The sequence below is a fragment of the Cupressus sempervirens genome, chromosome 11, assembly GCF_028749045.1.
Source record: "Cupressus sempervirens isolate cs-2001-9-10 chromosome 11, ASM2874904v1, whole genome shotgun sequence".
Taxonomy (NCBI): Eukaryota; Viridiplantae; Streptophyta; class Pinopsida; order Cupressales; family Cupressaceae; genus Cupressus; species Cupressus sempervirens.
Window position 1 is genome coordinate 630597180 of NC_143128.1, and position 72089 is coordinate 630669268.

The 72089-nt window shown below is 35.7% G+C and overlaps 2 protein-coding genes across 2 annotated transcripts in view; one reads left to right on the forward strand and one right to left on the reverse strand.

The window, feature by feature from the left end:
* Positions 1 to 465, reverse strand: part of LOC149531326 (uncharacterized) — a 4045-nt gene extending 3580 nt beyond the window's left edge. Inside the window, exon 1 of the mRNA XM_089808322.1 lies at positions 1 to 465. This exon is cut by the window's left edge and continues 587 nt beyond it. Within this exon, the coding sequence (XP_089664448.1) occupies positions 1 to 465 (465 nt within the window).
* An 18161-nt stretch (positions 466 to 18626) lies between these two features.
* LOC149531327 (putative disease resistance protein At5g47280) lies at positions 18627 to 56470 on the forward strand. Its single transcript, XM_089811460.1, has 5 exons — positions 18627 to 19293; positions 53937 to 54343; positions 54576 to 54937; positions 55146 to 55339; positions 55451 to 56470. Exons 1-5 carry the CDS (start codon positions 18822 to 18824, stop codon positions 56266 to 56268), a joined length of 2253 nt encoding a protein of 750 aa, XP_089667586.1. The 5' UTR covers positions 18627 to 18821; the 3' UTR covers positions 56269 to 56470.
* Positions 56471 to 72089: the final 15619 nt, after the last annotated feature.

A 72089-nucleotide genomic window follows, 5' to 3' on the forward strand; every position in this document is an offset into this window, starting at 1 on the left:
CTCCACTTGTATCCTATCTTGAATATCCTTAAGTTCCTTCAAGATCTTATTTTTGTTCTTAAAGATATTGCCAAAAGTGCACTTATTCCAAATTTTGATATTTTTCTTAACATTCTTCAATTTGGTTGCCACTTTAAACATAGATGTACCTTTAACTTGAATATCCCACCACTCCTTAATAAGGGTCTCGAAACCTGGATGATGAGTCCACATTTTTTCAGGCCTAAAAGGGAAGTTCTTATGGAAATTAATCTTATCAACAGTCAGATGAATAGGGTAATGATCAGAACCCACCCTCACATGAGCACTAAGATTACATTTATACAGAAGGAGCCATTCATTACTAATGAAGGCATAGTCCAATCTAACCTGGATAAGATCCTTACCAGCCCTTCTATTAGTCCAGGTATACTCAATACCATGTAAGTCAATATCATGAAGAATGTGGTGGTCAATGAACTCCATTAGATCCAATCTATTGTCCAGCTGAGTCTGGCTCCCCCCTACTTTTCATTATCTTTGAGTGGAGTATTGAAATCCCTAATAACAAGCCAAATCTCATCCTCAAAAGACTTCCTCTAATTAGAGATTTTAGTCCAAAGGGCCTTCCTTCCCCATTTGGAGTTGGGGGCATAAACGTTAGTAAGGATCCAACTAAAATTATTTCTAGAATTATTGAATCTAATATTCATAAAACTAGAATTTTGAGACACAATCTCCCCTTGAATCCATCTACTGGACCAAAACACAGCCAACCCACCTGAAGCTCCCATAGAATCATTGCCAATGACCTTAACATTCTTAAACAATGGGAGGTTTTCCACCTTATCTTTTAACATCTTTGTCTCTTGAATAACCAAAATATCTGGCCTATTGTCTATGATCATATTCTTCAAAATGTCCTATTTGTGAGGGTTATTTAGCCCTCTTATATTCCATGAGATTATCTTCATAATTTATGAAAGTTTTTGGCTTCCAGGATAGTTCTATGACTGCCATCAACAATGCTTCTGATGGTCTCAGCTGATCTCTTCTGCTGGTTAGATGGTCTACCAACCGGAGAAAGGGAAGATCCCACATCCCCATTCTTATAGGTAGCTCCAAGAGACTTAGCCAATGGGCCTTCTGATCTATTCTGTAATATGTCCCCTTTTGGCTTGGGTCCTCTCTTCATGTTCTTAGGAGGTACCATCTCACTCTCTTTTTTCTTAATCTCATTTTTGCCTTTGGATTTTTTCTCCACCAGAGACCACTCAGCAATAGGGGCGTCCTCATCCCACTCAACATCCACTTTATGGGAAATAGAGAGTAGGTCCTCTACATCGCCTCTAACAAAGTTTCCTTTCTTAGATGAATTCTTGAAAGAGTGATCAGAAGGACCAACCAATCCCAACTGGGTGCCCACATCGGCCAGAACCAAGTCATCGATAGGGGTAATAACCTTAGCATCCTGGGAAGGCTTCAAACAATCTCTATTAGAGTCATGAGCTTAACAGAAAACTCACTGACCTCCTCCAAAACAACCAAGTTATTCGCCCCATCCATATGGCTAGCAAACTTATCAATAGGGGCAGGAATCAATCCGACACTATTAGGGGTTTGAGTTCTAATCTGAACATGAGCCTCAACACAATGCTCCAAAACCTCAAAAGAAACTTCCCCAGAAAGACCAGCCTCCAAGTCAAAAGAACCATATTGATGCTTGTGAAGGGGAGAAACCAACTGCAAATCCCCCTCACCAACAAACTTAGGCTTGGCAATAACTTCACTAGTCTTAGTAGACTCTGCAACCTTGCTCTGATCCATAGAGGACGAATCCCCAGTAGGAAAAAACTCTCCACTTGGCATAGATCTAGCACCCTTATTCACAACCTTCCTACTGGAGTTACAAGTTAATAAATATATACTTGTGATTTAATTATATTTTAAGAGGAGTTATAGTGGAGTTAACTATATAATCATTTAGTTAGAATATTTAATATTTTGAGAGAAATTATAAATAATTTATTTATAATTGTAATTTCAAGTTTGAGTTATTTCTAGTTGCATTTTGAATAAAGGAAAAATATATATTAATATTGGGTATGTGCAGGATCATGGTGTACCAAACTATGGCCTTAAGTGGCAGTGAAAAATCAGAAAATCAAGGTTATGTCAACTTGACACATAATTTTAAAGTGGTTATGGACTTTATATCAAAAAGTTGTAAGAAAATAATCTGTAAGAAATTGAATGCAGTTTCTAAACTACTAGGCCTTATCAGGAGAAAAAAATAATTGATTGGTCAAAAGGTTGAATTTTAATGCAGTACTACAAAAATTTTAGGGCAAAAATAAAAAGTAGGTGTATGTCCGACCACCTTAATCAAAATCAAATGATAATATTTTTTTAATATAATTATAGATATGAAAAGTAGACTCATGCCCGGATGTGATGCATATTTTTTGATTTTTTATTCCAAATAAATAATTAAATATGAATTTTTTACCAAAACTTTTTCGGAAAAAAAAAAGTCTCGTGTCTGACCACCTTAATTAATAGAAAATTTTACCAAATTTTATTTTATTTTTTTTTTCTTATACTAGGCGAAGCATAGAATGTGACGCAACTTTTAGATTTAAAAAATGTTATACCGTTTGAAAATTATAGCTGTTTTTCAATCAGTATGTCAATCAGCACTTTACAATAATCTTCATTGATAATTAACTAATAAATAGTTATCGATCTCAGAATTTGACAGAAATTATATTGATGGAATCTTCAAAGCGATATTAAAAAACCCTTTTCATTTCATTCAATTTCAATCAAAATAACATTGTCAGACGACTACCCGAAGTCTGAGTATCACTAAAACCCTCTTCAAACACGTCTTTTGGGTTGACCGGGTAGGCTTGGTAAATACCAAGCCTAATCGGATATCAGATTTCAAATCAGATATCGGATATCCGATATGGCTAGGTGAATTTTGGTGGGAAATTTGAAATCCCAACCCATTTTGGAGGGAAAATCGGATTTAAGACTTATAGCTTATGATTTATAAATTATTTTTGTTATATTACTATGTAAATATGTATTATAATATATATATATATATATATATATATATATATATATATATATATATATATATATATAATAACGTAATGTAAAGATATAACATATAATATATTAATATATAATAATATATTATGTTATTCTCATTATAATCTATAAATATAATTTATATTATTATTATTTTTACTAAATATAATAACGTAATATATATATATTATATATATAAGTATGTTATTAATATATATATATATAATAACGTAATATTTTTATTAAATATAATAAACTTATATATATATATATATATGTTATTAATATATATAAACTTATATATATATATATGTTATTAATATATATAATAACGTATATATATATATATATATATATATATATATATATATATATATATATATATATATATATATATATATATGTATGTATGAGTATGTTATTAATATATATATATATATAATAACGTAATATTTTTATTAAATATAATAAAGTTGTGTGTGTGTGTGTTATTAATATATATAATAACATAATATATATTATAACATAATATTTTATAGCTTATAATTTTTTTTTAAAAAAAATTATATTACTATGTAAATATGTATTATAATATATATATATATATATATATATATATATATATATATATATATATATATATATATATATATATATATATGTATATATATATATAACGTAATGTAAAGATATAACATATAATATATTAATATATAATAATATATTATGTTATTCTCATTATAATCTATAAATATAATTTATATTATTATTATTTTTACTAAAGATAATAACGATATATATATATATATATATAACGTAATATTTTTATTAAATATAATAACCATAGATATATAGATATGTGTGTGTGTTATTAATATATATTATTATATTAATATGTATGTTATTAATATATATGTATATTATTAATATATATGAGTCAAATGGGGTCATAGGTTGACCTATGACCCCCTTCGACCCATTACATAACAACATATGTCCCTAGGGGTCCCAGGAACCCTAGTGACATATTAGAATCATTCTTATGGGTCGAAGGAGGTCATAGGTTGACCTATGAACCCTTTCGACGCATTACATTACGACATATGTCCCTAGGAGTCCTAGGACCCCTAAGGACATATTAGAATCGTTCTTATGGGTCAATGGGGGTCATAGGTTGACCTATGACCTCATTCAACCCATTAAATGATGACATATGTCCCTAGGGGTCTAAGACCCATAGGGACATATTAGAATCGTTCTTATGGGTCAAAGGAAGTCATAGGTTGACCTATGACCCCCTTCGACCCATTAAATGATGACATATGTCCGTAGGGGTCCTAGGACCCCTAGGGACATATTAGAATCGTCCATATGGGTCAAAGGGTGTCATAGGTTGACCTATGACCCCCTTTGACCCATTACATGACGACATATGTCCCTAGGGGTCCTAGCACCCCTAGGGACATATTAGAATCATTCATATGGGTTGAAGGGGCTCATAGGTTGACTTATGATCCCCTTCGACCCATTACATAATGACATATGTCCCTAGAGGTCCTAGGACCCCTAGGGACATATTAGAATCATTCTTATGGGTCGAAGGGGGTCATAGGTTGACCTATGACCCCCTTCGACACATTACATGATGACATATGTCCCTAGGGGTCTTGGGACCCCTAGGAACATATTAGAATCGTTCATATGGGTCAAAGGGGGTCATAGGTTGACCTATGACACCCTTTGACCCATTACATGAAGACATTTGTCTCTAGGGTTCCTAAGACCCCTAGGGACATATTAGAATCGTTCATATGGGTCAAAGGAGGTCATAGGGTGACCTAAGACCCCCTTCGACCCATTAAACGATGACATATATCCCTAGGAGTTCTAGGACCCGTAGGGACATATTAGAATTATTCATATGGATCAAAGGAGATCATAGGTTGACCTATGAACCCTTTCGACCCATTAAATGATGAAATATGTCCCTAGGGGTCCTAGGACCCATAGGGATATATTAGAATTGCTCATATGGATCAAAGGGAGTCATAGGCTGACCTATGACCCCCTTCGAACCATTAAATGATGACATATGTCCCTAAGGGTCCTAGGACGCCTAGGGACATATTATAATTGTTCATATGGGTCAAAGGAGGTCATAGGTTGACCTATGACCTCCTTTGACTCATTACATGACAACATATGTCCTAAGGACCCCTAGGGACATATGAGAATAATTTTTATGGGTCAAAAGGGGTCATAGGTTGACCTATGACCCCATTCGACACATTACATGACGGCATATGTCCCTAGGGGTCCTAGGTCCCCTAGGGACATATGAGAAACGTTCATATGGGTCGAAGGGGGTCGTAGGTTGACCAATGATCCCCTTCGACCCATTAAATGACGACATATGTCCCTAGGGGTCCTAGGACCACTAGAGACATATTAGAATTGTTCATATGGGTCAAAGGGGGTCATAGATTGACCTATGACCCCCTTTGACCCATTACATGATGACATATGTCCCTACGACCCCTAGGGACATATGAGAATCGTTCTTATGGGTCAAAGGGGATCATAGGTTGACCTATGACCCCCTTCAATGCATTACATGATATTAGAATCGTTCTTATGGGTCAAAGGTGGTCATAGGGTGACCTATGACACCCTTCAACCCATTACATGATGACATATGTCTCTAGGGGTGCTAGGACCTCTAGAGACATATTAGAATCATTTTTATGGGTCAAACAGGGTCATAGGTCAACCTATGACCCCTTTTAACCCATTACATGATGACATATGTCCCTATGGATCATAGGAAACCTAGAGACATATTACAATTGTTCATATGGGTCAAAGGGGGTCATAGGTTGACCTATGACCCCCTTTGACCCATTACATGATGACATATGTCCCTAGGGGTCCTAGGACCCCTAGGGACATATTAGAATGCTTTTTATGGGTCAAAGGGGGTCATAGGTTGACCTATGACCCCCTTCGACAAATTACATAATGACATATGTTCAAAGGAGTCATAGGAACCCTAGGGACATATTAGAATAATTCTTATGGGTTAAAGGGAGTCATAGGTTGACCTATGACCCCCTTTGACCCTTTACATGATGACATATGTCCCTAGGGGTCCTAGGACCCCTAGGGACATATTAGAATCGTTCTTATGGGTCAAAGGGGGTCATAGGGTGACCTATGACACCCTTCAACCCATTACATGATGACATATGTCCCTAGGGGTCCTAGGACCCCTAGGGACATATTAGAATCATTCTTATGGGTCAAATGACCTATGACCCCCTTTGACCTATTACATGATGACATATGTCCCTACGGGTCATAGGATACCGAGGGACATATTAGAATTGTTCATATGGGTAAAAGGGGGTCATAGGTTGACTTATGACCCCATTTGACCCATTAAATGACGACATATATCACTAGGGCTCCTAGGACCCCTAGGGACATATTAGAATTGTTCATTTGGGTCAAAGGAGGTCATAGGTTAACCTATGACCCCCTTCGATCTATTAAATGATGACATATGTCCCTAGGGGTCCTAGGACCCCTAGGGACATATTAGAATTGTTCATATGGGTCAAAGGGGGTCATAGGTTGACCTATGACCTCCTTTGAACCATTACATGATGACATATGTCCCTAAGACCCATAGGGACATATGAGAATCGTTCTTATGGGTCAAAGGGTGTCATAGGTTGATCTCCGACCCCCTTCGACACATTACATGTCGACATATGTCCCTATGGGTCCTAGGGCCCCTAGGGACATATTAGAATCATTCATATGGGTCAAAGGGGGTCATAGGTTGACCTATGATCCCCTTCAACCCATTAAATGACAACATTTGTCCCTAGGGGTCCTACGACCCCTAGGGACATATGAGAATCGTTCTTATGGGACAAAGGGGGTCATAGGTCATTACATCATGACATATGTCCCTAGGGGTCCGAAGACCCCTAAGGAAATATTAAAATCATTCTTATGGGTCAAAGGTGGTCATAGGTTGACCTATGACCAGCTTCGACCCATTACATGATGACATATGTTCCTAAGGGTCCTCGAAACCCTAAGGACATATTAGAATCATTCTTAGAGGTCTAAGGGGATCATAGGTTGACCTATGACCCCCATTGACCTATTACATGATGACATATGTCCCTAGGAGTTGTACGACCCCTTAGGGACATATTATAATGCTTCTTATGGGTCAAAGGGGGTGATAGGTTGACCTATGACCCCCTTCGACTCATTACGTGACGACAGATGTCCAAAAGGGTCCTAGGACCCCTAGAGACATATTAGAATCATTCTTATGGGTCAAAGGGGGTCATAGGTTGACATATGACCCCCTTCGAACCATTAAATGATGACATATGTCCCTAGGGGTCCCAGGACCCCTAGGGACATATTAGAATCATTCATATGGGTCAAAGGGCATCATAGGTTGACCTATGACCCCCTTCGACCCGTTACATGATGACATATGTCCCTAGGGGTTCTAGCACCCCTAGGGACATATTAGAATCATTCATATGAGTCGAAGGGAGTCATAGGTTGACTTATAATCCCCTTCGACCCATTACATAATGACATATGTCCCTAGAGGTCCTAGGACCCCTAGGGACATATTAGAATCATTCTTACGGGTCAAAGGTGGTCATAGGTTGACCTATGACCCGCTTCGACACATTACATGATGACATATGTCCCTAGGGGTCCTCGAAACCCTAGGGACATATTAGAATTGTTCTTATGGGTCGAAGGAGGTCATAGGTTGACAATTGACCCACTTCGACACATTACATGATGACATATGTCCCTAGGGGTCCTAGGACCCCTAAGAACATGTAAGAATGCATCATATGGATCAAAGGGTGTCATAGGTTTACCTATGACGCCCTTCAACCCATTAAATGATGACATATGTACATAGGAGTCCTAGGAATCCTAGGGACATATTGCAATCATTCTTATGGGTCAAAGGCGGTCATAGGTTGACCTATGATCCCCTTCGACCCATTAAATGATAACATATGTTCCTAGGGGTCCTAGGACCCCCAAGGACATATTAGAATCGTTCTTATGGGTCAAAGGGGGTCATAGGTTGACCTATGACCCCCTTCGACCAATTACATGACCACATATGTCCCTAGGGGTCCTAGGACCCCTAGGGACATATTAGAATCGTTCTTATGGGTCAAAGGGGCTCATAGGGTGACCTATGACCCCCTTCGACCCATTAGATGATGACATATGTCCTTATCAGTCAAAGGGGGTCATAGGTTGACTTATGACCCTCTTCGACACATTACATGACGACATATGTCCCTAGGGGTCTTAGGACACCTAGGGACATATTAGAATGCTTCATATGGTCAAAGGGTGTCATAGGTTGACCTATGACCTCTTTCAACCCCTTAAATGATGACATATATAGCAAGGGGTCATAGGACCCCTAGGGACGTATTAGAATCGTTCATATGGGTCAAAGGGGGTCATAGGGTGACCTATCGCCCCCTTCGACCAATTACATGATGACATATGTCCCTAGGGTTCTTAGGACCCCTAGGAACATATAAGAATCATTCTTATGGGTCTAAGGGGGTCATAGGTTGACCTATGACCCCCTTCGATCCATTACATGATGACATATGTCCCTAAGGGGTCCTAGGAACCCTAGGGACATATTAGAATCATTCTTATTGGTCAAAGGGGCCCATAGGGGTACCTATGATCCCCTTCGACCTATTAAATGATGACATATGTTCTTAGGGGTCTTAGGTCCCCTAGGTAGATATTAGAATTGTTTTTATGGGTCGAAGAGGGTCATAAATCAACCTATGAGCCACTTTGACCCATATGAACGATTCAAATATGTCCCTAGGGATCGTAGGACCCCTAGGGACATATGTCATCATGTAATGGGTCGAAGGGGGTCATAGGTCAAACTATGACCCCATTTGACCCATATGAACAATTCTAATATGTCCCTAGGGGTCCTAGGACACCTAGGGACATATGTCATCATGTAATCTGTCGAAGGGGGTCATAGGGGTCATAGTTCAACCTATGACGATCTTGAACCCATAAGAATGATTCTAATATGTCTCTAGGGGTCTTAGGACCGCTAGGGACATATGTCGTCATTTAAAGGGTCAAAGGGGGTCATAGGACAACGTATGACCCCCTTTGACCCATAAGAATGATTCTAATATGTCCCTAGGGGTCCTAGGACCGCTAGGTACATATGTCATCATTTAATAGGTCAAAGGGGGTCATAGGTTAACCTATGACCCCCTTTGACCCATATGAAGCATTCTAATATATTCGTAGGGGTCCTAGGATCCCTAAGGACATATGTCGTCATGTAATGGTTCGAAGGGGGTCATAGGTCACCCTATGACCCCCTTTGACCCATAAGAACAATTCTAATATGTTCCTAGGGGTCCTAGCCCTAGGACCCCTAGGGACATATCTTGTCATTTAATGGGTAAAAGGGGGTCATAGGTCATCATATGACCCCGTTTGACCCATATGAAGCATTCTAATATGTCCCTAAGGGTCGTAGGACCCCTAGGGACATATGTCATCATGTAATGTGTCGAAGGTGGTCATAGATCAACCTATGACCCCCTTTGACCCATAAGAATGATTCTAATATGTCCCTAGAGGTCCTAGGACCCCTAGGGATATATGTCGTCATTTAATGGGTCGAAAGGGGTCATAGGTCAACCTATGACACCCTTTGACCCATATGAAGCATTCTAATATGTCCCTAGGTGTCCTAAAACCCCTAGGGACATATGTCATCATTTAATGGGTTGATGGGGGTCATAGGTCACCCTATGACCCCCTTTGACCCATAAGAACGATTCTAATATCTCCCTGGGGGTCCTAGGACCCCTAGGGACATATGGCGTCATGTAATTGGTCGAAGGGACCTATGACCCCCTTTGACCCATAAGAACGATTCTAATATGTCCCTAGGGGTCCTAGGACCCCTAGGGACATATGTCATCATTTAATGGGTTGGAGGGGGTCATAGGTCAACCTATGACCCCCTTTGACCCATATGAAGCATTCTAATATGTTCGTAGGTGTCCTAGGATCCCTAAGGACATATGTCGTCATGTAATGGTTTGAGGGGGGTCATAGGTCACCCTATGACCCCCTTTGACCCATAAGAACAATTCTAATATGTCCCTAGGGGTCCTAGGACCCCTAGGGACATATCTTGTCATTTAATGGGTAAAAGGGGGTCATAGGTCATCATATGACCCCATTTGACCCATATGAAGCATTCTAATATGTCCCTAAGGGTCTTAGGACCCCTAGGGACATATGTCATCATGTAATGTATCGAAGGTGGTCATAGGTCAACCTATGACTCCCTTTGACCCATATGAACGATTCTAATATGTCCCTAGGGGTCCTAAGACCCCTAAGAACATATGTCATCATTTAATGGGTCGAAGGGGGTTATAGGTCAACCTATGACCCCCTTTGATCCATATGAACGATTCTAATATGTCCCTATGGGTCCTAGGACCCCTAGGGACATATGTCGTCATGTAATTGGTCGAAGGGGGTCATAGGTCAACCTATGACCCCCTTTGACCCATAAGAACGATTCTAATATGTCCCTAGGGGTCCTAGGACCCCTAGGGACATATGTCATCATTTAATGGGTCGGAGGGGGTCATAGGTTAACCTATGACCCCCTTTGACCCATATGAAGCATTCTAATATGTTCGTAGGGGTCCTAGGATCCCTAAGGACATATGTCGTCATGTAATGGTTCGAGGGGGGTCATAGGTCACCCTATGACCCCCTTTGACCCATAAGAACAATTCTAATATGTCCCTAGGTGTCCTAGGACCCCTAGGGACATATCTTGTCATTTAATGGGTAAAAGGGGGTCATAGGTCATCATATGACCCCATTTGACCCATATGAAGCATTCTAATATGTCCCTAAGGGTCTTAGGACCCCTAGGGACATATGTCATCATGTAATATGTCGAAGGTGGTCATAGGTCAACCTATGACTCCCTTTGACTCATATGAACGATTCTAATATGTCCCTAGGGGTCCTAAGACCCCTAAAAAAATATGTCATCATGTAATTGGTCAAAGGGGGTCATAGGTTGACCTATGACCCCCTTTGACTCATAAGAATGATTCTAATATGTCCCTAGGGCTCCTAGGACCCCTAGGGACATATGTCATCATTTAATGGTTCGAAGGGGGTCATAGGTCAACCTATGACCCCCTTTGACCCATATGAACGAATCTAATATGTTCCTAGGGGTCCTAAGACCCCTAGGGACATACGTCGTCATGTAATATGTCGAAGGGGGTTAGAGGTTAACCTATGACCTCCTTTGAGCCATAAAAATGATTCTAATATGTCCCTAGGGGTCCTAGGACCCCTAGGGAGATATGTCGTCATTTGATGGGTTGAAGAGGGTCATATGTGAACCTATGACCCGCTTTGACCCATATGAAGTATTCTAATATATCCCTAGGGGTCCTAGGACCCCTATGGACATATGTCGTCAGGTAATGGGTCGAAGGGGGTCATAGGTCACCCTATGACTCCCTTTGACCGATTAGAAGGATTCTAATATGTCCCTAGGGGTCTTAGGACCCCTAGGGACATATGTAGTCATGTAATAGGTCAAAGGGGGTTATAGGTCAACCTATGACCCCCTTTGACCCATAAGAATGATTGTAATATGTCCTTAGGGGTTCTAGCACCCCTAGGGACAAATGTCATCATTTAATGGGTTGAAGGGGATCATAGGTCAACCTATGACCCCCGTTGATCCATAAGAACAGTTCTAATATGTCCCTAGGGGTCCTAGGATCGGTAGGGACATATGTTGTCATTTAATGAGTCAAAGGGGATCATTGGTAAACCTATGACCTCCTTTGACCCATATGAATGATTCTAATATGTCCCGAGGGATCCTAGGACCCCTAGGGACATATCTCATCATGTAATGGGTCGAACAGGGTCATAGGTCAATCTATGACCCCCTTTAACCCATATGAATGATTCTAATATGTCCCTAGGGATCCTAGGACCCCTGGGGACATATGTCGTCATGTAATGGGTTGAAGATTCTAATATGTCCCTAGGGGTCCTAGCCCTAAGGATATATGTTGTCATTTAATGGGTCGAAGGGGGTCATAGGTCAACCTATGACCCCCTTTGACCCATATGAAACATTCTAATAGGACCCCTAGGAACATATGTCGTCATGTAATGGGTCAGAGGGGGTTAGAGGTCAACCTATGACCCCCTGTGACCCATAAGAATGATTGTAATATGTCCCTAGGGGTCCTAGGACCCCTAGCTATATATGTCATCATTTAATGGGTCGAAGGGGGTCATAGGTTAACCTATGACACCTTTTGACCCAAATGAAGCATTCTAATATGTCCCGAGGTGTCCTAGGACCCCTAGGGACATATGTCATCATGTAATGTGTCGAAGAGGGTCATATATCAACGTATGACCCCCTTTGACCCATAAGAACAATTCTAATATGTCCTTAGGGGTCCTAGGACCCCTAGGGACATATGTCGTCATCTAATGGGTTGAAGGGGGTCATAGGTCACCCTATGAGCCCCTTTGACCCATAAGAATGATTCTAATATGTCCTTAGGGGTCCTAGGACTCCTACAGACATATGTTATCATTTAATGGGTCAAAGAGGGTCATAGGTCAACCTATGACCCCCTTTGACCCATATGAAGCATTCTAATATGTCCCTAGGTGTCCTAGGACCCCTAGGGACATATGTCATCATGTAATGTGTCGAAGGGGGTCATAGTTCACCCTATGACCCCCTTCAAACCATATGAAAGATTCTAATATGTCCCTAGGGGTCTTAGGACCCTTAGGAACATATGTCATCGTGGAATGTGTCGAAGGGGGTCATATGTCACCCTATGATTCCCTTCGACCCATATGAATGATTCTAATATGTCCCTAGGGGTCTTAGGACCCCTAAGGACATATGTCATCGTGGAATGTGTTGAAGGTGGTCATTGGTCACCCTATGACCCCCTTCGACCCATATGAATGATTCTAATATGTCCCTAAGGGTCCTAGGACCCCTAGGGACAAATGTCGTCTTGTAATATGTCGAAAGGGTTCATAGGTCATCCTGTGACCTCCTTCGACCCATATAAACTATTCTAATATGTCCCTAGGGGTCCTAGGATCCCTTAGGGACATATGTCATCATGAAATGTGTCGAAAGGAGTCATAGGTCATCTTGTGAGCCCTTTTGACCCATATAAATGACTCCACTAGAAATAATATAGTAAAAATAATAATAATATAGTATAACAATCATATATATATATATATATATATATATATATATATATATATATATATATATATATATATATATATATATATATATATATATATATATATATATATATATATATAATTTATAGATTATAATAATAATAACATAATATATTATATATTATAATTTACATATGATAATAATAATAATAATATATTATAGATTATAATTTATATATGATAATAATAATAATATGTATTAATAACATATATATAATATATTACGTTATTATATTTAATAAAAATATAGTAAATATAATAATAATATATTATAATAATATATAATATATTTATAGATAATAATAATAATAATAACATAATATATTATTATATATTAATAGATTATATATTATATCTTTACATTACGTTATATATATATATATATATATATATATATATATATATATATATATATATATATAATATAATATTATATTATTATATAATATATAGATTATATATTATTTTATATATAATAGTTATGTTATTATATTATATATTTATAGATTATATATTATATCTTTACATATTTCATAACTCAAATTAGTTATATCACTTACAAATTTGTTTTTCCCTCTAATTTTTGTCCCTTTTCCCTCCAATTTTTATGCTGCCGATATCGAATATCGGATCTCATATCGGATATCCGATAAGGCTTGGGCCTTACTTTCCAGGTTTGGTACCTGGATAGGTGAAAAAAAGTCAGAGCGGATTTTGAAGCGCTTTTAGACGTGTTCAAACTCTATTTTTTTCACATTGCCACTTTTTGGCACACCATGATCCTGCACATACCCTATTGGACTTTAATAGAGGTCAAATTAATTTTTTTTAAAATGAAATGATATTAATATTTAGTCTAATAATATACACTTTTGTTATTAATTAAATCATTTATGATTTAAGATTATTAAGATGATAACATTGGATGATATTTTATATGCACAAAGAGGTTTGACATTTAGATAGTTATTCATTTTAATAAGTGTATTAGCCTAACAATTTATATAAATATGCATTTCTTACTTTATTGCTAAACACATCCTTATGGCTCAATCTGAACATTGAAAATTATGGAATTAGACTATATGTCTAAAAACTATGTGTTTCTTTATGATTTGTTTAACATCTCGTGATATTTATTTCATGCTTGTTTTATGTGACTTTTATAGTTGGCAAAACCAAGATGTGCACAAGAGACTTCTTTTTAAGATTTGTTCTATGATGATTATTTGACTTGATGTCATGATATATCTTATATGATTCAAATTGAGATTTATATTTATGAGAATAATTTTGATGAACATTTATGACAAATTGAGTCTTGAGAACTAATGTATATTTTGGGTTGTTGTTAGTGAACCAAATTTGATTATTATTATTTTGTGGAATTGGACACAGTTGTGATTTATGAGTTTTTGAAATGTTGTCTAGGTGCATCTTATAGAGTGGCTTGCAATGAGGGTTGCAACCCAAAGTGGTTGCTAAGGCGATTCATTGTAAGTTGTGTAATAAGTGATAACATAGTAATTAAAATATCTTGCCTAGCCCTTTCTTTGAGATAAATTAAAAAGATAAGTTAGAGATTTTTCCTCACCTATGCCTTGAGTGCTTGTATAGGCTAAGGATGTGAATGTGATGATACCTTAAGAGGTATGACTAGTTTCCTTGTCTTCATGATAGGGTATTTTGGTTTTGCATAGAGTCACTAGGGGGCCGGGGTCTTGAGAGACTACTACGGTAACGTTAGAGTTGATTCATGTGATGACATTCCCTAGTATATAGATTGAGTCCCCTTCATGGTTTTATTATATTTGCATATAGTGGTGTACTTGTTGGATGTTATTTATGATGGTTTATTTATTGTGAATGGTTACTTATTGATTAGATGTCATTTATTGTTGATAGTTGACTTTTGTTGACGAGTGTTAGTTATTCGTTGGTGATGTTTATATTGTTGGAGTTAGAGATTGGTGATTTACTTTTATTAATGACAATGGTTATCTATTGGTATGTGATATTATTTTCAATGAGTATCCTTTTTACTTTGGTTATCTTTGTTCTCCAGTAATTTGTGTACCCTTGAGGTAGAATTGGCCATCACGATTCCTTGCCTAGGATTGTTTTATGACTTGATTATTCGTATGTGGATCGTTTATTGTCTTCCCTACACAATGGGAATGGAAGCTTGACCAAATGACCACATAGTTGGGAAGTAGTAACTTCTTACCATTTGGGCCCCCCTCAGATTTGTAGATGTCAGATGTTCGTTGATGCAATTGTACCATTATCATTCATATTCTTATCTAGGAGGCTTCTATTCATATGATGTATATATGTTATCATGTATCTTGTATTTTGATGTACTTGTATTATTCTCACATATCCTGTGACATGTGTCGTGGATGTTATTCATTAGATGTATTTCATTGTATTAGTTGTACTTATGCATTTGCTTATGAGATTTTGTATCTATTATTTCTTTGTGATCAAGAGCATTATACTTAAGATTTAAACTAATTAAGAAAGCTTTGATTAAACACGACTCAACGTGAAGGAACCCTTGAGGAATGTAATGTGTCTTGTATTTGCATATGTGTAGTACACATATGTATATATATTTTGCATTGTTATTTGATATTCTTTAAACTTTAAAAAAAGTTTAGTAAACATTGTAACATGTTACATTTATTTCTCTTGGGTTCTTGAGCGAGGCATTACAACAATGTTGGTTCTAGCTCACTCAACTTTTCAATGTATATTAGAACAAGACTTGAAAATACTTGTGGGTTACAATGGGACAAAAAACTACAATAGATATTGAGAAGATGGAGAGGCAAGGCTTGTCATATACATCCATAACAAGGGTCAACTCATCTAGCAACCTTCACATTCAACTAATGTTTTTCTTTGAGAATTGCTCCCAAATGCAAAACAATTCCAATATATTTTTAATGAAAAAAAAGAAGCATTTGTAAAAACTTTTTGTCTAACAAATTAGATACTCAAATTCAAAGTAGTAGCCTCCACCATATACTTATTAATACACATTTTACATTATAACAATAAAAAAAAATGAACATCTCCATTCATGCTTGTTTTATTAGTCTCTGCCTAGAGACTATTGTTTTCACCTAGATTATGTCAATTAAATGTTCTTCAGAAAAAGCTGAATACATAGTATAGACTAAAGTATTTAAGAATTTGCTTTATTAAAAATAATTTTCTAATAATTTAAAATCTTCTCTGGTGGCTATATCAATTTTTCCTAGTGGTTTAATGTTTTTTTTGGCAAGGAAAAATAACAAATTTTCCTTCTTGTTTAAAGTATGTTTAAAGTATAGATTTTTTAAGCACCCGTACTACATGCTGACAACTTGATTATTATGGTGTAGATTCTTTTGGGTTATAATACCGAAAATTTTATCGGCGCTGTTATATGTTAAAAACTAATCCAAAATGTTATGCCACGTGCGAATGGTCTACGTGAGTTTCAAGTTGCTGACACAGGCAAAGACGTTACCCTTCCACGTAAAATTTTTTTAAAACAAGAACGTCTATAGAGAGGTTTTTTTGGGGGGTTATAGTATTAACTCATCAAACAAATATTAAATTTCCTCTTTGGTATATAGATATTTTGGAAGTTTATTTTTTTAAAATTATAAATTATAAATTTTTTATATTTACATGTTAAATTGAGAGAAATATAATATCAATTTCTTTTATAATTAAATTTTTTTTTTTTTAGTTTAGCAATATTAAAAATCAATAGATTAATAGAGTTAAAAAAATTAATATTATTTTTGAGTTATATTTTGTTATTTAATTTATTAATTTTAATAAATATATTCTAAGCTTAGTTTCTAGTTTAGAAAGTATTGTTTTATAAAAATTAGATTATATGTTTGTGATTTTTTCAAATTTTCTTAATTTTAAAATTAAAAAATCAAATATTATTAATAATAATAAATAGGTAGATTAAGTTGACTTTTCTAAGTACCAATTAATTAACATACTTCAATAATAGATAGGTAGATTGAGAGACTTTTCTAAGTATCAATTAATTAACATACTTCTTTATGAATATATTTTCTTAAACAAATATTTCTATCATTTAGTTTTTTAATAGTTTTATAATTTAAATATTAATTCTTTAATTCACATTCACTAATTAAATTAATCATCTTTTCTAATTTCTTCATAATTGAAATAGTTAATTTTAACATTTATAGAATTCAAATACCAATTTTTACCTTAGATATACATATATTTCACTATAAGCATATAAACAAATACAATATTGTAATTTATTAAATATCTTTAAATCAATTGCAATTAACTCATGAATCATAATGAATTAGTTGTAACATAGAATATAACATACAATTGATTGCTAGATTAAATAATTTTACCAAGTTATTAAATTATGATAAAAAGATAATCAAAAGGAAAAGTAATATTTTCCTATAAAATATAACCATCATTTAGAATGCTATAAATCATTCAAAAATCAATACTCTTTTTTGCATAATGATGGAATTATTGAGAGTCAAATAAAATCATCACATTTTTGGTGGTTAAGCACATTAAATTCTTAATTTTGGAAGAAGTAAATTTAGTTTTAGTTTTCCTTTATGACGCTCACACATTTAGCAATCACTTGCATAAGTTTTTCATCTTTGTCATAAAGATTTGTTTTTAGTCTTTCACTTGTCAAGGTTGATAACTATTTTTTTACTATGATTTTGTTCAGCTACAATTTGGATTGCAAGTTGGAGACAAAACTAGCGGTTGATGTAGCCAAGATTTTTTTAAAGTCTTAATGAAGAAGGTTCATTCTAACCATCTATTTCCTTCTTTCTATTTTGCTATGGAGGACTCGTGGAACAGAGCTCTTGTTTTGTTATTTTCCTATAATTCATTAAAATATAAGAAATACCACACCTTCTTTTCGTACAAATACTAATTTAACACATAATTTATGTTATTGAACTAAAACATTTACTTAAAACCTATTTTATATATTTAAGTTATTTTTTTGGCTTAAAACTATTCATTAGTTTTATTACCAACGGTGAACTTACAATGATTTAACATATGGCCCTTCCGAGGAATAAACCGCTTTACCAGACTCAGACGAAGCTTCACCCGTGGGAACTTGGTCAGAATGAGTTCCAGAGCCATGAGATCTAGTGGCTGGGAGATTGCAAAGAAGCTTCCTCTGTTCCGATTGCTTTCTCTTTACGCACAAGAATGGTTCCTTGAAGCAAATATCTCCTCTCTATCGCTTCCTGCTTTCTTGTAACACAGACAAAATGAGGGTTGGACAATTGTGTCAATTATTATGGCCAATGATTCAACCAGTGTTTGTTACACTGATTGTTGAAGGAATTGCTCAATGGTTATTTTCGTTTGCAAGTAGGGTTTTCTTATGGATTCTCTCGTATGCAATAGGGGTTTTCTCTTACGTTGGAAAATTGTGGAACAAGCACGGTTTCTCGTTGCAGCCTTCATCCTCCAGGAGGCACATAAAAATATCAAAAATAGCTGTTGCAGAGCCACCCGTTCCGGAATTGCCCCTTTCAGAGTCATATATTCCAGAATCACTTGATCCAGAACCACAGATTCCAGAACTACCCAACAATCCCATGGGTTTGGTTGATCAAGTACGGGAGTTGAAAAAACTGTTGTTTGAATATGATTTTAACAAAGTGGGAGTGAGCGCAATGGGTGGCAGTGGCAAAACAACCCTGGCAGCTGCTCTCTGCCGGGATCTTCAAGTCAAAAGTATGTTGACCCTTTGTTTCACATTTTGTTCCAGAATTAGGGAATTTTGTTCAGTACGACTTTATATTGGCATAGCTTGAACAGAAATTTGATTGGACAATCAAATCCTGTAGATATGGCCTTTCTTAGCCCAAGAGGTGGGCAATGTCCGCTGTTGGCTTATAAGGAAAATTTTCAGCAGTTAAGTAATCCAATCTGAATGGATATTCTATTACTCTCCAAGATAATCGCCGGCTTCGAAACATCAATAATACCCACAAGTTTATCTTATCCGTGCTGTAAGAAGACATTTTAGCCTTAGTTGCTTGTGATGGCAGTGCTTAGGTGATGTTTCGCCTTTGATGTAGCGTGCAATACCTTGCGTAGTTGGGGTTTTGCGATTCTGATGCAGACAGTCCTCTGCTTCTGCAAATTGTTTTCCAGTGGATACCCTCTTCTGACGATTTTACACTTAAGACTAGATACTCAAATAAACACATTAGAACATAAAGAGGAAAACAACGGTAGTCATATGTATAGCTAAAATGAAATACAGCGAATATCTTCTTTATCTATAGAAAACAACTTTACATATCCTCCAACTCCCATCAGTATTAAATGACTAAATAAGTACGCCAAATAAAAGCGTCAGATCAGCAGCCTCTACTTACTAACCATCTCGATCACACTAAAGATGAGACCTGTTCATGTTTCCTTAAAGAACAGGGTAGTACAAAACAAAATGCTATTATTTGAAAAACAATTCCCTCCAATTACTCTGCTAAGCTAACAATATGGGAAGAGAAATTAGTTATTTCCTGATTTGGTGAGGCACCATTAAAAATGTTCCTAAGATGTATGAGATGGTAATGGTCCCACTGCACTTAGTGCGGGAGGCTTTGCAGGACAAGTCATTGGCTTTGGAGTTGGTAATTTTGACATATGGATCAGCTAAAAGGGGGATATGGAGGAGCATATATGATAACTATGGAAGCTCTGGCTATGAAGATGCCGTTTGACTAACCACCAGTGTTCCACTTCGAGATTCGTGACATGGCTTAACCGCCTTCTGTGTTCTAGAAGTCTAGTGGTTGTATAGGGCATTGACAGGTCGATCTTTTGGCGCAGTGACAATCCTAACATAAAACAAATGCTACTTGTGGATCCGATACAAATGATTCAGGAGGTGCTTTGGCTGGTTATAGAGACGCAGTTGGGCTTAAATATTTGGCTTATAAGTCCAAAAATATGTTGGATAAGCAATGAGAAAGGCTGCAATAAATTTGTTTGGAGGATGAGTGAGGGTAGGTCTAAGTCCACAAGAAGCTGGGAAAAAAAGAACAAGTTAGAGAGGGTGAATGGTGCTCACTGCTCAGGTAAAGTGAATGAAAAAGAGAGAAAAAAAATCAGAGCAATGTATTGTCCATCACGATAATTGTAAACAGAGGAAGAAATGTGTAAAATACTACAGAAGTACCTCACATGGTCAAAGAGAATGGTATGGATTGATTCTTCAGGCCAAAATGTTAGTTTCTACCATCAAGCTCGTATTTGAGTGCAGTTCAAGTTCTTCAGTTCTTCATGGTTTGGTTTTCTTGGAGATTGTTTTTGAATAATCTAGTTTTCCAAGAGGTTCAAAATTGATTCAGGAGCATCCTCTGTAGTCAACATATTTCATTAACAAAATAAAAAAGGAGATAAATCACAAGTAATTGGCTGAAATCTTTTTGTCTATTCTGATAAGATTAACCATCATCCTGTAGGAGAGTTGTTCAGGATCCACAACAGCTGGTGTGCATAGAGGGGTATTCTTTAATTGCAACCCATATTCTTTGTATTTTGTAGGAGACTGCATCAAATGTCAAGAAAAAAGAGCATTGATGGTTTAGAGCAAGTGGGTGGTTTTCTTGGGGGCTGAATGCCAATGAAAGGTTAAGAAAGAGACATAGTTTTCTTTCTTTGTTTTGGTGGATAGGGGAGGAGGATTGTGTAGACTGAAAGAAAAGAGATATGTTACTTGGATCTCTTAGAATCTCCTTAATACTCATATTTGTTTCATTTGGGGTTGATTCTTACACTTGTATGCCATTGGGTTCAACTAGGGTCTCATCAAGGGACATTGTGGATCCTTCACATTGTGTTTTCGTAAGGACTTGAGCACCCCTATTCTTTGTGCTCGAGCAAGACCCTTGGTGAGCATTGGGCACCCAAGGTTTCTTGTACCTAGGCAAGCCCTTGGGCGAACTTAAATTGAACCTTGGTGAACCCAATGGGGCCCAACGGCTGCCCTAAAGGAAAATACCAAAAAAGCATTTTTATAAGCATTTCTATAAACAAGAAAGTACTAAATGCCTAATTTCATCCTTAAGTGATAAAATTGCGTAAAGAGCATGTGCCATGAAGGTTTGCATGGTTTTAAAGGCCTTAAATAGGGCTTGGTGGTAGCGACTTTGACCCTCAACTTTGTTGGTGGTGTTGGCCTTAAACACCTATGAGAGTCACTACCCTAAATGACCATGAGGGATTTTGCCCCTTAACAACATTTGGGTTTCCATTCCCATATCCCACTAGATGCTTACCCAAATCTAGGCCTCTGGTTCCCTTATTTAAGTGTAGCCAATTGGTTGCAAAAGAACTTGAGGATTTGGTCTTTGTGCACATCAACTTGCATCTATTGTAATATAAGAAAGTTGATAATAACAAGGGGGTAGCAAGGAACTAGGATTTAACTCTCAAGTATGCTGTCCTAGAGATTATTTTATTCAATTTATTGAAATCTCTTTAGATGAGGAAATTTGTATATATGACATGGCTAGTAGAAATGGCCTAGTAGCTCATTGTGTTTCAAGAAAAATTTGAGTCACCTGGCTTGCACCCTAGACCCTCAAATTGGGTCGAGGTGTGAATTGGGTTCGGATTTGTGAAATGGCTTGTGTTGAGTTCGAGCAGGGCTCGTGCCTCAACCTTGGGGTCCTCATGGATTTGAACCTTGCTCGGACCCAAAACAAACCCAAACAAACTGAGCAGGGACCTATGAGTACCCACAACGTCCAACTCAAAAAGTTTGTCCAAACACATTAAAACAACATTTTTTTTTGTTCTAACCCTAAAACAGCCCATTTTGAAGCCTCTGAAAACTCTTTTTTTTTCCACATTTGCTCTGTCCATCTTGTTAGTTTGAAGTGAGGTGATTGTATTCAATTGTGGAGTGTGAAATGCCTTCACAAGGTAGATTCGACATTTCAAGTATTTAAATTTTTACGTTTGGCATATATAATGCATAGATACACACACACACACATGAACCCATACAAACCTTAATGGAAGAAAAAAATCTCGAACCCACATACTGGGTTCTCATATCTGAACCCGTCCCCGAGCCCAAATTGGTAACTTAGAATAAAATTAAACAAAATGTTGATTTTAATGGTCTTGATGGCGAGTGGTCTAAAATCATAAAATACTATTTGTAAGTTTCATTGTGTATTGGCATTTGACAAGTCAATTATGAAATTTGAATTTATGAGTATTGAATACTTGTGGACTGTAGATTTTATAGTGACAAAGGGGGCTAATCAATCTTGCTCATTTTCCTTGCACAAGTGATTGTGAATGTCTGGTGAACAAAATGGTTTTCAGTCTCAGGCACTCAAGAATGTTGTTTTATTTGGTTCAGTGAGTTAAAATATGAATGCAAATTTGATATATCTCAGATGTTGAGGCCCCTATAATGTGGCAATGTGTCTCCTATGCTTGACTTTGGCATTGAAGTAAAAAAAGGAAGTGGTTGAAAACAAAACTACTTTTTTTGCAGAGAAGGGTTATTTGGTAGATTGATTTGGTCCTGTCCCAGTTGTGCCAATTTACTTAAATGAATCATGGGCACCTAAGAGTCCCATGTGAAAGGTGATCTTCAAATTTACCCTTGTGCTCACAGGTTGTTATTGTGGTTTTTCACCATGTCCACAATCAAAATACAAGGCGTTGTGACTATGTATGGAGTTGTGATCAGCACTTGCTCATTCTGGAACCATGGCAACCACCTTCTAACCTTACATTTGAACCCTTTGTAATGCATATGTGGGTGCAAACCCCAGTCTCACACTACAATTCTAGCTTGATTCTTGTTTTGAAGGAACTGGCAGTAAAACAGGGAAGCGATTTGCTATTGTTGAAGGCTCTTCTAACTTACTTTATACCATGCATGCTTGCATTTTGGTTGACCTAGATACCTCCAAAAATCTCCTGGTTGCTATTTCTTAAAAAAAAAATTGTGGTTGGAACTAGATTTTGGACTATGAAGATTTGCTTTCTGTTGTCATAGGTGTTTTAGCACTGACACATAACTGCAAACTCTTATAAACTAAGCCTGTTGAACAAGCCACATGGTGTAAAGATGTCTTTGTCTATCATTATTCTATAGAAAAAGAGGTTTCTACATTTCCCCAAGGTTGTCTTCCACTAGCAATTGTTCATAAGGATTCTCCTCCAAAGGTGAGAACTCTAGAAATGAATAGTGAAAATGCCTCCCTGTCCCTATCAGTGGCCATTCATGGTTCTTTTCCTTTTTTTGGTGGGAGCTGAGAAAGATTTAGACAAGAAGATAACCAAGTCTAAAAATGTTTTGATTCCAAAGATTAAGGGATTTGATGGGTTAGTGAATGAATCATAGGCCACACATGTTGGAAATGTCCATACCCCCATTACAAATGGTTTGGCCTTAGAAGCTAGAATTGCTATTGAAAATCGAACAATACTGCAAAGGAAAGAGAAAGTTGTGATCAGCACTTGCTCATTCTGAAACCGTGCCCTTTTTAATGCATATATGGGTGGAAACCCCAATCTCACGCTCCAATTCTAGCTTGATTCTTGTTTTGAAGGAACTGGCAGCAAAACAGGGAAGCAATTTGCTATTGTTGAAGACTCCTGTAACTTACTTTATACCATGTATGCTTGCATTTTGTTTGACCTAGATACCTCCAAAAATCTCCTGGTTGCTATTTCTTAAAAAAAAAATTGTGGTTGGAAGTAGATTTTGGCACTGACACATAACTGCAAACTCTCTTAAAGTAAACCTGTTGAACAAGCCACATGGTGTAAAGATGTCTTTGTCCATCATTATTCTATAGAAAAAGAGGTTTCTACATTTCCCCAAGGTTGTCTTCCACTAGCAGTTGTTTGTAAGGATTCTCCTCCAAAGGTGAGAACTCGAGAAATGTATAGTCAAAATGCCTCCCTGTACCTATCAGTGGCCATTCATGGTTCTTCTCCTTTCCTTGAGGTGAGAAAGATTTAGACAAGAAGTTAGTACCAAGTCTAAAAATGTTTTGATTCCAAAGATTAAGGGATTTGATGGGTTATTGAATGAATCATAGGCCACACATGTTGGAAATGTCCATACCCCTGTTACAAATGGTGTGGCCTTAGAAGCTAGAATTGCTATTGAAAATCGAACAATACTGCAAAGGAAATAGAAAATAGGATTTGATTGCTCCCAACTTGCATCTTCATTTCCTTTCTAAAAGTAGTGTTAGCACTTTGAATTTTTGTGCTTGATCTTATTGGAGAGGAGGTCTCTCTTGTGTAAATTGAATAATCTAAATAATCTCTCCTTGCTGCTCAATATATATAGCTGCCAATCCTAGTACAGAATCAGAGGCCACAAATTTTGGAAATGTCAATTCCCCTACTACAAATGGTGTGGCCTTCGAAGCTAGAATCGCTATTGAAAATTGGACAGTTCATCAAAGGAAATAGAAAAAAGGATTTGATTGCCCACAACTTGCATCTTTGTTTCCTTTCTAAGAGTACTGTTGGCTCTATGAATCTTTGTGTCTGATCTTATCGGGGAGGAGGTTTGTGACATCCCCTATTTTGATGTTTTGAAAAAAATCATTTAACAATTGATATTTCAAACAGTTAGTTAAATTAGTTACTCATTTTGAAGTTCATATGAATTGGAAATACTTGTTAATCGTTATGTTCAAGTGAAAAGGAAAAAGTTAGTTAAATTACCTAGTATTGCAATTAAATTGTTTTTTTGCCATAATGATTTTTTATAGTTGATCTACAAGGAAGTATGCTTTCACCGTGCTAATTCTTCTTGTAGGTAGTGCCACGACAGGGGGGGAAGCATTGGCAGAGAGGGAATTGGGTATGAGAGCACCATCTTGCAACCAAAGTTAATAGTTATGAATCTAAACTACCATGGTTAGGGAACACAAGCTAGGAGAAACTAGACACACATCAAGTAACCACCATGAGCTAACTAGGTCAACAAGCATAATAAGATATATAAACATTCATGAAGCAATTTAAAAACAAATGTTACCTTTGAGAAGTGAGTCGATCTCAAGTCCTTTCTTTTAATGTTAGACATGTTCCAATATAATGGTACCATGGTACTTACATACATCATCTGTACATGTTACACACATATATATGTATGTATGTGTATTTCAAGTATGACATATATGTATGTATACGTATATTTAAAATACAACATATGCATAAAAATCGTATATTTGGGAATATCATGTGGATGTATGTATATGTGTGTGCAACATATATAAATATATGTAAATAAGATAGATACTATTATAGTGAGACATGGGGAATAATTTAATTCCACTTTATCAATGAATTATTTTAAAGCCATTGGCTATTTTCTTTTATTCATTATTCTCGGTCTTGCATTTGGAATCCAAGATTGTAACTTTGCGCCATCTTGTGCTTTCACCCATGCACGTAACTCTCTTGTTTCAACTCACATGTTCTAATGACCGAGACTCATTCTATAAGGGCCCGTTTGGTTGGTAGAATAGGAATAGAATATTTGGAATACGTTTTCTATTTTCTGTTTGGTTCGTCAATTGGAATAGGGAATAGGAATAAATAATCCCATTTTGCCTCTAAAATGAGCTTATACCCATTCCAAAAAATACCTGTTATTGGAATAGCCATTACTATTCCCAATATGCATTCCTGTTCTCCTTTCCTATGCCTGAAATTGAACGGGCCCTCAAGGAGGATCACAAACATTCCTAGTTTTGCATTCAAAGTGTCTACTCTTGCATCTACTACACCATATTCTACAATCTTCACTTGCTAGCAGTGATCGTAATTAAGATATTAGGAAGCATTTATTTATATTGCATTCTGGGAAACCTCGTTGGAACAGATCGTGGTTGGAGCATCTGCAGTATTTATAATCCAACGTCTCACACTTTGTAACATCCGGTTATCCGGGTCTAATTTATCATTCAACTTAAGCATAGAGTACAGTTATAACTTCGATTTCATAGGAAGGTAGTTACATCATTCATGTTCATGTGAATAAGATTTACCATTAAAAAAAAAAAGTTTCTTAACTAAAACTTGAATTACCATCAAATGAAATTACAACAGAAATTGAAAACCACATACCTTAGAAAATTGAGTTTGAATCAAACTAGGGATGCTTCTGCAACCACCCGGGTTAGTCCACAAATACACTATAACAATTTCATATGACAACTATCATCTAAAAAACCACTATCTTAAAATCAAATTAAATATTGCTATTATTCTAAATTAGGGCATCTCATACCACTGTATCAATTAGGGCATTGTTTACCTTTGGTTCATTTAGGGCTTCTGATACCGCTATCTCACTAGGGCTTCCAATACCATGGATTCATTTTAGGGCTTCCGCGACTACGGATTCAAATTAGGGCTTTTGCGACAATGGATTCAACTAGGGCTTTCAATACCACTGTATCATTTAAGGTTCCAATTGTCACCAATCAATTAGGGCTTTAGATTTCTTTTCCTTCCGATTACTTATCTGTGATAGTTTCTCAAGATTAGATAAATAATTATATTCAATATTCATATATATGAAAGTAAAATGATGATAACAATGAAATACTTCAATTTAATCTTACCTCATAAATAAAAATGATAATACCTGTTTCCATTAAACAATTGAATGCATGGCTTATCTTTGTCTGATGCATATCCGACATCTTCAGAGAGGTGAAACATTGTTTGGGGCTTTACCACCCAACCTCGGACCACAATATATTCCCACACAATCTGTAATGAGAAAGGCCCTCCCTACCCGGAATTGACAGGGGACATTATTCCATCTACTGGGTATCATGATATATAACACGCCATACGACTTGGTAGCAGGAGATCACCATAATAGGAATATGCATGAGCTATTAATTAATTCACATTAAATGATAAATATTGAAGAGTCATAATTGATATTGGTTTATATTATTGATGATTCCTTTATCACACCTTATCACCCATCTTTGTGGCTACATAGTCGGGTGAGTCCCAGGTATCCGGAATTCTCTGAACAACTGGTTCTGTCAGTTTTACATGCATCCAACATTTCACTAACTGTGATTACATAATTGTGTTCTTTAAAGATCTCAAGTTAAATGTCTATTTAATTAATTCCACCCCTTTCACCATAATGCCCGGTGAATTCCATGGTGTTGGATTTATGATAATATTTTCATCTTTGTATGGTATGAATGAATATATAACTTACTAAGTTAAATATAGTTGCCCACAACTTTCATTGCACTTCAATCTCTTATATGCATAATTGATACGCTCTTACGAATTAAGATTCAACTATAATATAAGAACAATTTCCAATAACTATAAAACTATTACGGTCCACCATATTATAGTCTGTGTTTAAACTAGTTCCACTACGTTGGATTTTTCATGATTTCATAGTCATCACCAGATTGAGTAAAAATGGAATTTTAGAATCTAAACTTCATTGCATTTCCTTGGTGTTTTGGGTTCAGTATTTCTCTCTCAGCTATATATATATTCATATCAGGATGAAATTGTTTTTTATCTAAGATGATAACTTTCTTAAATATTTTTGAGATATTTTTACAAATTCCGATATAAAAAGAACTCAACCTGAATGTAAATCATTGCATTAAACAACATAATAGCAGTCGGCAAACCTTTAAGGGAAAACGACAAACTTAAGAAGGAATATGATAGATTTAACAAGATGACAGCATGCTTAACACATTAATTGCTGTTTGAGAAAACGTCCAACTTAAATAGGAAACAACAACTGTCTTATGCATAAACCGTATCATTTTATCACTCGCCTTAAGGATACGACCTGAACCGATGTAAAAACAAAACAATTTTGAATTGCAAATAAATAAATCAGAAGTCTTATGCGACTCCACCACCTAAAGACTGAGGGTAACTTTGTCCGGCTTTGACCTGCAGAAAAGAAGGAAGAGGAAATCGATAATAATGAACTCGGGTTCACTCTGCAATTTATGAGAATATCTAACAAGGGTTCGATTGCCAAGAGAAACAAATTTTGATAGAGGAAGAAGAAGGATGGATGTTGGCAGCCAAGGAAGTCCATAATATAGATTGGGCTAGACCTTATGGCTACCTTCGGTTACAAAGATCACTCCAATCTTTAATCAATCGGCTAAAGGAAAAGAAAGAAGGAAAGAAGATAAAAGGTTTTTTTTTTTAAAGTTATTTTAATTATTAGAATCTAATAAGCAACACCACTTAATTAAGAAATAATAAGAGCCCGACTCTATGGCTTCCATCTGTTACAAGAAACTATACGAATTCCAATCATAAATTCGATGTAAAGCAAGAACATAAAGTTAAAAGATCATAATGGATTCTAATTTCCAATTATTTAATCGATTAAAAACAAGGAAAGCATAAAAGAATATAACTCAAAAATAATAATTCAAATGTTGTTAAATTTCGAACATTATTAAAATCTTATATGTACAAACAACATTACTTTATTAATTAAATTATAATGGTGCCAAATCATTTATACATATACGAACGTTTATAAATATTAATTAAAATATTATGATGAAAGATATATTAAAATCCTTAGAGATATGTTTATATATTTTAACCCAATTATTTAATTAAATTATTAAATAACTCATGCAAGTCCTGTAGATGTATTTTGGCTAGGTCTTTTACCCGTCTGTCTAGTGATGGTGATGCTCTGCCTAATTCTTTTTTGACAATGCTTTCACTCCTTCGACATGCTCCCTGCAAGGAATTTCTCTGTAATTAAATTATAATTTATTTAATCATAAATAATTATAACAGTTAACCTTTCATCTCAATTCCATGAATTCGTGATTAACGATCAACTAACATGTCATCTTCACTTGAAATCATAATGACTAACAATCATACCATTTCGCCAGATTAAATCAAATTAAATTGTCAACTGACTTCATGTGAACCTCAATGTCTATATTTCAAGCTAGGTCAAAAATTGGGATGTAACACACTTGTTAGGTCACATCTCTACTGTTCATATTTCTTTTAATGATATTACATTTGGTTCATGAAAGATATCGAACTTGCAAATACTTTTGAATTTTATACATGTCTAATTCATGAAAGATATCGATACTGCAATTGCTTTGAATTTATGCATGTCTTGCTTCACAAAAGATATCGAGCCTGCAAATACTTTTGAATTTATACACGTTAAGTTTCATTTAAGAGTTCGTATAAGCATGATCACATAATTGCATGACCAATCCCTACCTTTTAAAATCTGAACAGCCCTATGAGAGCTGAAGCCTTCTGTATTGACTCGTGACTTGATAATAACTTAGGAAGTAATGATTGACTAGGAGAACCACAAGTATAGGGGCATCAATAATGATGTCTCTGAGAGTGGAAAGCTTACCTCACATCAATGTGTCTTCTAGCTTGTTAATCATATTCTAAATCAGAGAATAGCATCATATTCACATGCAATAACCACTTAAGGAATGGGAAATCTGTTTGTAAAAGGAACAATAATCTGTGAACGCACACACACACACACACATATGGATAAATCGTTGAATCATCAAGGACAACCAAGTGGGGCTGAGATGAAGATGTAAACACATGAAGTTATGGATTGTGTGGGAATGTCATGCAAATGTGAGAACTATATTAGTAAGACTAACAAAGAAGGAAAGAGAAGTTTAGTAAATATAACCTAGTCAGCTCATGGTGGTTCAATGAGGGGTGTCTTGTTTGTCAAGTCGAGCGGTGGGTGATTAGCACTCAGTGTCCATATAAATCCCTGGCTAGGGTAGGTTTAGTGGCAGTTGTTGTTGTTGTGATCACTAGATGTTAGAATAACCATCGGTTGGATAGATAGACTATTAGGAGGGAATATAGGGTCTAACCAGCTAGATGGTTGACACTCACACCAGGATGCTCAAGTGGCAGGACGTGATGGTGTCCTGTGGTCTTTCCTGCGCAAGGTGCGCCTCTCTCAGTTGAGATTGTGTGGGGATACTTAGGGTCCATGGTGAGAAGGTTAAGCCTCCGACAATGCTTCTCCTCTCCGCCAGATGCCAAGATTTGTACAAGACAGATCAAGACTGCATTCTTGATCATTACAATTAGCGGGTATCTTTCCTCCTTTCATGTTTATTCAAGTTCAATTAGTTACGAAGTTATTTATATGGCTGTTGCATTTATTTTCTTTCAGATTTATAAAGTATTGTTCAATAGTATCAAGTAGGAAGTAGTCTCCCTCTCTTTCATTATGTTTTGGTTAGTTATGATGACAGTTTATAAAAGCATTAGTTGGATAATGATTTCTCAATTCCAATTGTTAGTTGAAACTTAAGGCAATACCTGAAAATCAGTTAATCTGTTAAAACTGTTATCCCCATGCATGTGACTATGTAAACTTGCTGATTTTGATATTAAATGAGAAGGTAAATATAGGGATAGAAAAATTGGTTGTTACAACATCCCTCTTGTTTATATAGCTCTTCAATAATCTAAATAATCTCTCTTTGCTGTTCTGTATATATATATATATATATATATATATATATATCCAAGTGATTATATTCAAGGAGATGAATACAGGGAAGAGGAAATAACAACATGATGACAAAAGACAAGGTTGGAAATAATGGAAGCTCAATCTGTCTCCAAGTTTCAACCCAAGTTTTATAATTTTCAATGAAGAGGTCTGTAGAACAAATGTTTAGTGCTATTGAAAGCTGCTCATTCATTAGTTATAAATCTGCTTTTATTACAAAAGGTCAAATTTTAGTTTTTTACTTAATGTGCATGAAGTTTATAGTCCTCCTATATTTTAATGTATCTTCCAGCACTTAATTAAGAACTATTTTAGAATGAGGCTTAGGAGAAGTGTATGTCAAATGGCATTATAGCTGGGGTTTCCTCCCCTTTTTAGCACTGAATATTTGTTCAAGACTTCCCCCGTAGTCCTCTCCATGAATCTAATTAGTAGTTTTCACAAATCTTTATACACACGTATACATTTGCACACACACACACACACGTGGACTTGTACCTTTGTAATAGGATTGTTAGTGCATATATGTATGTATACAAACGGACCTGTACTTACTAGGATTCACAGCTATATGTGTGTATGTACAGGGACAGGCCCATGTTCATTTGTTTATACATATATGTATATCTAGTTGTAAAATCTACTGATTATATTCAAGGAGAGGAATATAGGGGAGAGAAAATAATAGTTTGATGACTAAAGACAATGTTGAAAATAATGAAAGCTCAATCTGTCTATAAGTTGGAACCCAAATTTCATAATTATCAATCAGGAGGCATATAGAACTGTGATAACTTATAACACCACCTAAAGTAGAATTCTCCTACACCGCGTGCAACTGATCGTGCAAACTCCTAAGCATCTCAAATACAAACTACTATGTTATGCATTATCCTATGTAAGCTTAAAGTGTAACTAGGTGAATATTTAATTACACCAGCACCCTCCTATTGATGTCAGATTTGTTTCACTACAACATACAAAATCGAATAAATATTCCAAGATAAATAATCAAATCTCCAACTCTCTCTTGAAGAAGGACGATCATATGTTAAAGAATGTAGATGAATTGTGTAATCAAATGAGACAACCTCAAGGTTCCTCCTTATTGGAGACTTTCACTCAGTTTTAATGATGTGATATTTTGGATATCACAAAGAGACTTGCATTGTTCATTTAATGGATACCAACTTGACTTTATCTTGTTCCAACTACTTCTAACTAAAGAAGCTACAAAGGATAAGGATCAGGAAAGCTACTCTACTCCTAAAATGCAAGAAATTGTGAATGTCTTTGTACCTTCGCTAGACATAGTCTAGCCAGCGACATCAATCAAGCTAGTGCAATCCTATGGTAAATGCAAGATGTTTAAAGTTCAAACTACTACCATTCCATTAGCACCATTAAAATAATCGAAGTTAAGTTCATAAATAAGTCATTTGACCGCGCAAGACAAACTTAGAATCAACAAGCAACTAATGGTTTGGTCTAAGCAAGTTCACCAAAGATGCATCCAAAATATCTTCCTTTCAATGAAGCACTAATTTTAATCAACATGAAATGAAATATAATCTAAGTGAGGGAATAAAGAGACCATACAATACTCCAAAGCAACACGAGTAATCCACCATGAAGACCAATAATGAATCAACAATTACTTTGATAGCATCATGGCCACTATTTGAACAAATCTCCTCTCGTACTCTACTCTCTAACCTATTATTTAATCGTAATCTTTAACACTTTACACATGAGAAGGCCTTGGCTTTTTATAGTTGTCCAATTACAATGAAGAACTGAGATCGATTCAAGATCAAGAACCAAAGGTTGATCCATTACAAGCCCTAATTAGGGTTGCCACATTATCATCCAATTAGATGAAGGAACCACCCTGTGGGCCAATAAAAAAATTGCAATGCTTTGAGAGCCAATGAGAAAATAGATAAGGTAGAGGCATTAGATGCCTTCTAGGGGTACACTTCGCATAATATGATTGGATGTGCTTGAGCACGTGTAACTGAAATTTTCTAATAGGCTGCAAATGGACTGGATGCCACCTCAACATCCTTAACTTGTAGACTTGATCAGTTCTTTGGTGATGAGAAAAAATCTCTTGATACTGAATGTTATCAAGCCTTCGATTGTGATGGCATATTCAAAAATTGCTTCATCTTCTCAAATTTTTTCCAGCCTCTAAAAATCTTCTCATTGCCATGAGTTTGAATTTTCTTGTAATTGCAAACTTGATGTCTCTTTTGGTGCCTTGATCTTGATCTTCTTGAAGTGATGAAGTCTTTCATGTTGCTGGATCTTTCAAAGTGAACTTGGATTTCTGAAGGAAACTCAAGTTGGCAACAATTTTCTTTCACTAGTAGGCTTGCAAATTTGTTCCTTTTCCTTGTTCCATGTTATTGATCTCCATCTTGATTTTGTTCTTTGAATTCGCTGTTTCAACTTTGAGCTTCAACCTAAAATTATCTTCTTGCTTGAAGTCTTGAGCTTGAGCTTGCCACCATGTCCATGTTGTCGTGGGATCTTCCTTGTAGTTGTAGCTTACTTTGCAATTTCAAATCTTCTTTTGTTTTCACGTTGCAAAACAAGAAAACACTTGTCATGGATACATTTCTTACATTTCTCTTGCAACATGAAATCATTCCTATCTTTGCAATTTCTAATCTAAATGATCCTTAGTTGCCAATTAAATGTTATCTTTAAATCCCTAAAATTGACTGCTTGAAATTCTAATGAATGATTTAAAAAACTTCTATCTCTTGGAATTTCATTTCAGTCCATCTTTATCATGCAATCCTAAAAGAAATGATTTTCCAATATCATCAAAGTTCAAATTTCTGATTTGCCGAGTCTGAAATATAGAAACTTCTCTTGAAATAACATTCTGCAATACCTTTAAGTTTATGGGTTTCTCTTGCAAATTTGATTTCCTTTCACTCTTGATTGGAATTTCTTGATTTTCACCTGAAAATGTTTCCCCTTCAGCAAGACTAATTTAATGGAATGTCACTTGATTTCAAATTTGATTTTCCTTATCTGAATTTTATACTAGATCTGATCTTCTTATTTGGTAGTTTGAACGGATTGGTGTTTGAAATAAGCTTCTCCATCTTGTTTATATGGGCTCAAAATTGAAGAAGCACGACCCTTTGAGCTGGGCCAACCTATTTATTGGCAAAGTCTTGATTTAAATTTGTTATTCTCAGCAGTCTAAATGGCTCATGTTGCTCAGCCTTGCATATTTTGAAAGAAATCAGATTTCCATTTTGTTCTTTTTAATTTTTATCACCCCAATTGATTTCTTACTTTGCATTGAGCACCTTTGATGTCAAGGGAGGAGATTTTGGGGTGTTGGGAATGAAATTTTAGTTTTGTAATAATTCTGCCCATGAGCCTATATGGAAGAGATTTGGAGAAATTGGGAATAAAATTCCTAACATCTGAGAAATTCTGCCCCTAGCTAGAGTCATATCCATTATCTTTATTTTCTCATTTGGTCAACTTTTTCATTTGAAAATCGTCATGTAGATTTGCAAGTTTTATTTCCCAGCTTGATCTCATTGCCTTTTGACTTGGAGAGATGGTAGAAGTTTTGGATGTTGGGAATGAAACTCCCAAGTTTGTAAAATTTTTGCCCAAGTTGATTTATGGCTGAGATTTGGAGTTGGGAGTAAAATTTTCAAGTCTTGAAAAACTTTATTACGATAATAGATAATCGTCTATTATTAGATAATGGTAATCTATTGTAAATATCTAGTTAGCTTTAGTTAGTTTTTGCTTTATTTAGCTTTCTTTGTTAGAATCAAAATAAGGTGACTCGGACCCAGCTTGGACTCAGCAAGGGTAACTTGACTCATGACTTGGCTCAGACTTGGTAGTGACTCGGCAAAGTGAAAAAAGCTCGAAATTTTGAGATTTTTTAGGATTTAAAGAACATTCCATGCACCCATTATTGAATAAAGCTTAAATACACAATAACATCATGAAATAGAAGGTAATTTGATCACAATGCACCTACTTAAAAGTTAAACATACATCGATTACATAAGTACAAAGGTAAATTGCTAAATGCTAAAATTTAAATAGTAGCTGAAGGAAATAGAAAAGTAAAACATAGAATCATAGATATATAAAATGATAAATCCATGAAACCCATCAAAATATATATCAAATCCATGAAATCCAACACATTAATAGTCATCATCAAATGTTCCAAATTTCGATCATATGTTAAGTTAAACAAAAAGTTAAAACAAGACTATAGCTATGGCTCCTAGTCCTCATCGTCATCCTCATCTTCATCCTCATCCTCATTCTCACCCTCATCCCCAACCACAACCTCCGGCTCAGTATAATCTATAAAATTCCTCTTAGTAAGGCATCTACGGTAAGTCCTAGATGACTAATTGGCTATGGCATCAGCTTGTGAGGTGCCTCTAGGATCAACTGTAGTCTCTACTAGTGCCTGTGAGGTGCCACTAGGAACAACTGTAGCTCTCTGGTCCTTTTTTGCCATAGCCACGACCTCAGATTCTTTGTCTGCCTCGTCAACCCACTCTAGGTCCTCATCATCAAAGACAAGATCGGTAGCTTTAGTGATCCACTCAGACTTTGGATTAACCTCCTTTAGAATAATCAGAGAGGTGTCACTATCTAAAATCTCCCTGGTCCTAATGCGCAGGTTGTAATGCACAAAGACTAGCTTATTCATTTTCTCCACAGACAACCTGTTATGCCTCTTTGAGTGGATGTGCTTGAACATGCTCCAGTTGCGCTCACATCCAGAAGCGCTACTTGGCTGGCTCATTATGTGGATGATGATTTGTTGAAGGCCCAAACATTTGCCACCATCTATTTGAATTTTGAAAAAAGGAAAAGAAAAAAATATTAGTCTCATTTCAAAATTTGAACTTTAAAGCTAGAAATTTAGAAACTATATTGTATAAGGCTTAAGTTGCAATTTTTACCTGGCTGCAATTTTGTACGACCTTCTTTGCAAATTTGACTTGAAAAAATGGGCCCTATTGCATTATTATAGGCATCCATCTCAAGCAATACATCTGTGGCATTAGTGGCCATCTTCGATATCACAATGTATAGGCCACTAAGAACCTCCTCATCTACCTTGAAATATTCACAGAAACGGTATGCCTGATTGAGGTAATAGGCTATTGTGTGGATGGGTTTATGAAGCTGATTTTGCCATCTCCTATCAATTATGGCCCAAATAAGGCTATACTTGTCCTCAACTCCTACGTATTTGGCCTTAATAGCCTCCTTGGCCCTATCCACGCCCTCATATATGTAGCCCATAGTGGGCTTCTCCCCATTAGCAACTCGTAGGAGGGCTACAAGGGGCTCAGTGATCTACAAAACAATTAAACAAAAAAACAAGTTAGTGAATGATGAAACTTTGTAAAGTTACACAATGAAAATGAAACAAAAATATGTATGAGATAAATTAATTTATAAAATTTTAAGATTTAAGCTTTTAAAATTTAAATTACCTCCACAATCTCCTTACATGGCTTCCAAAAACCTTCATTATAAATGCATTTTGTTGCATCTATCCCTGTAGGAGTGGTGGCAAAGGACGAGGAACTCCATTGTGGACCAACAAACATGCACCTCAAAGCTAATCTTGAACTCAGCAAGGATTTTAGTGTGATAAAATTAGAGGCAAATCGTGTGATATCGAGACGAGCCAACTCCTTTTCCTTCGTGTATTCCCTCATAATGCTGAGGACCAAAGCATGATTATAGATGAACTTGCAAAGATTTTTGGCCTTAGCAACACATGATTTCACCCATTTAAGCTTGCCAATATCCTCTAACATGAGGTTGAGGCAATGGGCCACACATGGAGTCCAAAAGATTCTTGGGTGTCTCTCCATCAAAAGTTTTCTTGCAGCAACTTTAAATTAGTTAGTAAACAATTAAAAATTTAGATGTTTAAAAAACTTTTAATTTTCAAAATTTAATGAAAAACCTAAAATAAAATTTTTAGAACTTGGAAGTTAAAATTTTACCTGTAGCAACATAATTAGCTACATTATCGGTCACCACTTGGACAACATTCTCTTCCTCCACCTCCCTTATGACCTCAATAGCCTCACATAAGAATTTTGCATTTTTGACATGTGAGGAAGCATCTATAGAGTTCAAAAACATGGTGGATCCTGAAAGTGAAAATTAAACAAAATGATTATCATTGAATAGTCGATATTTTTTGTAGTTATTCAATCATACATTAAATTTTAGACTTCGAGAAGTAGAGGATGATGAATTACCTCTGCTAGAAACAAGAAAATTGAGGAGAGTCCTATTCCTCTTATATGTCCATCCATTTGTCATAATGGTATACCCCCTTTGGCTCCAAATCTTTCTATCGTCCTCCAACTCAAGTTTCATCTCCTCAACCATTTCTAGTAAGAGGGGGCCACTCAACTCATCTTCAGTGGGGGCTTTAAACCCCACACCATAGATGGAAATCGCATCAATTATCTCCTGCCAATAAGGAGTCGTGCTACATTTATAAAAACATTTTAATTAGTATATTTCAACATCAAGTTAAAATTATAAAATTTAAAAACTTAAAACGTAAAACAATCAAATATAAATGAAGTTGAAGTACTTGGTTGCCATAAATGAAATGTTGCAGAATACCAAAACTTGCAAATTGCTCTTCTTCCAGCTTCATGGATCTTCCTATTCCAAACCAAGCTCTCAAGTGAGGGTTGTGCACCAGGAGTGGAATGTAGTACAAAAAAAATTGTCCAACCTAATTTTTCTGACTCTAGGACCAAAGGTAATGCCAGTACTACTAGCAGGGGCAGCACCACTAGCAGTGCACGGAATAGATGTAGAAGAAGTACAACTAATAGAAGCACTAGGACGATAGGGGGGAAGGGAAGCACCTTCTCCAACACAACCTATTTAACCTAGGGGTGTAAAACTAGATACAAAAACAGTTCCAGATGACTGAGCTCACTTTGGTAATTGTTTTTGCTTTAATTCCTTTTCTTGTTTATATTTTTCTAAGGCAACAAAACAAAAATGTTTAGCCTCGGGAGTTGCAACTTTATAAGGCTTAGCATCATGACCACATATGCCAGCAATATGGTATTTCAATCTATTTATCCCCCCACTGTTAAAGACCTTACAAAATAGACATTTTGTTTGAGCTCTACCTCTACTCGAAAATTCTATGGTGTACTTCCAGCACTCATCTTTTTAATTGCCTTTAGAGAGCTTGGGTTTTTTAGTTGGAGGAGCCATTACGAGTAAGGAAAAATGTCAACGTTGCTGCAATAAGACATTTTAGACCAAATATTACCATTTAAGCATTGTATTTTATGAAGATCTAAAATAAAGCAAAACCCATAAACATACAAAAAAAATCATCCAAAAAACCCATGAGCTTAGAGAAAAAAAACCATCAAAATCCAAAAAAATCAACTTTTACCTCTTTGAAAGGAGTTGAGAAGTGTTGAGAAGAGCTCCTATAAACTCATTGATGATCTAAATACAAGCGTATAGTTGCTCCAATGTCACAAATGCAAGCTTTTCTCCTCTTCCTTTCAGTTGGTTGCAAAACAATGACACTCTACTTCTCTTCTTCCTCTTTCTTTTTCTTACAATAGAGTGTTATGAAAGCCCTTTTAGGGTGTTAAGGATAAAAAGAACCAAAAAAAATATTAAAAAAACAAGTGATTTTTTATGTTTTCACTTTGTCTGACATTGACTGTTGCGGCCAGGTCAAGCAAGTCATGACCCCCGAGTCACGCAAGTCAAGCGAGTGATCCTCCCTGACCCTTCGAGCCAAAGTCATGAGTCATTTTGACTCAGCATGCCCTCCCTGACTCGCTGACTTGGGAGACTCGCCTGACTCGCGGTGAGTCTTGTTACACTGGTTAGAATAGAATGGTTCTATTCTAAACGATTGTTTCCTAAGGAAACATCATTTTATTCTTTTGTATATATTGACCTTTCGGTCTCTGTTAATAACAAGCAAGTATTTTACCAATTACTTCGTAATATGGTATCAAAGCCAATACTCCAAATTTTTTTGAAAATTTTATAATTTCTTTCGAAATTTCTGCTCTAAATTTTTGAAATTATTTTTGATTTTTTCCTCTACAACACGCCTATGGTTTTTGCCTTGAGAAATTATTTTTGAATGCCATTTAGGGTTTCATTTTTTTGGAGGAAATCATCTGTGCACACTCGGATCTTGGCTAGGTCTGAAATTCTCGGTTTTTCTCCATACATTTCTCTAAAATTGCAGCATTCACGGCAATATCCAAAATTGCGATTTTTTGGATGTTCTCTTGCGACTCATACAAGTTAAGGTCATTTTTTCCTTGGGCATTTTACGTTTATCACGACATTCAAACCTTGGAAAAGCTCACGTTTTTGCTCTACAACTCATATTTTTTCTGAGGTCATGGGTTTGCCAAACACAACATTTTTGAGGGTGAAATCACAGTTTGTTTTGCCAAAATTTCATTGCCTCTGCTGTCTCAGACAAAAACGCCCCTATTTTGAAAAAAATTGGATAGTTCTTCCGCCTGCAACCACCATTTCTTTGCTGTTTTTGACCTCCATGGCCGTTGACTTGTTTTTTAGTTCTAAACCCTAGTTTTTGAGCTTGAAAAATTATTTTGATTTTGATTTCAGATTCTTGGTGGGTTTTTCGAGAGCTCAACTGGGTTGTCTATTTTTTCTGGGTGCCTTGTTTTTCGTACCTCAATTTTCAAGCCAGCGGATCCAAAAAATGACAACTATTCTTTCTAGGTTTTTCGACCACTCTTCTGAGTCACTTAGAATTTTCTGGGTCTTCTATTTTTTGCCTCAAAGAACGTGTCTTCATAGATTTTCACGTTTTTCATTGAAAAATGTGTCATGGCATCTCTGACAAACATTCTTCTTGAGCACAACTCCAAATTCAATGGTTGAAATTATGGCACTTGGAAGCAGTGGATCATCACAATTTTTGAATATCGGACCACCGATCAACTTGTATTGGGTGTTACGAAGCATCCAACTGCTCCTAGTTCTGATTAGGATACATGGGATTTGAATAATTAGGAGGCAGTGATGCTTCTCAAATTATCCGTGGCTGATGGTCAACTTTCTCAGATTCCATCTGGCAGGACATCTGCCAAGATCTGGACCCATCTCAAAGCTTTCTTTCTAAAAAAAACTGTATTTTCTATTGTCATGGATGAGCGCATCTCGCTCCAAGCACACCTGAATCGCATTCAAGAAATCCATGATCAGTTACTTGCCATTGGCCGCAAGATGGAGGAAGAGGATATTGTGGTTATCACTCTTCTGAGTTTACCAAAGTCCTATGAGCATTTTATCGAGACTCTCAACATCACATCTTCTGGTGTTGATTTGAAGTTCACTGATCTTTGCACACTGCTGCTTTAGCAAGATCGGTGGAAACAACAGTTTGGTAGTAGCTCCAGCTCCATCTCCATAGAGAAAGCCTTTTCTGCAAAATCCTTTCAGAAGGATAAAGGCAAGTTCCAGCAGCCATCTCAGTAGAAGTCTTCTGCTCCACCATCAGATGGTTCCCAAAAGAAGAACATTCCATGCAATTACTGTTACAAGTTTGGACACATGAAGGTTGAATGTCAGAAACGCTTAGCTGCACAATCTAAGCAATCAAGTTCGTAGCCCAAAGCAAACAGTGTAGAGCACATTGAGTAGATGGAGTCTGCCTTTTACGCCTTCATGGCTAAAAGACTTGCAGATCATGTGAAGTCTTCTGCTTGGTACATTGATTTAGGTGCCTCTCGTCATTTCGCTCACCGTAGAGACTGGTTTACTGACTACCAACCTTATTCAAATTGTTATTTTTGGTGGTGGAGAAGAGTACACGATTGTGGGCAAAGACAACATTCAAATTCAGTCTGTTGGGAGGAACCTCATATTGCTCGATGTGTACTACGTTATAGGGATTGAACTAAATCTACTTTTAGTTAGTCAGTTGCTGCGACATTCTCCACACTTGGATGTCAACATTAGTTCACATCAATGCACCATCACTGATCGGAGGACTTAGTCTACTATTGTAGTGGGTCTTGAGGATCATGGTCTTTTCAGACTTATCGATTTTGGTGATTCTCGGGACTTAGCTACGGCTGCTCGACGGTCTTTTGTCAGCACACTTTGGCATCAACGATATGGGCACTTAAATGTGCATTATCTCTCATAGCTTGCTCGGGATGAGCTTGTTCTTGGATTGCCAGAGATTCAAACTCAATAGCTTGGAGTTTCTGATGCATGCTAGGTTGGGAAGCAACATTGCACACCTTTCACCAAGGGCAATTCATGACAAGCTTCTTAGGTACTTGCGCTTGTTCATGCCGATATCTGCGACCCTATGGCCATTCCTCTTGTTCTTGGGTCCAGGGATTTTCTATTGTTTGTTGATGGTTTCAGTAGAAAAATGTGGGTGTATTTCTTTAAAAAGAAATCAGATGCATTTCCTGTATTTTAGAAGTTTACCTTTAGTTGAAAAAGAGTTTGGGAAATCTATTATTACTCTTAGATCAGACAGTGGGGGGGAATTTTGTTCTAATGTTTTCTCCAACTTCTTGGATATACAGGGCATCAAACGCCAGTTAACCACACCCCACATGCCACAAGAAAACAATTTAGTTGAATGTCGGAACAGGACAATCGCCGAGATGGCTCAATCCATGCTTGAAAACAGATATGTTCTGAAGAAGTTTTGGTCAAAAGCAGTTAACAATGCCGTTTATTTGTTGAACTAGTCACCCACCGTGGCGGTCAAAGTAAAACTCCGAAAGAGGCCTGATCAGGTCGCAAGCCCATAATCAGTCACTTGAAGGTTTTTGTCTCTCTTGCTTTTGTTTTGATCCCTGATGTGTCACACACCAAGATGGATGCCAAGAGTTAGAAACTCATGCTTGTTGGATATAGCAGTCTTCACAAAGCCTACCGCCTGATTGATATAGAGATATCTAGTCTCATCTACAGTCGTGATGTAGTCTTTGATGAGAAATGAGGACCATTCATGCTTGTTTCTCTTGTTTTTGATCTAACAGACCAACCTATGAAGGCTCATGATTTGGGAGTTCGGCTTCCATTAGTTCTACCTGATAGGAGGGCTCCAGTAGCTCCTGCAACTCCAATTATATCAGTGATCCTTGTACAGACACCTCCGACTTCTCCTGCTGGATCACCTCGATTTGTCGATGCTTCACCTGAGTTTGATCTTGATTCTTCTGATGAGGAACCTAATCACCAAGCATCTCCCGATACTCATGTTGGTTGTTCTCCTCTTTGGCCTAAGTGGTGGGCTAAGACACTTGTTGATTTTCGTGATGATGAGCTCATTGATGGGAGAACTGGAGAGAAAGAGAAAAACTGCAGTCTATTAAATTTGCTCTCATGACCAACATTCATAGTGTGTTTGAACATCAAACATATTCCGAGGCTAAAGGAATTCCAGAGTGGGAACAAGCTGTGACATCTGAACACCAGAGCTTGCGGAAGAACAACACTTGGGTCCTTTTTGATCTTCCACCAGGGAAGAAACCCATTAGCTGCAAATGGGTTTACAAAATCAAATACAAATCAGATGGTACTTTGGTTAAGTACAAAACTCATTTAGTGGCAAAGGGCTTTTCTTAGCGTTAGGTCATTGATTATGAGGAGACCTTTTCTCCTACTACAAAGATGAGCACCATGAGATTAGTCCTAGCCATGGCAACATAGTTTGGTTGGAAGATCCATCAGATAGACGTCAAGAGTACTTTTCTGAATGGTGATCTCCATGAAGAGGTCTACATGAGCAACCTCCTGCTTTCAAGGTTGCTGGTAAAGACCATTAGGTTCTCATATTGGTAAAAGCTCTCTATGGCTTGAAGCAGGCCCCTTGGGCATGGTACATAAAAATTGATAAGTACCTCAGTGATGAAGGCTTCAAGAGTTCTTTAGACTCAAATCTATACATTAAGAGTACTGACAATGACATCATCCTTCTGTTTATTTATGTGGATGATCCGATCATCACTAGTAGTTCGACATCTTTAATTCAGGGAATCAAACAGAATTTATGCCAATCTTTTGATATGACTGACCTTGGGCTCATGCTTTATTGCCTAGGTGTTGAAGTTTGGCAACAGTCTTCTGGTATATTCATCTCTTAGTCCAAATATGCCAGGGCCTTGTTAGACAAATTCCATATACAGGATTGTAAGCCTGCATCTATACCTATGGAGAAAGGTCTCAAGTTATCAGCAAAGTTCAATTCTCGTTCCGTTGATGATACTACATATAGGCAACTAGTAAGCAGCCTCATCTACCTCTCTGCTACTAGGCCTAATATCAGCATCGCAGTCAGCTATATTTCACGCTTTATGACAGCTCCTAAAGTTGATCATTGGATGGCACCAAAGCATGTGCTTTGTTACATGAAGGGCACTTTAGATTATGGACTACTGTACTCTCGAAGTTCTAATCCTAAACTCAGTGGGTTCACAGATTCAGGTTGGGCAGGCTCTGTCGATGATAAAAGTCAACTTCTGGATATGTGTTTAGTTTGGGATCTGATGCACTCACATGGACCAGTAAGAAGCAATAGGTAGTTTCTCTCTCCTCTACAGAGATTGAATACAAAGGGATTGTTAAGGCAGGATGTGAAGTTGTTTGGCTTCGTCAGATGCTTGGGGATATGTAGATGTCACCAGTAGGACCGACTACTCTATTTGTTGATAACGAAAGCGTTATCAAGTTAGCACAAAATCTAGTTTTCCATGAACGAACCAAGCATGTTGATGTTCACTGTCATTACATATGATAGCTGGTTGAAGACGGGACTATAGATTTGTAGTATGTTCCTACAACAGATCAGATTGCAGACATTCTCACCAAGCCTCTTGGTCTTGATAAGTTTGTCAAAATTAGAGGACAACTTGGTGTTCTAGATAGATTAACCATTATGGGAGGATATTACGATAATATATAATCGTCTATTATTAGTTAATGGTAATCTATTGCAAATATCTAGTTAGCTTTTGCTTTTTTAGCTTTCTCTGTTAGAATAAAATGTTTCTATTCTTTACAATCGTTTCCTAAGGAAACATTGTTTTATTCTTTTTATATATTGACCTTTCGGTCTCTGTTAATAACAAGCAAATATTTTACCAATTACTTCGTAATAAACTCCACCTTAGAAGGTTTATTTACACATTGCATCTCCTTTAAATTTTTTATCACCTTCACCATTCTGCATCATTGAAAGCCTATAGAATAGAATCAAATCTAGTTCTCACCTTGAAATGCATTGAATCCTTAAGGTGGAAATCCCAGGTTCTTGTGAATTCCGACCTGATTTTGAACGTGATTTCCTCTACATTTGTTCCCAAACTTGGTCTTTCTTTTCCATTTTCATCAAAGTTGCCTCTTCAAATTGTGTTTTTCACCCTTTTCGTCAGCTAGGAGTTGATAAATTTCATCAAAATCTCATCTGTGGTAGGGCAGAGATTTGGAGAATTGGGGATTTTGCAAGGACAGAATTCTCAAGATCTTTGGAATTCTGACCTATATCTTGCATGTGCATTTTAACTACCTTAAGTTCAATTCCATGTTTGGACTGCCCTCAACGCTCACTCATTGTGAATTTCAATCTGATTCTGCAATCCAAGTTAGCCGAAAGGAGTTGAGTTTGTTTTTATTTTCAGATTTCACCATCTTCTCCAAGTATTTAGGTGGATGCCATCCTCCTTCTCTTCCATTTTTATGAAACTTCATCCATTTGACTCTTGACCTTCACCTGAAGCCATCATTATTTTGGGGTGGAGGTTTGGTAAAGTGGGGAATGAAATTCCCAAGTTGTGAGAAATATGGTCCAAAGGGGGACATGGTGGAGATTTGGTGGAATGTTGTTGAAAATCCCAACTTGCTTTAATATCTTCAGCTTGGAATGCAAGATGATTTATATAAATTATAACATTTAAGTATAAGTTACATTAAATTATATAAATACTACAAGGATGTTCTAGAGTGGTTTCGGGTTCATAGAAGTTTTAACAAAGATTTTAGATTTTGGAGATTTTATAAAATTACCTAGACTTGGCCAAATTTCAAGATTTAACATGCTTCCATAAGTGTTATCTCCCATAACCTTTTTGACTTTCTAAGATGAAATTGGAATTGGAACAAGGATTTTTAAAGATTCTAACTAATTTCATCACAAATCCCTTGATTTCAATTCCATATCCTTAGCTAACTTGACTACCCAACAAGCCAAAATTGCTCAAACTCATCTCTCAGACACAGAGATTTGAAAATTGCCACCAACATCACTGCTACTACCAGAGCAAAATGAGGGGTCCCCATTTGCAATGGAGTGATGGATTGAAACCCTCACAATACCCCTCTTAAGTGCAACTTAAGGGAGCGTAAACTTAAGCTCACAATGCTTGATGGGTCCAAACTATATCAAGTACCAATGTATATTATGCAATGCAATCTCTCACAAACAAAGAAAGGGATAAAATTTAGTGGGATGAAAGTCACCTCCAAAAGATAGATGGAATACAAAAGATCTCTCAAAGAAGAATGAGAAGGACAAAACCCAATGTGAGGAAAAAGTCCTAATAGGAGAGAAGAAGAGAAACAAATTAGCCCCCTCTCAATATAGAATATGCACCAATGATAGATGCTTCATGCTGGATGTAGAAGCTAGTCCATGAATGGCGAACAACATTCCTCCTTTTAGGAAGAAACAAAACCAAAGGTGCATGTACGAAGTCTCATCAATCCTAAAAGGAATATGAAGAAACCTCAAGATTTATGGAGTTTCTAAAAACTACTCAAGTGTCTCCATGTCGATTTTGAAAGATGCCCCCTCCAAATTAGGTGTACTAGGCCACATTGCTGAAAAGACAAACCAGGGTTTAGTGGAGATGAATTTAGAACAATATCCAAGGACTCAACTACCCCCTTTGAAGATAAAGAGACCTCCATATGTTGGTCCAGAGTATCCACAATCATGTCATAATATGAAGGATGATCATGTAGACAATAAAGAAGAGGATCAAGGTATTACGTCACAACAACTAAAGGATGATCATCTCCATCCAAGAGAAGATAAATATTATCAATGTTGTCTCCCTAATCTGCAATGTAGGATTCCACAAATAAATTTGCAATGCTTCTCAAATGGTCATCCCAAGAAACATTGTCGGGAAGACAATGTATATCCTGCTCCATTGGATCACAAGAAGTTAAAACAGTACCAACATAAGCATCATCAAGAGAAATAATAGATGTGATCTTAATAGGAGATGGATAGAAGGCTGAACAACTTGATCGCATGTGAGTATACACAAGTTCAAGTAGCCAAATTTGTTTCAATATATGAATCCACACTAGAAATATGATCGTCATTTAAAGAATCGCTATCATCGGCAACAAAATCTGTAGATGTGTACAGTCGAGATGCATGATCCACGAGCCCAATAGCGATAGCTCCACTCTTTAAGTGTCGTGATAATTGAATCAGGTATGAACTCCAAAGTCTTTCTTGTTGCACCATGAGTGATTTGATGGATGGAAAGAGGATTATTGGTTATGCAAGGTATACACACTACATCATTGAAGGTTCTATCTCCAATATCAATGGATACTTTGTAATGTTTTGTTCCTATTTGTAGGCGAAGGTTCCAGATTTGACAATTCCCTTAGTTAAATGTCAGTTTGTATAATCTGCACAGTGGACACTAGAAGTCTGTACGGTGCACAAAAAGGGCAATTGCAAGGGTGAAGAAATAGTCCGTACTGCTTGGATACTATACGGTAATGTTGGCCTGGAGGCCGTATGGTTTGGATGTCATACGGTGATGTGTCTTAGCCGTACGATGGAGGCACTATTTTGTACGGTGGTCTATGGGAGTCGTATGGTGATGTTGAAGCAGTCTGTACGGTGCAAGTAGGGAGGGATTCCAACAGAGAAGGTGGATCCATACGGTGTAATTCAGTGGAGGTTGTGCAGTTGTGTGTATGAGCAAAGGGTGATGGGATGTAATAATTTTACGAGGGTAATACATGCATCCAAGAAAGATGAATCACTACCAATAACAATTATATTGCAGGTGATTGCACATAGAGAAAATAAACATAACACTTCAGATTTGCTAGATATAGATGATAGATAAAATGCCAGTACAGATAATTACACATGGAATGTATATTCGCAGATGAAGATGGCGTTCTAGATGTGCCAGACCTGAAGCAAAGTAGAACACAATGGAATAGGGTGAGGGTTGAATCCCACCGAAACTGGAAAGCCAAGTAGGGAAGATCTTCCACTTCGAAATGGCGAACAATCCATAACTCTAATAGGAATTCACAAATACAAAGAAATAATGTATATTCGCAGATGAAGATGGCGTTCTAGATGTGCCAGACCTGAAGCAAAGTAGAACACAATGGAATAGGGTGAGGGTTGAATCCCACTGAAACTGGAAAGCCAAGTAGGGAAGATCTTCCACTTCGAAATGGCGAACAATCCATAACTCTAATAGGAATTCACAAATACAAAGAAATAATCCAAATCACGTACCTACTACTACTTACATGCTGTGCTTAAATACCCTTCGGAGAAACTTCCCGATGGTTTACAAAGATAGCCGACGACCACACTTACGGAAACAATTAAATAAAAATGGGTCCGAGATATACTAAATCAATTGGCCCATTAACAAAGGTTTGATTAAATATTTATTTTATGACGGGAATGTTACAGTCCTTCCATTCCAAAATTTGCTTGTCCCCAAGCAAATGCAAATCCGATTCTTGGAAGCCTTCTGTAATCAGCTTCTTCAGTTTTGAGTCAGGTACCAAGTAGATCTTATCGTTGTAGTAAATGATATCATCAATAACTTGGTATCTTTCGTCATGTATATAGCCATCCATCAACTGACATGCAAAAGTGTTTTTGGAGTACTCAACCAATAGATGGGCACGCCAATTATCTAAGGAACGGGGTAAAGAGTTGACTGTCATGTTTTTACTTGTAGCATCTATAGGATCATATCATGTTTAAAAATGGCCTCCATCTTCTTGATTGTCACTTCACTTGATCCTTTATTTGACATTCCTCTTAGCAACACCTTCTTGCCATCTGTCTCGAATGAAAAGTCCATCCTCTTGAAACTTTGGGTGTACTGGTCAAGGGTCTCCATACACTGGATGCCCAATATGATATTAGTATCAACCAAATCTATGACAAAGAAATTGTCTATCAAGGTATAGTTTCCCATAGAAATTTTTAGCTGTAGGATCACATGAGTGCGGGGTAACAAGGTTCCTTAAGCAACTTTAACGTCAAATCTTCCATGCTCTACTTCATGCAAGTCCTCACTAGTGACCAAAGATGAATTGATGAAATTGAGTGTGGCACCACTATCAATCATGATTATGACTCACTTCCTGTGAAGTGTGCCACAAACCCTAAAGATACTACTTCCAAACATTGTAGTGAGGGTAGCAATGGAACCCCCTTTTTGTATAAGGCCATTTGTTCTCTCGTGTTGGTTAATTTCTTCACTAGTCACTGTAGGTACTTGTCCTTCATCGTCATTAGGAAACATCTCAATGTAATGAATCTTTCCCTTCCCAAGGTAGTGATGACCTGGTCCCCAAGGTTCCTTGCACATGAAGCAAAGCTTTTTCCTTCGGAGCTCTTGCCGAGAGTCATCATCCAATGGAGGTTTTATCTAAATTGGCCTCTTGTCTTGTCTTCTTATGGGGAAAGTGTTGGTGTAGCTACGTGGATTTTGGAGGAAGATGCGGCCATGTCATACACCTTAATGGCTTCATTGAGAGCGCACGGGTTGAACCCTTTGATCCAACCTCTCAAAGGCTCTCTCAACCCATCCATGAATAACACAATTCGACGTCTTTCAAAGATGTTTGTAACTAGTACTTATAGCCTTTGGAACTCAGTGATGTAATTGTCTACCATACTTGTTTGCCTTAGCTGAGCTAGATCTTTGAAGTTTAGTTCAGGATCCTTTCCATCGAAATAGTTGATGAGTCTCTCAGTGAACTCGACATAAGAGGTTACTTAGTCGTGGCCGAGAGTGACCAATCCACGATGCCACCACTCTTGCGCCACTCCTTTTAGATGGAGCGTTATGAACTTGATTGCTTCCTCTTCGGGCATCAGGCTGAGTTGGAAATAGGTGTCTGCCTTCTGAACCCATCCTTGTGCAGTGATGCCTCTCGAACCCATCCCTGTGCAGTGATGGTTCTAGATCCATCAAATGGTGATAAGTTTACTTTTTCAGTCTTTCTTCTGAGATCATCATTAAAATAACTACGATTTCCCCCACTTGAATTTCTCATTCTTAGATCAACATAGTCTTTGTAAGATATATCACCTTCCATATTCGTGTTTCTCCAATATTCCCCTAGTTGTTTTGGCATTTCCTGAAAAGTGGGTTCTCTTTCTTTGCGTGGTGCTTTCGTTCTTGGAAGGAAGGCAGGTGTTGAGGGTCAAGAGTGAGTGTTGAGAGTTTCTCCTTCCTGTAACAGAGTCGTCACTATGCCCATTTTGTTCTCCCATTATCTTTCCCTCAACCAATTTTTGTAATGTTTCATGCATAAGCCTTTGGGTTTCGTTGATTTGCATTTGGTTTTTGCTAAGCTCTCTTAAAAGATTCATGAGTTCTGTCATAGGATCCTGAGGATCTGCCATTCTAACGACAAGGTTATCTCGCCTTCTCCTTCGGGTATAAACTTGCATTCACTTCCACAGGTTGGTAGAATCACTGGCTTTGATACCACTATAATGTTTCGTTCCTGTTTGTAGGCGAAGGTTCTGGATTTGACAATTCCCTCAGTTAAATGTCAGTTTGTATAGCCTGCGTGGTGGACACTAGAAGTCCATACGGTGGACAAAAAGGGCAACCGTAGGGGTGAAGAAACAGTCCGTACTACTTGGATACTGTACGATAATGTTGGCTTGGAGGTCGTAGAGTTTGGGTACCATACGGTCATGTGTCTCAGCCATATGGTGGAGGCACATTCTGTACGATGGTCTGTGGGAGCTGTATGGTGATGTTGAAGTAGTTCGTACTATGCAAGTAGGGAGGGATTGCTGCAGAGAAGGTGGATCCGTATGGTGTAATTCAGTGCAGGCCATACGGTTGTGTGTATGAAAAAAGGGTGATGGGATGTAATAATTTTGCTAGGTTATTGCATGCATGCAAGGTAGATAAATCTCTACCAATAATAATTATATTGCAGGTGATTGCACATAGAGAAAAATAACAATAGCACTTTAGATTTGCTAGATATAGATGATAGATAAAATGCTAGTACAAATAATTACACACGGAATGTAATTCGCAGACCAAGATGGTGCTCTAGATGTCCCAGACCTGAACCAAAGTAGAACACAACGGAATAGAGTGAGGGTTGAATTCTACCGAAACCGGAAAGCCAAGTAGGGAAGATCTTCCACTTCCGAAATGACGAAAAATCCAAAATTGCAATAGGAATTCGCAAATAAAAAGAAACAATCCAAATTACATACCTACTACTACCTACATGCCGTGCTTAAATACCCTTAGGAGAAACTTCCCTACGGTTTACAAAGATAGTCGGTGGACACACCTACGGAAACAATTAAATAAAAATGGGTCCGAGATATACTAAATCAATCGGCCCATTAACAAAGGTTTCATTAAATATTTATTTTATGATGGGAACATTACATGCTTTCCCATCATATTCATATATGTATGATTGCTCATCGAAATTAGTGGCATGTGACAAGGCTCAAATGAAGAGAACAACGGACTACGAAAATGCCATATGCTGAGAAGCCCCTAAACCTAGAATCCATCTCCCTATAGCACAAAGAGCTTTTCCTTTGGTCCTATCTTTCCCAAACGTGACTCTTTTCATTATCTATCAAAATTTGTTTGTTGTGAAGAAGAAGCTGAAGTAGACATTCTTGAAGGCAAATTGATTTTGTTCTTTTTCTATTAAATATCAGATAGAGTCTGAAAGACATCCACCTATGGAAAGTTACAGATAGTAGAGTCACGAGGAGGTATCACAGATCTAGATCAGCCTATACAAGTTTTTACATGACGATACAGGACTGATCAAAATTACATCAAAATTTACAATAAAACTGCATGCAACTTAAGAGAAACTATGTCCCCCTCTTGAACCATCCTGTCCAAGGGAGCTGGCCATCAGACCATTCAAGAATGTAGTCTCCATGTATGATCTGGTTCCTGTCATTGCTCAGCAGAGCACTGCCCGGAACAGGAGGAAAGGGTGACAGGATCAGAACAGGAGGATCACATGGAGCACGGCCCCCAACAGATGAACTGGAACCAAGTAGAGTTCGCAGCTGTGCCTGTCTGTCTTTTCAGTCAGGGTCATAGTAAAAATTGATTTTGTTCTTTACAATAAGATGCTTCAATTTATCAATATTCTTCTTGTAACGATAGTGTTTTTCATGTCCATCCTTCTTGTAATATGCACAAGAAAACTTCTCTTTCTTAGATGATTTCCCCTTAGATGATGATGAATAATTGTGTCGTTGTGGAGAGGATGATTGTGCTTTATGTTTCTATGGCTTTGGCTTAGATGACTTGTCTTTCTCTTGATTCCTTCGATCCCCATGAGTAGCCACCAGAGCTTGTGGCTTGGATGACTTGAGAATACACATGCTAATCAACTTGGACTGCTCTAACATCAATATCTCTATGAAGGCATCAAATTACAATGTGGTGAGTGAACTACCCACTGTTAACTGATGGGTTCAGAAGCTAGAAACAATTGTTGCATATTCTGATGGAAGCTTGCCCAAAAAATTGTAGATCAACTGTGCATCCTTAATGTCAATTCCACAATCCATGAGCTTTACTCTTAGCTCTTTTTCTTTAGTAACATAGTCTTGGATAGTATCAAAGTCCTTGGGATCCAACATGGTGAGGTCTTTGTCAAGTTGATAATTTCTAATGTCATCAACTTGGCCATACAATTGACTAAATTTGTCCCAAGCTTCTTTAGTTGTATTACACTTTTCAATATGGAAGATGAGATCTTTTAATACATACTTCCTCAAAGTCCTAAGAGTCATAGTATTTTTAGTGAGCCGATCCAATTGAGCATTAATTTAATCTATGCATCAATATTCCAAGAAACATAATTTTGTGGAGTTGAGAGAGGAAACTTGGGAGAACCTCCCCAAGTTCACTCAATCAAAGAACCCTCCCTGCAAAAAAAAATGATGATTTTGACACTTAATCCGTAGTGCATGTACCATTGCCACTTGCAAAACAAGGTAAAATGGACTTCTGGTTTTAGTGATCACAACTGGTCTTAAATAGGCTATAGTAGAGTTGAATAAACAATGGGTAAGTTCCATCAAATATCTTAACAATTACAAGTGCCAAAATATACTAAATGCTGAAAGTGATATGTCCACTCACAATGGTTACAAATCTAATAGCAAAAATAAGTAGTAGACAAAAAACTATTTACTTTTAAAAAAACAACACTAAAAATGTGTCTGTATGAACCTAAACGCATGTTGTAAAATCAAGGACTCAGTCGATATAGTCACCAAAAAGTTGAAAACTAAAACTTCTGGAAACTCTATACACTAAAATTAGAAAATAATTCCAGCACTATATAGAGCAAGAAAACTTTAACCCAAATAAAAAAATTGCACTAAAAAGGGCCGGATGAGTGAGCTATGTACATTTAGAGACTGCCATTCAAATCTGAAACTGCAAACGGTGAAGGTGGAGACAAAAAAATACATTCTGCATTAGTTGTGTGTGGGCTGAGTTAGCTGTTTAAATGCGAAAATGCATGATGCTTCTTCTGAAGCTTTAAAATGGGCATGCAAAAGTTGAAGCATAAACAAAGTTTTGAGAACTGTGGGGCATGTAATGTTGATCAAGCTGATTTCACAGATGCTGACTGAGATCTGACCTGTATAAGTGACCGATTTAAGTGGTGCCATGTGCCACTCTGCTCTCCCAAGGTTTCTAAATTCTAACTCGTTTCTCGCGTGGCAGATTGGTGTGGTGCCCAGTGTCACCACGTGGGATGTTGGGAAATCAAGTGAGCCTAATGCTCTTTAGTGGGCGAAATCTTCTCTCCTTCATGTTTGATCAATCAATCAGACCTTATAAAGGTCTTTCAGTCAAGCTCTTTGGCTAATTTGTCTTAGCTTTTATTTTCAGTGACATGGTGGTGTGGGCTTGCTATCCCAATACTTATCATTTCAGATGAGGGAGTTGCATGTTCATAGCTTGTCTCATACAACACAATCTCAAAATTGCTAGAGAATATAAATATGACCTCACCTTTACTGCATAATGGCCTCTCTAGTCACTTATGTGGATTGTTAATGAGCTCCAAATTAGGATCAGACATACATATCAAAGTCTCAATAAATAAGTCATATGCCAGTTTTAATCTTTATACACCCAAAGTATTTTCATCACATTGGTGGAAAATTCAGCAGAATTTATGTTCTGTCACTGTGTTTTCTTAGCTGAACATGAGTACAGCCTTTGCCATTTATTAGCCACTACAGTCAAGAAATAAACATACCTCTTCAAAAATGGTAAGATAAGAAACATAAATACAATATAGTTTCAATGAATCAGTAAATAAATGTTTTTATATCTGTTGAAAGTGGGTTTGCTGCTGTTTTCTAACTTTTCATTCTTGTGTTTGTTCTCAGAACATTTTGGAAACAAGATCATTTTTCAAAAAGTTTCACAGTTTCCTGATATCAAGAAGATTCTTGAGAGCATATGGGTGGGGATAACTGGGGCTCCACCTATGCCTAATTTTCAGAGCATACAAGATGGTCGTAGAAGGCTTAAAGAATTTCTTAGTAGCAAGGAGACACAAAACATTCTGGTTGTGCTAGATGATGTGTGGCGTGAAGACCATCTTAAAGAATTGTTGTTTGAAGCAGAGGGATACAAGACTGTTGTTACAGCCAGGCACACTTACAAATGGCTTGACAACACTTATGATCTGCCCTTGCTTGGAGAGAAAGATGCTCTGTCTCTATTTTGCTATGAAGCATTTGGGCAAAAAAGTATTCCAGATAAAGGATACAACAAGGCACTGGTAAAAGAGGTAAGATCTAGGTCTACTTATGTAACTTATTTGTTCATTTTAATGAACCCTAAACTCTGTCAAATTTGCCATTTTTAGGATGATATTAGTATATTATAGTCTAATCTGTGAATATCCAAGGGTCATGCTCTGCTTACTGTTATAAGATAGCATGATATTGTTTAGTTGTGTCTGTGAAGATGTAATTACCATCCTTGGGGTTTGACAGGTACTAATAAAAATTTATCAACAGGTAGCAGGAAAATGCCAAGGATTACCACTTGCATTGATGGTGATTGGGCGTTCTCTGTATAAAGAGAATGACAATGCATATTGGGAACATGCCAGAGACAAACTCTCAGAAGGGGGACCTATTGATAAAACTCATGAAGAGGAGGTTCTCAAGCTCCTGGCAGTGAGCATCGAAATGCTTGATGATGGCATGAAACAGTGCTTTTTGGACTTGGCATTGTTTCCAGGAGTGAAAAAAGTTCCTGTTGATACCATGTTTGATATTTGGATTTATCATCACAACTTAAAACAGAGTCATGCTCGTAAGAGTCTGCTTGAACTTGAAAGGCGAAGGTTGCTGAGTCTGGTAAACAATAACATGGGGTGAGTGTCTTCTGTTACATTTTTGTTGAATTGGATATAAAATAAACACAGAGAAATTTGTTATCTTTTGGCACAATATAGTGGTTGGTTGTAGTGATTTCAACATGGAATTTCTCAATAACGGAAGTGCTGATTCCCTTGCTGGAACAAATAGAATGATACATATTATCATGGAAGGCTGACTACCTTTTTACTCATGTTATTTCAGAGAACATCTAGGAATTAATGAAGGCAGCACTTGTGAGCAATATATAGTTCAGCATGATGTATTGCGAAACTTGGCTGTTTATTTGGCAAATTCAAACCAACCTGGGAACATACCTAAACAGCTAAGATTAGTAGATCCACGCTGTAGCTGGGAAAAACACTCATGTGCTGCTGAACTTATTGCTATTCACACAGGTTGATTGCTTCAGACTGATTTGTTGATATTCACGTGTATTAGGCACAAGACAAACCAATAAATGAATACTTACACTTTTTTTTCTACAAAAAAATATTTTTATTTTGCAGGTCTGATGAATGAAGATCGATGGCCTGAGATTAAGTTTCCAAAGGCCCGGGCTCTAGTATTAATATTTGCTGGAAACAAATGTGTTATTCCAACATTTGTGCAGACAATGACAGAACTGGAAGTTTTAATCATAATCAACCAGAATTCCATTAGCACTAATCTTTATGGCATGTCAATCATTGGCTCCTTGACTAAGCTGAAGAGCCTTCGGCTGGAGAAATTGACTCTTCCTCCCCTTCAAAATCATTGCCGCTTTTTAAAAAATCTCAGAAAGCTATCACTTTGTCTCTGCAGAGGTGATAAAGAAGCATTAGACATACAGGTGTGTTCACAATTGAATGTGCTAGAAGAGATTAGTGTTGGGCACTGTGTGGATATCAGAGAATTGCCAGCTGGCATATGTAATTTAGCTTACCTGAAAAAACTGATTGTTACAAATTGTACTGAACTTGACAAGATACCTGACAATCTCGGTGAGCTTGAAGGCTCTTTGGTAGTGCTGGTGTTAGCTGCTTGTCCAGCACTCAAAATATTGCCAGACTCAATTTGCAAGCTTGGGAAGTTAGAACTCCTTGACATTTCAGAGTGTCGACGCTTGGAGACACTTCCACTTCAATTTGGTAATCTAGCTGATCTCCAGTATCTTGACATGGGGGAGTGCCAGAAAATTGGGGTTATTCCTAAATCATCTAAGAGGCTTACATCTCTTCAGCGTTTGATCTGTGATGAGAAACTCGAAAAGGAATGGTCAGGACTCCTTCCAAATCTTCAGTTGACAGTTACAGAATCTAGACACGATTTAGGGTGGCTGGATTAATAATCTTAATCCAGCAATCAGTTTCATTCCAGGAAAGCTAGAGATAGATTAGAAATCAATACGTTTAGGTCAGATGTTTTAATTATTATGAAATGACATAGTTTCCTTGTAATCTATAATTACTGTTACTGTTTCATTTTGTAACGGTTTGACTCTGAAGTTTATAACAAATCTAACTAAAAAGAGATTAGAAAAGAGAAAAGTGAGTTTGTTTTATATAAGATTTTACTTGGGGACGCGTCCCCGGTATATTTTCAGCTGTCCCCCTCCCGGAAACGTCTCGGAGACTCGGGGACACCTAGGGGACTTTTACTTCCCAGAACAAATTAGACTGACTCTTAAAGTAACACAAATCTGGCATATGAACTCTGCGGATTCTTATATTTTAAGGTTCTATTATGTATAAGTATATACTTTATCCATGTTTTTATATAAATATTTTTATTTTCCCTATTGTTATATAGCCATCTCCCCACCCCGCAAAATTGGCAATTTTTTTTGCCGTCCTGTAGTTCCCTGCTGTTCCCATCCTGGAAACTCGGGGTAACATAGATAATCAATAAAAAATAAATATGAATTTTTAAAATATATTAAGGGGAGCGGAGCCATGAGTGAGGTACATGAGCATGCTGATGTGACATTATATTTGACCATTTTTGTTTTTAAATGGCAGACTTAACAAATAAGCTGTTGTAAAAAATTGAGAATAATTTGAAATTTCTACATAAGATTTGAAGTGCGGGCTCCTCTCTTACAAATAAATAAAAAATATATTGTTTTAAGGCAAAAGGCATTAAGCCTGGTAATTTTATTAATATGTAATAGTTTTAATTTTATCAATTAGCTGATAGGCTATTATTGTAGGTGGGCATTTCAGCCCAGACCTGTCTGGCGCTAGAAACTGCTTACCATTCAAAAACGTTGGAAACTGCTTTCCCATTGATTTCTCTATTTGGTAATGATGATTTGTGATATTCAAATCAAATCCAATCTCTCAACTACGACTACGACTGTTTTCTATACGAGTGGGCCTTCACCATAGCTGTGGTAGACATAACGTTGGGATTCATTGATGATTGCCTTTCCCCAAATGTGAATGTACAAATTTTGAAATATTAAAAGCAAATAGTATGAAGATTGGGAAAAGTCACCATTTGGATCTGTTCATTGTTTTCAAAAGCGCTGCAACTAATAAAAAAATATTTTTTTTCTGCTTCAATGAATATCCTTTGATTTGAAACAGAGTATAGTTGATGTTATTTATTTTACTTGTTAATTTGAATCTGCTCACTGCTGTTGTAATTCTACATTACCTGGGGTGGAGTTTGCACACTGGCGAAGGTTTCATAAAGGAGGAAGCGGAGGATCTTTAATGGAAGACACAATGCTTTTTATCACAACTACTGTTTACAAGCCAATCCAAAATACAATATATCAGACCGGAACAATCATTTGGACATTTGAAGAGCATAAATCAAGGGTTTTTGTGAGGCTGAAAATGAAATGCAGTTTGTATGCTGAGGGTATCTAGATCGTGCACTATCCTTATATGCTATGTGCGCTCACAATTAATCAGGCAGACCACTTCAGTGCTTTAAGCACTGACTTACTCTTCAGGTAAATGTGCCTTATCTTCTACTCTCTTTTTAGTTGGTAATATATTTCTTTCTTTACAAAATCTTTTAACTTATTTATGTAGATTTTGCCATCACGCCAAAAACACGTGTTATTGGTGGAGAGGGCTCATCAGGGATATAGTCGCTATGCTAACAATTTTCTGACAATGTGATGTCCTTACTTTTACTTAAGAAACATTTGAAGGCTAATCAAGATTGCATCTTCTCATAATTTTGCACTTTAATAGTTATTAGTTTACTTTAGTTAATGTTCAAGGTGCCCACTTATTACCTTTGGTAGCATAAATAGATATTATTGTGTAGGTATTTATTTTACACTGCATCTTTAGTTGTTAGTTCCTTCCTCAACTAATAGCTGTCGATAAAATATTCTAGAGGTTTGGCTTGCATCCAAAAATAAGGCTCAACAAGATGATTATACTAAAAATTTCCCATTTGATTTTTTAAATCACTACCAAGTCTAGGCTAATTCGACAATTTAGTAATTGCCTATATTCACTATTTTGTCCGTGCATTTCTATTCCATAACAAAGTATAAAGGTAGGAAATGAATTCCAACATATAAGTTTCCTTAAACCACAGACAATTTCCAAATGGCAGATTGAGAATGGAATATTGGTTCAATAAGAATACTCGTGAAATAAAGTTAAATTTATTCATATTTTCAAACTTTGGTGTATAATATTTCAAAGCTGTGGTTTTCCTCTTATGTCACATTCCACACCCATATATAAGGATCTTTTTGACTGAAAACTATATGGGAGATATTGTTATAAATGTCAATATGCCTTATTTATGTTCGATCATGTGATTATTGGCTATAAGATCTGATCACTGAATTGATTACTAAATGCTGGTTAGATGCTTCCACCAATATATGGTATTGTTGTCACATTTTTTCAGATTGTACAAACATATTCTTAGATTCAATATTTCTATCATGTCTTTAAGCTTCGATCTTTTGAGGTGTCAATGTTTGAAGATCGCCAAGTATTAAAACTAACTTCTTTGATGACATGTGTGGCTGAGTCAAATGTACACAAGGCTATTTATATGCATGCTTGATCTATATAAAAGATTGGATTATATGTTCTAATTGAATGTGATAAATTTTTCATTTATTTCAGTGGTGGTTCTATTTCACTCTCTCCTACTTTTATTTCTTTGATGTGGTTTTATGCCCCTTTTCTCTCATAAATGCTTTTGGGGTGTTTTTTTCTTCCCATGACTTCTTTTATATTCACCTTTTTCACACAACTTCTTTCTCCCCATGACTTCTTTTATATTCACCTTTCTAACACAATATCTTGATAAATAATGTCTCAGATCCTTCTTCGTTGCTAGCCAAGATTATGATTCGACTTTAGTTAGATGCATATCTTGTTTGTACAGGCTACATGTATGCATAAATTATATAAAAAATACAATGCAATGATTATGGTTTAATAGTTAATCTTTCAATTATTAGCACATCAAATTATATAGAAAAAATTAATATAAATCATCATATTTTATAATTATTTTTAAATAAGATCAAAAGAATTAAACTAGATTATTTAAATGAAATTAAAGCAATATACTAATAGTTTGATAGTTATGAAATAATATGATTTTATGTTTAGTTACACTTTATAATACACTTTGTTTTACTATTCATATTTCTATCTATGGGGACAAAATTTTAATCGAATACTTATTTTTCTAATTCTAATGATTATTCAATAAAACCAATAATCTCTCACTTCTAAATAAACACTAAGGAAAAACAAATAAGAGAAAGATTAGGATCAACCTCTCACTTTCATAAATTCTCAATACCAAACTATGCATTGATTGGGTCAACACAAACTTCAACATCACAAAAACAATCATGTAAGGAAAATCAACTAGAAAGATGTCCCAAATGTTGTAGAACCACATATAAGTGCACAAGTACCATAAAAGTTATGTCAACAAGATTTATAGAAGTAAAACTATGACTTTGTTTTGTTTGTCATGGGGATTTACATGTTGAAATTGATTGATTTGGATACTCAATTAGCTCTTTTGTTTAGTCTACATTGTGTATATCTAAAAATCGAAATAAGTTATTTTATGCTTTACTCAAGACATGATACCCATGTTTATTATTTTGGTACCCATGTTTATTATTATAAGTGGGTAAACAATGCATAACACCATCCTTGCCTGTTTGGATTAAAGAATTGTGCTTAACCACAAGACAACAACTATAATGTCTTGAGGTTCCAAATTATGTTATATCTGGGAATTCGACCATAAGTACTCGAAATGGGGTATCTAATTAGGAATTTTTGTGTAGAATGTTGAATGAATCCTCGACTTAGAAGACATTTTTCTTTTAATATTGTTGGAACTCCTTTTGAATCTACAACTAGAAAACAAATCTCACCTCAAATGGATGGTTTTATCTTGCATAGACTGAGGGTAGCCGAGGATGCAACCATCAAATAAGTGCCAACCTAAAAGAAGACAACCAACTATTGCATGTAATGGAAATGGATCTCTTTTGCCACTAACATTTGAATAATTGACTTAATCAACCTTCATCCTTCATTTGTCTCCATTTGTGACCATGGTTACAACTATGGTTTTTGAGCAAGAGAATCATTTTCTTGCATGATTTTGATCCTTTCAAGGCCTCATTATGTTTAAAGTAAACTAAGTTTTCATGATTTTAAGGCAAAATTTTAAAAACAATAAAGATACAACCATCTTATATAAACTTGCACTTTTTTCCCCTATCGGCACACCAGATTTTTAGAAATCCTATTACCAAAATTACAATCTTTAGCCTACTCTCCATATGAATTAACTTGAGGTCTTGCGTGTGTGAGTATTTTTTGTCATCAGCAAATTATATTGCAATTTTCCCCTTGATTTTTTTTTTCCCCAAAAGGTAGGAATTTGAATCTGTCATGCCCAAAATACGGGGCAAAAACACACCAATTTTTTTTTTTTGTTTTTTCAAATAAAAAAATTAATAATCCACTATATCAATACATACTACACTGCAATGGTTATGAGAAGTAGACATCAGATTAAGAGTGAGTTGATCAATAAAACATTTAGGTACGAGTTGCAATGGTACAACATCAATTATCTACTTAATCCTAATCTATACACTTTCAAAACATTAACATTTACTGAGCATCAAATTTCTATCTCGAGCCCTATATATATTGGATTGTTATTATAATTATAATTTTATTTTTTAATATTCCAAACACAAGTCTTCCATACACTAATCCTACTAGTAAACATCAGTTACAATTAAAATTAATTTAAAATGAAATTAACTTTACCAATATAATATTAACTAAACAAAATACTAATTAACGACATTTTCAAATCAATTTAGCAATAAATTAACAAATTTGAGTCTTATTAATCAAAATATTAAAATTACAAAAAATAACCGACTACACTAATATTAACATCTAATATACAAACCTATCTTAGAACTTTAACATAATCTAATAAAGTAATTTAAACATTTAATTTAATACTTTAAAATATGATATTAATCTAAGAACAACATATCTAAAACATTTCAAAATTTTAAACTTTTTAAACATTGAAATAATATCAACATATCCTATTAAAAAGAATACTAAGCTAAATTATAACTACCTAAAACTATACTAAAATACTAACATTTATCAATAATTAACTTCACTAATTAACTAAAATATTAATACCAAGTAATTAAAAGAACTAACAAATTTTAACATCTAACAAATGACAATTAATTTTTTTAACTTACTAACCCAAATCCAAATATAATTCTAACACTAGCACATACTAATAAAATAACTTAACACCAACTAAAACTAATTATTAACTAACATTAATTAAATAAAAAAAACTAAAAAAAAAGCTAACTAATATAATAATAGAAAATAATAATAATAATAATAATAAACTAATTCTAATTCTAACATTTAACAAATTAAAACTAACTTGCTTTTTCTAACAATTAACTATCATCTAACATTAATACTACAAGCTACTTTACTAACATCTAACTCCAACTAAATAACTTAACATCTAACATACTAACTTTAAAATAAAACACACACTAACAAACATACTAATTTTAAATAAAACACATACTAACTAACCCAACCTAGCCACCCACTTCCTAGACCATATCCCCATACTTCACTCACGTTGCCCAAGGACTAAAAAAAGAGGAGGAAGATAAAGGTTTGTTTGTGTTTTTTTTAAAGCAAACAAAGCAACTTAAATGCATATGTTGACTTTAACCTCCCAATACATGCTACGTCCAAAACTTGAAGGAAAAAGGGATGACATCAACTAAGATGTGTTGGGAACTTTAAAAAAATAATTTTTTTTTATATGCAACCCCCTTTCCATTCAAAGCTCAACTTGGCATAGGGGCACGTGTAGATATGAATCATTAGGAAGGATGGTGAAGTAATTATTTTAAGTTTAGTGGTTGGGGGTTTTAGGATAGGATAGTATATATATATATATATATATATATATATATATATATATATATATTTAAACAAAGAAGGATATTTAAAAGGGTGAACGTATCTAAAGAATATTCTTTGTTACCTTTTTTTTTTTTAATGTAACAAGCTTCCATATATTAACCTGTAGATGCTTATTTTGAAAATATGTATTTGTTTTTGAAACTATATTTTTGTCTTTTTTCTTTTTTTGAAAACATATGTATATTCTTTTTTTTTATAGATAACTTTTAAGGGTGGATTTATTTTATCTCAATGGAGGCATACTTTGAAATACTATGCAAGATGATAATATTACCCAGGAACTATATTCCCAATGCTCTATATGGCTTACCAAACAAATAATGTATCCATTAAATCTATTAAATCATTAAGGTAGGACACTAAGAAATTTTATCATATCTAATGTAGATTAATCCAAGGACTATATTCTTGATTTAATTTGCACTTGTTCTCTTATTGGAGATGCACACAAAATATACTTAAGATCAATCGTTCCATTCTTTCATCATTTTATCTAATTAACACTAATCAAATGAATATGATTTCAAACTAGAAGAATGCCATAGAAAAGGGTAAAATATCATTGTATCCACTTTCTCATAAACACATGCATACAAATTTAATTTGCAAGAAATATAATATGAAGGGAACATAGTCCATTTTTATATATTTTTTCTTTTTAATTTTTTTTTTCAATCATCTGATTCAAGGACTCCCCCGGGAAAGAACTAGGGAAGAAAACCTAAGATTGTAGTCATATCCACAATAAGTTTAACAATCACATTTTTATAATGGGAACATTATCCTGAGAAGAAACCTTCCAACATTTGAATTTAAATAACAACTCTAAATTTCCTTCTTGGCCCTTAACAAGGGATCCATTACGAATTCTGCAATACATCATGGTGATCATGGAGAGAACAAAAACTGACCGGGAGACAACCAATCATAACATGAAGACAAAATTAGACATTCACTCCCATCTTGGGTTTACACAACAGGTTTGACATTGAACTAGACTAGGGAGAAGGTGGATTTTTCCAACAGGAGACGTCAGACACAACACCAAAACAGGTGCTCTTTCGGGGCTATAAACTCAAGAACTTCCATTCTTCCATTCTTACATTCCAAAACTCATACATGGTTTGTGCTGACGAGTAAGGGCCCATAACACCCTATCCTCTCTCCCTCTTCTCCTCCTGAGAAGAGACTCTACACTGTCAGAGTCCAACTAAAGACCTTCCCTCGTACATGGCCACTTCTGCCCTATCTAAGGGCGAGTAATGCCAATACACCCATAAAATCCCTTCAAAATTCAAAGCAAAACACAAAGAAAAGACATTAAGACAATTTGTTTCAATCCCTTCCAACATACTCAACACACAAACATACATAAGTAATAAAACTGAAACATGAAACACAACATGAACAAAATGAGGTGAAGTATTCCTACCTTCAAAAATCAGGTTATGGCAAATGAACAAGTTTGAGATGAGCTTGCTTTCCTCTCCTTCTCCTTCAATTCTGAATTCCACTCTAAAACTAGAGGTTGGGTGAAGACTTAAACCCTCTCAAAAAATGCCTCTAAATAAGATCCTAAACTCAACCACTCTAAAAAGCAATAACTCCCCCACTTGTCTAAAGTTCTAAAGGCTTCTAACTCAACTAGACCTAAGGCTATCCTCAAGGTGGAGTTAAAGTTATCCAACTCACGATGGGAACAATCAATTTTCGCAATAAAGCAAACATGGGGTTTTTGAGTGACCATAAAAGTCAACAAAAGGGGCTTAGGCGGTGGAAAATGCCCCCAACCCATACCCATACCCCTTAAGTACTTAGATTTCATGATTTTAGACCTTTAGGATTAATTAGGGACCTATCAAAAGGCAGGAAAATTTTAGGACTTTCTATCAATCTTCAAAAATGTAGATTACTCACTAATCTAGATTAGGGGTAATTAATCTCGATTACTAACTGATTAGTACAAAGGTTAATAACCTAGTCCAACTTAGATCTTTAGGTTACTCGGTTAACCTTAACTATCATGCTGAAATGCATATACAATTCACGAGTGTCAAACGACACTATAAAAATATTATTACGAAACATTAACATTTAAAGATTACAAAATGATACATTCATCCAATCCACGATACAAATAAAATACGAACAATGGCATTTGCACCTTTGTTAGACTCAACCTTAGTTTTCACAATGGTACATAATGTTTAGTTTCATTTCTCTGTTAGATTTTCTCAGCTAAAATATCTTGCACACTCATTGCACACATCAGTAGCTCAAGAAAATCACATACATATAGTCAAAACTTATTTGGATAGTTACATAAATCAAAACATGAATCTTTCATATAATTAATTGTTTAATTCATTTCTACTCACATTTAATTATCAGTAACCACATAATCAATATAAATTAGCTTATTCATTAATTTAGATTAAAATACTAGAATAATCATCATTAGGCATGCATATACCTAACATCATAAGCATCACCAATAGCAAATACTGAACTATCTAAAAGCATATAATCCTAATCATTGAGGTACCATAATCAATAACATCATCATCAAATGAAACACTTTGTATCATCGTTAGTGCAAATTAATGTTTTTAAACAATTGAGATAATGTAGTAGTTCTCCAATCTTTAAGTATTAAAACATGGATGTATCTGTTGATCTCAATTTTCATTAGGACATCTAAAACATACAACATTACTCCATATCCATTCTAATCTCCTACAATAGATTTAACAGAGAAATTCATATTTAATAAGTACATGTGAGGAGGGATTTTACAGAATCCTTGTTAGTTGCAGTTAATTAGCAACTAGCTATCCTGGCATGTGTGAACTGAGTTGTCCTGCATGCCATTCCTACAAACTATACAGTTGACCAATTTTCAAAAAATCGAAAACATCATAGATTTTTCCAAAAATTTCAGCATTTGATCTTTATGACCTACATAGTTTGTAGTCGAAAACAATAAAAAATGAAAAAAAAATCATTACATTTTCTTGAAAAAGTTTGACTTTGTTTTGTCTTAATACATTTTGTATGTTTGAATGTGAGCTAAACTCATTCTAACCATCCATTGCCATCCATTACCAAACTCTTGTGCCACTTTAGGAATACGATGAAGGAAAATCCCCTAAGTCAAGTTATGATGTGAACACAAGACACTAAACTTGTAAAAATCTGGTAATATCCTAGGAAATGATAACTTGTACCACATCACCCAAGCATTGCCAATATCATATAATTAACCATCTGATCTCTACAGTCTAAAATTCCTGAGCCAACATACTTTACTAATGGCAGCCTCCATATCAGGTGTTTGTTGTGAAGCATTAATCCTTTCTCGGTTCACAATCAATTCATGTTCCAGAAGAAGAAACCAATCCACCACCCCATCCGATGTATCAAACTCTTTAGCATGTGCCCCCATATTAGCTAGGAAATCAGCAGGCACATTGCCTTCTCGGTATGTATGAGATAACATGATGGAGTCAAATGTGTCTAATATATCGTAATTTCTTGTAGGATGTATTTTATGTGTCAAGTTTTACTCGTTATGGTCCTACATGCATTAATGATAACTAAAGAATCACCCTCAATATGGATGTTTTTGTAGCCCAAATTTCTCGCCATTATCAACCGTGAAGTAAAGTTGTTGCCTCTGTGACATTGTTCCTTCCTACTATAAGGGACATTGACTTTGCAGCTAAAAGGACCCCTAAATTGGCTCTAGAAGAGCTCGATTACCCCTTGATTCTCAATCAAAATTGATCTTAACAAATTGTACATTAGGCGAGTGTCATTTGATTTGGGTGCGATCCTTGTTGAATTTCACTGGGAAATGAAGGATACGGTTGAATGGTAAGGTTAAGTGGCTCCAATTCTTCATTGTAAGATTATCCCACGAAGTGAAAATCCATGATGTGTTTTTGCGTTTTTGAACACGTGTTGTCTACTTCAGAAATAGACTCATTGGTGGTTTGTTGGATGTGGTCAACCACCATTTTTTCCTTTCTAAAAATTATCTTATTTCGCTCCCACTAGATTGCCCAAACTACCATAGCTGGGGTAATCCTCCAGATATATGCAAAAAGAGCATCTTTGTATAGTATAGACCAAGCTTAGAACCAATTCCATAATGTATTGGCCAATGGGGTGTTGAAGCTTAGTTTATTCATAACATGCTACTAGCATTGTTGTGCATACTTACATTGGATGATGATATGACCATTGATTTCATACTCATCATTGCAAAACACACAAATAAGTCAGTAATTTGGAGTTTTACCATTTTTTTAATTTGTAAGAATTCTTTTGTGGAGCCCAAAGCAAACAAAACTTCTAGTTTTAGGCATTACATGATTATTCCAACATAATGCATATGAGCGTTGGGGGTGGTAGTTGGTTTCCTCAACATTGGATTGCCTTATATCCTTGCTTATCAGAATACAAACTCGATTTAGATGGAGCCCAAACAATGTCAGTCGGTTGACCATTTATGAAGACAAATATTTCTGAGAGAATGTGTTAGAATTTTTTTATGATTTTATTTAATTAAAGATGATGAAAAATCCATCCAAGAACCTTTCCTAGAAATACCATCAATGCAAGCTAAATAATAAATACCTTGAGAGCCCCAACTGTGAGACAAAATAGGGAATGTTGAACGAAGCTCATGCATCTCTCTTAATGGGATATGACCATTTCAAGAGTCATCCCAAAATAGAACACTTTCTCCATTATGAACTTGCCAAGCAAGATAATCTATTATTATTTTCTTGGATGACATCATAAAATTCCACATAGTTGATCCAAGAGGAGGATAGAAATTGTGAATATTCTGTTATGGCTTGCATGATTTCACACCAAATTTTATTTGGTTTCTTGTATATATATTCCCTACAAGGTTCCCACCAAATGCCTTATTTCTTCTTTGATGTCATATTATCCAATGAAATTAGTGGCACCTTTTTGGCATCTAACATATTCCCCTTCCAAAGGGAATCTCTAATAAATTTATCTTTTGAAATATAATATTAGGAGCTTTGAGGACAATGATGTAATTGTGATATTGCTAACAGGATTTAACTGTATGATTTTGAGTCAAACTCATTGACCCATGTTTCACGAGTAGTGATTCAACATGAATCCATCTCTCATGAGAATAAATGGAACACTTAGCACTCATTGGATCTAGGTGATGCTCACAGGGGTGAAGCACTGGGACTTCCCGTGAGGTCACCCATCCCACAATATCACAATTTGACTTACTGTGGAAATTATCTCCTACTTATCAAATGATGTAATTGTTTGGTATAATAGTTGCGACTTATTTAATTAGGAGAATTCAACCCAAAAGGGACAACCATTTTACTTTCCAAGCATCTATTACAAGTTTAATTCTATCATTGTGTTCCAATAGAGGTTCTATTTGTTCCCATGAAGAAATGAATGTCTGAATACTTTCTTGGAACATCCTCAAGTTGAAAATATAGGATATGGAGAATCTCACTTTTCATTAAATCATTGGTGTTGAATATAATAAAGTTTGGACTTCTCATTGATCAATTGACTTGATATAGTTGTGTACAATTGAAGCACTATTGTAATTTATTGGGCTACCTTAATAGTTGATTTTCCAAAGAGAAGTGTGTCATCAATAAATAGGTTGTGTGTGATTGAAATATTTGTATTTGGAATGTGAATTACATGCCAGATGCCAAGTTGGATTTTCTATTTAATGCTACAACTAAGGGCTTCAACCATAATAATGAAGAGCAAGGAAGACAATGGGTCCCCTTGTCTCACATCTTGTTTTGCATTGAAGAAGCACGAGGGATATCCATTTATAATAACGGAAAAGCATGTCACTAACAAACATGTCATGATCGCACCATTTTTTAGAAAATTTCAATTATCTTAGGACTTTACGAAGGGAATCCCATTTCTTACATCCCAATTTTTGACCTAATTTAAAATATAGCCATTAAGGTTCACATGAAGTCAGTTGATAGTTAAATTTGTTATAATCTTGCGAAATGGTAAGATAGTCATTATAATTATTTATCATGAGTTCATGTAATTGAAGAGGCGGTTAGTCGTTATGATTATTTATGATTAAATAAAATGTAATGGTAATATGATTTGACCACGGAGAATTTCTTTGTAGGAAGCATGTCGAAGGGGGGAAGCATTGTCAGAAAAGAATTAGGCATAAGAGCATCACAATCACTAGGCAAATGGGTTGAGGACCTAGCGACTTGAACATCAGGATACAATCGATAAAACCACATGAGCTATTAAATAAATAATTTAAAATGTAAAATAATTTAATTAAATTATAAAACATACCTCAAAGCATTTAATATGATCTTTCACCTTATTATTATAATAGATATATCTATATACGTACATATAGATATAAAAATGAAATGACACCATTATATTATAATAGTTTAATAAAGTGATGTCATGCCATTAATATATTTACATGTACATATATAAATATAAAATTATAATAATATTCAAAATATAATAACATTTGAATTATTATAATATTCGAATTATAACTTTCCAACTCTTCTTCCATCCTTTTTATTCTTTTCTTTTTTAAATCGATTTAAACACTTGGCGATTTGAATTTGCATATAATCTTTTAAACCGGTGGAAGCCAAGAAGTCAGGACATGTTCCTTTATATGAAAGCCATGAATGGAGTCACTCACCATATTCCTTTCTCTCGACTTCTTTCTACTTTGCGTTTCAAACTTCATTGCTCCATACCCGACTTCTCATCTTATTTACTGCCGAAGCCTGCAATACCATCCATTGAAGCCTTGATCAACCAGTTCGAGTTATTGCTCCTTGCCATGCAAGCATTCTAGCTAAAGATTAGAGGCTATATGCTCTGCAAGTAACGTCTCAAAATAATTGGAGAGAACTGATTAGATTTCAAGTTCATCAGAACAATATCAAATTCTTATAAGGTCATGAGTTATCCTTCCAAAGTTTTAAAAAAAAATTCTATAGCAGCCGGCTAGGAATAAGAACCTCTTTTCATTATGTCTATAATCATGTTATTTAACTTGCTGAATAATCTCTGTAATTTATAATGAACTTTCTTCTTACTTTCATTGTATCTAGTTGAATAGTATCCCTTATGAGAGATTTTTCCAAAAGCAATAAAACTTGAAATAAAAGGTACAATAACATTGAATTTCATAGCAACAATTCTTAGCATTTATCATGATGATATCTTGTTTGAATTTAACGATTGAACTTCTTAAAATTTAACCTTGTTCATGGCAAGTGATAGCCAAGTAAACATAATATGGATCCATAAATCATTATCCCAATGGATATTAGAATTAAACAATCAATTCTGCGATCTTTAAAGAGTATAATCTCTCAAATCACAGATTGTGATAAGATGGAATATATGTTAATTATGAACTAGTTGAGAATCAATAGAAAGAACTAGTTTTTGTGAGAATTCTAAACACTTGGGACTCACCCGGCTGTATAGCAAAGGAAAAGGGTGAAGAGGTGAGAGAAAGGAATCTACAATAACATGAAATAGTATCAGTTATGACGTAACAATGTTTATCATTTTTAAAAGGAAACATTTAATAACTCATGCATGATCCTATTTATTGTATTCTCTTGCTGTCAAGCCGAATGGTGTGATTAGATACCAGGATGCTCAATGGATGATTAGATGTTCCAAGTCCAATTCTGGGTAGGGAGGGCCTTTTTCGTTAGAGATTGTGTGGGGATGAGTTTTGGTCCGAGGTTGGGTGGTTAAGCCCCTGACAATGTTTCACCTCTCCCCAAGCTGTCAGACATACAACAGACAAAGATAAGCTATACATTCAATTGTTTGTCGAAAATATGTATTTTTAATTTTATGATGAATATGCAAGACTAAGGTAAAATTAATTGAGTTATATCATCGTTATAGTTATTTTACATTTAGTTGTGAGAGGTAAATTTATCTGATGGATTGTTATATCAATATTTCATTTATATGAATAATAAATATGAGCATATCTTCTAATCTTAAGTTATTGCCACAGTTAAGCAATCAGAACGAAAGGAATGATACAATGGTATCTGGAGCCCTAAATGATATAATGGTATCTAAAGCCCTAATTGATTAAGTATTATCTAGAGCCCTAAATGATACAGTGGTATCTGAAGCCCTAATTGATTCAATGGTATCTGGAGCTTTAAATGATACAGTGGTAACCAAAGCCCTAATTGATTTAGTGGTATCTGAAGCCCCAATCGATATAGTGGTATGTGATGCCCTAATTTTATATAGTGGTATTTAATGGTAATCGTCATTTGATTTTGATATAGCGGTATTGGATGGTAGTCATCATTTGATAATGTTATAGTGGTATTTGTGGACTAACTTGGGTGGTTGTAGAAGTATCCCTAGATTGATTTTGATCTTGAATTCCATGGTATGTAGATTTTAAATTCCATAGTAAATTCATTTGATAGTGTTTTCAATCCTTAGTTATGAAATTTTGTTTAACTAATTTTAATTGTAAATCTCATTCACATGAACATGATTGACATAACTGTCTTCCTATGAAAATGAAGTAATAATTGTATTTCTTTGGATATGTTAGTTGTTAATTAAGACTCCGAAAATGGGGATGTTATACCATTTTACCCTATCATAAGCTTTCATCATGTCTAGGTTGAAAGTAAAAACTGAAAGTTTTGAGTTGTTAATAGCATGTAGTACCACATGAGCCACTAATGCACCCTCAATTGTTTCCCTAGACAGTACAAAACCTCCTTGCTTAGGCGATATGATCTTGGCAATTCAATTTTGTAATGTCAAGTAAACAACCTTCACAACAATTTTGTAGATAATATTACACAAAGAGATCAGATTGAATTTTGTAAATGCCTTAGGTTCTTTAACTTTAGAAATGATGGCAATGTTTGTAACATTAGAAGTCCTAAAAAATGATCCACTTTTCCTAGATTTCTCCAAAACTTGTATTAAATCCCATCCCAAAACATCTCATCATTTTTGAAAGAATAGAGTAGTGAAGCCATGATACCCTAGTGATTTATCTGCCCCCACGAAGAAGACAACCTTTTGGGCCTCTTCTAGTGTAAATGGTTTCAATAAGTTGAAATTATCTTGTTGATTGATGTGCATTCGTATATCTACTAGTAACTTATGTTCTTGTTGATGAGAATGAACACTATCTAATGGATAGGTGCTACCAAGTTCTTGAAGAAGTAGATACTCCAATCCTAAATTGCTATAACATATGTTAAGATTTCTCCTACACTAGCATGTTGAATAGAGAAGATTGTTTGAGTTGCTCTTTTCATCTTAGAAAATGTATGAAAAAACTTAGTATTTTAGTTACTGTCTTTTAGCTACAGTTCTTTTGATTTTTTTCCACAATAGATCTCCTAAAATTTGCATAATTCTATTCATGCTTCTTGTAAGGCTTTTGTTGGTTGTATATGGGTGTGCCGAGTCCAAATTTGGATGTTCAATTATGAAAAGACATAATTATGTCATGTTGAAGGAATAGCCAATATTGGTTTCCAATAATTCAATGAGGGGCAATTTGCTATATTTTAGAGGT

Coding starts and splice junctions, on each gene's coding strand:
- LOC149531327 (XM_089811460.1), top strand. CDS start 18,822: ATGAGGGTTGGACAATTGTGTCAATTATTATGGCCAATGATTCAACCA. Junction 19,294..53,936: donor CCGGGATCTTCAAGTCAAAA/GTATGTTGACCC, acceptor GTTTGTTCTCAG/AACATTTTGGAAACAAGATC. Junction 54,938..55,145: donor CTGGTAAACAATAACATGGG/GTGAGTGTCTTC, acceptor ATGTTATTTCAG/AGAACATCTAGGAATTAATG.